This window comes from Leguminivora glycinivorella, chromosome 26 (assembly GCF_023078275.1).
Source record: "Leguminivora glycinivorella isolate SPB_JAAS2020 chromosome 26, LegGlyc_1.1, whole genome shotgun sequence".
Lineage (NCBI taxonomy): Eukaryota > Metazoa > Arthropoda > Insecta > Lepidoptera > Tortricidae > Leguminivora > Leguminivora glycinivorella.
In genome coordinates, this window is record NC_062996.1 from 6,355,331 (window position 1) to 6,427,419 (window position 72,089).

Consider the following 72,089-nt stretch of genomic DNA (forward strand, 5'->3'; position numbering starts at 1 on the left):
ATTTATAATAATATACATATTAGTATGGATGTACATAAGTATGTATACCGACCCAAATCACTATGCACACAGCCTACTTGCAGGTTGCGTGTTCGTTCCCTTCCTCGTTGAGTCATTAAAGTTTCAGACTAAGCAAAGTTACTGTTATTCCTGTTATTCAGGATGTAACAACATGGGTATTTAGACTACTTAGTGTATATTCTCCAGCTGTCGTGTCGTAATCTTAGCTAGCGTGAGCCGCGTGATTCTTGCAGAATACAGATTGCTATTGTCTTTTGTTTTGTTTTGTTTATTTTGTCTTATTTGTATATAACTACCTACTACTTTCTCGCCCCTCCTCGTCCTCCTATCTCTATCTTGATATCGTATATTTATATTTTCCTATCTATCACCAGCCCCTACCTATCAAACTTAATATTATATTTGTAGAAATAAAACTATGCCTTTATGTGTTCTATTCTTATTCTTGTATAGTGTGCCACTGATTCTTCTGTTTGCGATTATCTATTATCTACGATTGTTTTCAAGCTTATTGTACCTATTGCACTATCGCCCGACCCAGGGCTCCACGGAAGACCAGCGCTGTGGCACCATCGGTGCCAGAGCTCATGCTGAGTGGTGTCCTCTTGCAACCACAAACCAAACCCCATGTAACTGACTTTGCCTCCCCACAGACGAGTCTTAATTTTCATAATCTTAAAAAAAACTTGTATGCAATCTGACAGTTCAAACTGACACTGACAAGACACTGACAGATTTGAACTGTCAGATTGCATACAAGTTTTTTTTAAGATTATGAATTTTTAAGACTGTCTGTGGGGAGCCTTTGTACTGTTTAGTATGTAAGTGTCATATTCTTTTTCTTTTTGGTTGCAATAAATGCCTTTTCTTTCTTTCTTTCTTTCTTTTCTATATTTTTAAGTAAAATACCCTATAATGGACGGTGATGCCATTACGGATGAAAAAAAAACACAAATCCTTAAAAATAAGTATCTAAAATTAGTTTCTAAAACGGACGACATCGTACCATATTACAAGAGTCACAGAGCTGCTTAATTTTGAAGTTTCATTTAATTCTGTTATTTCTGAAGGATTTGGCGGCAAGTCAAAAGTGATTACTTTTGAATAACTTTTGACTTGCCTTTTGAGTTTACTGAAAAAAATATCACGATGAATAAAATTCTTAGTATATGTACCTAATGTTGCTAAGAGAGTTTAGTTCATGTATCCATACTAATATTATAAATGGGAATGTGTGTGTGTCTGTTTGTTTGTCCGTCTTTCACGGCAAAACGGAGAGATGAATTGACGTGATTTTTAAAGTGGAGATAGTCGAAGGGATGGAGAGTGACATAGGCTACATTTTGTCTCTTTCTAATGCGAGCGAAGCCGCGGGAAAAATCTAGTAAAATAATAAATCAATTATACTCGGTGTAAACTTGAATGAGTTTTACTTACTGCATTAACCATGAGATAGGTATAAAACATACTAGTTTGTTACTCCAAATATATAAAGAAATAGTGTTATTTTGCGAGTGTCCATAACTTGAACCGGAAAACTGCATACCTCCTATCCCAAGGAACAATTTACGAAACCAAAATTTAAGTAAAATTAAGTATAACGAGCAAAGAAGAAATATTTCGGTCAAATAATAAACTTTATTGAGCATTTTCAACAGTTACAAAACTTAAAAAACTTACATTTAGCTTTCCAAAAGTGTCTACTATTTGTTATGAGATGAGCATAAGCTTTTAGAGCTGTATTAATAACAGTATAAATTAAAATAAAACAATTATTGTGCAAACTGCCTAGGCTTAATACATAATTATATGAGATTAATAAAAACATATCGCCACTACTTTGAAAAAAACTTGTATCTTCCTCCATTAATGCGACTTACTGCGTTTTAACTTTGAGGAGCAGTGCTGCAGTGTGAGATACGCGATTTTTTCAGTGACGATATATATGTATACGCTCCATAGACTAGAAGGTTACCTCTCTTTATTATATGATAGAGATATTGCCATTTCCTTTGCTACCATTGCTACAAAGCAAAAACCAACCACCCAGATATAGTAAATTAAGGGACGGTTTTATCAAACCTCTGTCACCGTTAAAGCGTTCGTTAAGGGGCTGACAACACCCAATTGCGTAAAATTGATGTTATTTGCGCAGTTTTATAGACAAACTATTAGATACATATAATTATAATAACATATATATAATTATAATAATAACACATAATTTACTTGCCTTACAAGTAAGGCAAGTAAATTATATGTTATTATTCATTATATTTCAACGAACATAGCCGTACTCGATATACGATTTAATGAAATCGGCTCGATAGAAAAAAATTGCAAAGATTGGTCTCGAGTTCGTCATTAAACGGTTCTGTGTCGTTCAATTATTCACTTAGTTGTCTTTAATTAATACTACAATAACAAAAATATACATATCTAAAACACTAACGAAACATTTTGCACAAATAATGCGTCTTTCTATTTTATTTCAATATTTTTCCGCACTTTTCGTACCTAGCCGCCCTGTTTTAGTGACATCGCGCTCTCACTTACTCCCATACGATTAGACAGTGTACGCTAGCGTCATGGTCATTGGGTGCTGTCAGCGTCTTAAATTTTATTGAATGGGAAGTTCCACAGACATCTGCTGCGTGATGAGGATGTGTCTGTCAAATGTGGTTGATGCAACTGGCCCTAAGTTGTACACAATCGTCGGTCAAGATATGTCAAGTAGGTACAAAAGTATAAAAGCTTTTTACATAAGTACTTAATATGTATTCTGGCAGTGTTTTATTTTAACGTTTTAAAAGCTGGGGGCCGATTTTTGAATCTGGCCATTCGATTTCGTGAAATTCGTTCAATAATATCTCCACTACTAGCGATTTAAATTCTACTAACAGAATTGAAAACGAGTGGTCATTACCACTAGTTTTAAAATTACTAGCCGTCCTTTTTCAAAAATAGCATTACGTCGTTTTCCACAGACTTTCGAACGGCGAATAATTTGTGCGTTCGAAATTCAATTATCGATCCCCTGAGCTAAGTTTTCTCGACCCAGCCGACTCTGCCTCGGCCGAGAACAAACATGAGCACATCATCTTGTCCAGGCCCGGGGGACACCCGGGACAGATGCCAGGAACGCTTCCTGGAGGATCGGGGAGTCGCTGAAATAAATGAAATTCCAGATAAGTATAATCTTAAATTTTTTCATGTGTTTGAAAAATAATTTGAATGAAATATTGACGTTAGTAAACGAGATCATAGTTTTTCTAAGTTACTTGTAGTGTACTGTATCTTCATAATGATTGACTAAAAACCCTAATAAAATGGAATAATAATATGAATAAAATTACCAAAATTAAAAACATGAATCTGGCCCCGTAGCCGAATATGGCATTTCTTCAAATACAGTCTAGGTCTGTCACGCCAATACGCAAGAGCGATAGAGATAGATAGCTAGGAAAGAGATATTATCGTGAGCGTTTGTGCGTTCGGCTACGCACACGAAAGACGTCGCAACAACGCACACGGCGACAACACACGTGTCTACAAGCAACGCGTAAGCGACGTTGCCAGCTATTCAGATAGTTCCACTTACCGCCGCTGCTGCCGCGGCGCGCGTGTCGCTAGCTCCGACGTCGCAACAACGCACACGGCGACAACACGTGTGTCTACAAGCAACACGTAAGCTACTAGCGACGTTTCCAACTAGTTAGTTAGTTCCACTTACCGCCGTTGCTGCCGTGGCGAGCGTGTCGCTAGCTCCGACGTCGCAACAACGCACACGTCGACAACATGTGTGTCTACAAGCAACGCGTAAGCTACTAGCGACGTTGCCAGTTAGATAGTTCCACTTACCGCCGCTGCTGCCGCGGCGCGCGTGTCGCTAGCTCCGACGTCGCAACAACGCACACGGCGACAACACATGCGTGTCTACAAGCAACGCCTAAGCTACTAGCGACGTTGCCAGCTATTCAGATAGTTCCACTTACGGCCGCTGCTGCCGCGGCGCGCGTGTCGCTAGCTCCGACGTCGCACCAACGCACACGGCGACAACACACGCGTGTCTACAAGCAACGCGTAAGCGACGTTGCCAACTATTCAGCTATAGTTCCACTTACCGCCGCTGCTGCAGCGGCGCGCGTGTCGCTAGCTCCGGCGTCGCAACAACGCACACGGCGACAACACACGCGTGTCTACAAGCAACGCGTAACCGACGTTGCCAGCTATTCAGATAGTTCAACTTACCGCCGCTGCTGCCGCGGCGCGCGTGTCGCTAGCTCCGACGTCGCAACAACGCACAGGAAGACAACACTACATGTGTGGCCACGAGAGAAGCGTACGCTGCTGTTTGGTAGCGGCGGAGCCAGGCTGCTACAGTTTGGAGACAATCCTGGGGAAAATAATATGGAAAATATTAGTGACGATCAATATCCTCTTTAGCAATTTTTTGGCCTATCACTTAGTTTGAGAAATTTGAATGATTCATGGTTATTTTCATTAGAATAGGCTTCTTACCTTCTAGTCAAATCAGCTTCTTTTTAAGAACTGTCAAAACGAATTTGAACGACTTGTTAATATGGAATTTACCTATATGAAATCGAATTGAGTGACGTCACGGTCAATTCAGTTACTTTATATATTTCTACCTGACTTATTAAATGGAAATTGGATTTAAAAATAACTTCTGTCCATGTTTTTCTTATAATTGTCTGATGCTTTATTTGGTGCATGGTATAAAATATTTTATTTTTACTACAGTCAAGTTCCCTATTATATTGACCGGGATATAGACCGTGATCTTGACCGTGATTACCTTTTTGACGTTTGTCGAGCTCCCGTTATTTCGATTTTCAATTTTCCGTGATCATGATGCATGCAACTGCGTGGAAATATCGGGAGCTCGAAAAAAATCAAATAGGTAATTACTAATTAATCATGGTCTATATCGGTCAGTATAATTATATCATTAAGTTTGTTAAATTTTAACTATTTCATTCGACTACTAACGCTTTTAATATATTACAAAGATACCTATCCTGTTTGTTTATAATATTAGAATTTTTATAACCTCAAATTTACTGCCAACTTTTTACTTTTAGAATGAAATCTCAGTAGTAACACACTGAATTATAGTTTGATTTACACATTACTACAGCGATGGGATACCCCCATTTGCCAGAATTTCATTTGCCATAATTTTATTTGCCATCCTATTCAACAATCATAATATTGTTTCTCATAACATCTTATGCCATAATCATTGTTTACTATATTAATCTAGTGCCAGAAACTTTGCTTCCCATAAAGTCAGTTTCCATAATGTCATTTGTCAGAATCATCGAAATCCGTAATTACCACATTCCATACCATCATTTGTCATATAAATTAGCGTCCAGAAAAGTCAATTTCCATAATGTGTTTTGGCAGAATCGAAAACTACTATAATAGGTACTAGAAGGACTAGAGAATGAAACTGCTATCAGAAAGTAGGCCAGGCTAGGTTAGAACTGTGACCCCCTGGAAAATGAAACTGCTATCAGAAAGTAGGTTAGGTTAGGTTAGAACTGTGAACCTCTGGAAAAGGAAACTGCTTGAAAAGTAGGTTAGGTTAGGTTAGAACTGTGACCCCCCGGAAAATGAAAATACTATCAGATAGTAGGTTAGGTTAGGTTAGAACTGCGACCCCCTGGAAAATGAAACTGCTATCAGAAAGTAGGTTAGGTTAGGTTAGAACTGTGACCCCTGGAGAATGAAACTGCTGGAAAAGTAGGTTAGGTTAGGTTAGAACTGTGACCCCTGGAAAATGAAACTGCTATCAGAAAGTAGGTTAGGTTAGGTAATAATATGGGCAACAATTAATATGGCAATAATTGCTTATGGCGTTTGAATATTCTATGAAACCATATTATTGCACTTAATAATATGGCTAACAAATAGTATGGCATTGTATGATTATGGAAGGTAATATTCGGATAAACAACGAGTATGTCATATGATTTTTATGGTAAACAAATCATTCGGGCAAATGAAATTCAGGCAAGTTAGATTCGGGCAAATGAATATTATGTTAAATGACTGTCGGGCAAACAATAGACAACCCTACAGCGATATCTAAATATATAAAAGAAGAAGCTGACTGACTGACTGACTGACTGACTGACTGACTGACTGACTGACTGACTGACTGACTGACTGACATATCAACGCACAGCCGAAACCGCTGGTCCTAGAGATTTCAAATTTGGCACGTAGGTTCCTTATATAGTGTAGAGGAGCACTAAGAAAGGATTTTCCAAAATTCACCTCCTAAGGGGGTCAAATGGGGGTTCAAAGTTTGTATGGGGAAACAAGATTAGTTTGACTATTTTATTCGAAACTTCACAGGAAGATTCTTTAAGACATATGACTGAATACGTGTTTCAGGTTTTTTGAAAATGTAACCCCTAAAAGGGTGAAAAGGGGGTGATAAAGTCAAAAAATCAATATGGGTATCGTTTTTATGGTTTATCGGGTCGCTGATCACGATAAATACAACGTTTTTAAAATCTAACGAGGCGGAACTGAAATACCTTCTCCCCTGTTGTGGTGCAATGGGGTTTAAATATCAAAAAAATATATAAAAGAAGATATTGACTGACTGACAGACATATCAACGCACAGCCGAAACCGCTGGTCCTAGAGATGTCAAATTTGGCACGTAGGTTCCTAATATAGTGTAGAGGAGCACTAAGAAAGGGTTTTTCAAAATTCGCCTCTTAAGGGGGTCAAATGGGGGTTCAAAGTTTGTAAGGGGAAACAATGTTTGTTTCACTGTTTTATTCGAAACTTCACAGGAGGGATCCTTAAAACATATGATTAAAGACGTGTTTCAGGTTTTTTGAAAATTTAATCCCTAAAAGGGTGAAAAGGGGGTGATAAAGTCAAATAACTAATATGGGTATCGTTTTTACGGTTTATTGGGTCGCTGATCACGATAAATACAACGTTTTTAAAATCTAACAAGGCGGAAGTGAAATACCTTCTCCCCTGTTGTAGTGCAATGGGGTTTAAATATCAAAAAATATATAAAAGAAGAAACTGACTGACTGACTAACTGACGTAATATATCAACACACAGCCGAAACCGCTGGTCCTAGAGATTTCAAATTTGGCACATCCGTTCCTTATATGGCGTAGAGGAGCACTAAGAAAGGATTTTTCAAAATTCTCCTCTTAAAAGGGTGAAATGGGGGTTCAAAGTTTGTATGGGGAAACAACATTAGTTTGACTATTTTACTCGAAACTTCACAAGAGGATTCCTAAAGACATTCTTAAAGACATATGACTAAATACATGTTTCAGGTTTTTGAAAATTTGACCCCTAAAGGGGTGCAAAAGGGGTAAGTCAAAATCACAATATGGGTATCGTTTTTATGGTTTATCGGGTCGCTGATCACGATAAAAACAACGATTTTAAAATCTAATGAGGTGGAAAATAAATTTTCTCTCCTGTTGTTGTGCAATGGGGTTAAAATATCCAAAATAGCCATAAGTAGGTATAGGTTGTTTTTATCTTTACTTCTGGTTCAAGAGATTTCAAAATGACACGGAAGTTCCTTAGAGGAGCACTAAGAAAGGATTATTCAAAGTTCACCTCCTAGCATGATAATTTGACAGGGACAGGGACAGGGACAGGGACAGGGACAGGAACAGGAACGGGATAGGGTTAGGGATAGGGATAGGGATAGGGAAATTAGGGAAGGGATAGGGATAGGGATAGGGATAGGGATAGGGATAGGGATAGGGATAGGGATAGGGATAGGGATAGGGATAGGGATAGGGATAGGGATAGGGATAGGGATAGGGATAGGGATAGGGATAGGGATAGGGATAGGGATAGGGATAGGGATAGGGATAGGGATAGGGATAGGGATAGGGATAGGGATAGGGATAGGGATAGGGATAGGGATAGGGATAGGGATAGGGATAGGGATAGGGATAGGGATAGGGATAGGGATAGGGATAGGGATAGGGATAGGGATAGGGATAGGGATAGGGATAGGGATAGGGATAGGGATAGGGATAGGGATAGGGATAGGGATAGGGATAGGGATAGGGATAGGGATAGGGATAGGGATAGGGATAGGGATAGGGATAGGGATAGGATAGGGATAGGGATAGGGATAGGGATAGGGATAGGGATAGGGATAGGGATAGGGATAGGATAGGGATAGGGATAGGGATAGGGATAGGGATAGGGATAGGGATAGGGATAGGGATAGGGATAGGGATAGGGATAGGGATAGGGATAGGGATAGGGATAGGGATAGGGATAGGGATAGGGATAGGGATAGGGATAGGGATAGGATAGGGATAGGGATAGGGATAGGGATAGGGATAGGGATAGGGATAGGGATAGGGATAGGGATAGGGATAGGGATAGGGATAGGGGGATAGGGATAGGGATAGGGATAGGGATAGGGATAGGGATAGGGATAGGGATAGGGATAGGGGACGGGGATAGGGATAGGGGAGGGAAGGGGACAGGGACGGGACGGAGACGGGGACGGGGACAAGGATAGAGATAGGGACGGGGATAAGAATAGGGATAGGGATAGGAATAGGGGATGGGGACGGGGATAGGGATAGGAATAGGGGATGGGGACGAAGATAGGAATAGGGAAGGGACGGGGACAGGGATAGAGGAGGGACGGGGACAGGGACGGGACGGGGACGGGGACGGGGACAAGGATAGAGATACGGACGGGGATAAGAATAGGGATTGGGGTCGGAATAATCGGTCGGAAATCGATATCTAGGCAGTGTAAAATGCAGGTGGCTCAGTGGGAAGGGATTAGTATGTAAGTAGGCATCGGTGAGTATCCTGCATCCGTAATAACTTTTACATTCAATGTGCTGTAAGAGGATCGTTGTTTGCTTGCCTTTTATATGTTTACGTTTGCAATTAGTATAAGCAAAATGGAAAAAATTGTAAGCGATAATGCAAGGAAGTATTTTTTACCTTACCGACCATAGCGTCGAGATACTGGCTATGTGGGTTGTATGAAGTTTCCCCACTATAAATATTTATATAGGTAAAATACATACATATTCGTACCTACTACCTACGCTGTGGTCGCTGTGTAACAATTCTACAATCATTGCAAGAATTTCTTTTAAAACAATAGTAATATGTGTAAGGTACAGTCAGCCAAAAAAGTGGTTTACTACTTTTCGATCAATAGAGTCGAACCTACCTACAAAGAAACCTACGAATCCAAATGAAAATCTTATTTTTTGTAAACGTTTCAATAAGAATACTTTTATTACGCGGGCGAAGCCGCGGGTAAAAGCTAGTATAACATAAGAATGATAACTTCATGATTCTGCAAGAATGAGTTAACAACCACTACTTTTGGGGTTAGAAAAATTCTAACCTTAAAAAGCAGTCAAAACTTTTGACTCACCCTCTGATATATATTGGCAATAGAGCAATTGTCAGGGGCGCCAGCGCGCCCACAGCAGGACCACGGGAGCTTAGCTGGCTCAGTTGCAGTCGCACTGAAAACATCATCTATTCAATCATGTATGTCGTATCTAGACACTTTTTGACGCTACTCAAAGTTAGAATCGGGCCGTAACACAAACGACTCAATAGCAATGGCTTAAAGGACTCGCATCCAGGCCATAAATTAAAAAAAAAAAAACTCAATAGCAATATTGTTTGCGCCTTAATTCAAAACCTCTTGCTAACATATTACGGCCTCCTTGTCAGGTGTTGTCGAGAAGGAGTTATTATAAAGAAATAAAGTGACAGTAAGCCAGTGTCACGACAGAAAGAAAAACGCATTATCGTGTAATACATGTGTTACGAAGATTAATTCATTAAAGGGGATCCTCAAACTAAATACATTCAAATAAGCAACCTAAGTATACCTATATCAGTGACGATGACGACACTCGCCATGGATGGACCCAGTGACCTAAATATTTGGTAAGTTATTCGGCAGCGCCAAATATAAACTTCTATAAAATCATAAATAATGATAATTTCAATGGTTTTAGTTATTTAAATTAAAAAAAAAAGTGGAAAATTATTTCATTTCTTAGAAGTTGCTAAATCATACTTGAAATGCTCGCAACAGCTGAACGCGATGCGAAGTGCGTGTGTCCACTGCCCGTCTTCTGATTGTAGACCTTTCTGGAAAACAATGAAGCATGAATGAAGCCATAATGGATACAGGCCCCGTAGCTGAATGGCATTTCTCCGACGCCAAACGAAAGCGATACGCCGCTGGCTCTGTCGCGCCAATACGCAAGCGCGATAGAGATAGATATCTACTAGCGCTTCGTTTCGTGAGCATTTCGTGAGCGTTTGTGCCATTCGGCTAGCCACCCAGGTTTTATTCCAAAAGGAATAGATGACTCTATTCCTGACATTCAAGATAAGTTAGTAAAAAGTTGACAGGTGAAAATCTAGTCTAAGGGCCGGTTGCATCAAACCGTCTGTCACCGTTAAAGCGTTCGTTAAATTTTATAATATGGGAAGTTCCATAGACGTTTGCTGCGTGACGATGATGTGTCTGACAAATGTGGTTGATGCAACTGGCCCTTATACCTCTAAACGAACAAGTCTTGTATATCTATTTATACCGGCGATCTTGGAAACAGGGGATCGATTATTGAATTTCGAACGCACGTATTCGCCGTACGAAAGTCTGTGGAATACGACGTAATGCTATTTTTGAAAAAGGACGGTTAGTAATTTTTTCTACTCCCGTATTCGTGAGTTACAAGGTCGTACATAGAACTTTAAAACCCTAACCCTGTGGAAAACGACGTAATGCTATTTTTGAATAACCTAACCACAAAATTAAAATTTTGAAAAAACCCCCGACCGCGACATAGTGGACCGATTTTCACGAAACATGGCTAAGAACACTCCCGACTAACTCAGCTTTCAGACAAAAAAAAAACTAAATCAAAATCGGTTCATCCGTTCGGGAGCTACGATGCCACAGACAGACACACACACAGACAGACAGACAAACAGCCAGACAGACAGACAGACAGACAGACAGACAGACAGACAGACAGACAGACAGACAGACAGACAGACAGACACGTCAAACTTATAACACCCCTTCGTTTTTGCGTCGGGGGTTAAAAAAGACGGCTAGTAATTTTAAAACTAGTGGTAATGACCACTCGATTTCGATTTTTTTAGTAGAATTTAAACCGCTAGTAGTGGAGATATTGTTGAACGAATTTCACGAAATCGAATGTCCGAGAAACGAAAATCGGCCCCCCGCTCGAAAACAATTTCGCCGAATGTGGGGGTTTCGGGGGTGGTAAATAAATCTAGCTTTGTCTTAGGTCCCGGACAACGCGAATTTTAAAGTTTTCATGCGTTTTTATTTGTATGGTATATCATTTAACCCTTAAATGCATAGTTATGTTATGCATCATGCAATTTTGACTCTATTGACAGCACGTCAAAATTCAAAGAATAAATCTTTCTCAAGGTCATGCATTTAACGGTTAAAACACAATATATAATAAAATAGAACTCCGAGCGAAGCTCGGTCGCACGTACAGTTATTTTAAACGTAAAACTTCGATGAAATTATGACGTAAACTTTAAAATCATTGCGAACTTATCTGCGTTTCTTTTCTTTCTTTGCTCCAAGGACAGGTTCAATTAGATATTTAACTATTATGTGGAGGGAGAGTCTGTAAAAGGAACTTTTCTATGAAATAAGACATATATAACTCCGTATAGACAGCTAAAGTCTAAGAAAAAAACGTACCTCAAAACATGCTCAAAACCATACAGAAAAAGGTACGGTGACCTAATAGCTGGGCATTAACTCGTTAATCCGTTAATCGTTAATTAACGAAGTTAACATTTCGATTAACGGATTAACTTTTAAGTTAACTTGCAAAAATGTTAACGGACTCGTTAACTTCCGTTAAATTTCTCCGAGTCCGTTAATCGTTAATCTAGTAGGGCACAGGCGCCATCTACGCTGCGAAAAACACGTTCTGAACGCTACTATAAAAGTCCTATGATTTGCCGGTAAATCCTAGGTTTTACCGATGTCGATTGCTAAAAGTCCGAAATATTACCTAAAAAAGTATTCTTCACGTGGATTTGCTTTTACTAACTTTGATTCGGTGAATCCTAAGCTTTACCATGGCGACTGTTGTAGTGATAGGGCAGCAAATTCGAGCCCCATTTACGACCACATTCGCCTCCCTAGCCTCTACCGCCCAAAGTGCCACAACAGTCCCGTCACCGCCAGCATCTCTCCTGACACAGCTCTTGGCAGTAGCTCAGGCGATCACTGCTTTCCACGTGCAGCCTAGAGTTCAATAGGCTAGCTGTACTTCGGCCTTTTACAGAAATATAATACGTTATAGTGGATACTGATGCAACTAAATATTTAAAGAACAGTTCATTTTTTTTCACGTGTTAACGGATTAACGATTAACTTTAACTTACGTTAAATTTGTCGAAATGTATCGCTTTAACGATTAACGAAGTTAACTTTTTTAGTAACGGATTAGCGATTAACGAAGTTAACTATTTGATTAACGGTGCCCAGCTATGGGTGACCTAGATGGCGATACACCTATTGGGGACGCTCGGCTAGATGGCGCTAATATTAATATTTGACATTTTAACACATATCAAGCTAAGAATATGGACCAAATTGTCAAAACTGAGTTCAAAAGTTTTAAGCCTGTGTCGAGAGACGGCAGTCTATGCACTGTGATTACACATTTTAGTTTGACAGTAACTCTCTATAATAGGTACTCGATCCTCTCATCTATGAAATAACTCACCTCAAGTAGTGTAGACGAGAAGTAATAGAACAGCGCACATTCCAGCAGAAGCAACAGCAGAATTAGTGCTGAGTACTGTAAGAAAATAAGTCTTTATTCTTTTGACCTTTGTTTGCTCTTTAGAATAAATGCCCAAAAGAAAATTCTCAAAGAAAGTGATTCCTGTCTGACTTGCGGCCCAGCCACGACATTTCGTTAAGCGCGGTAGCGGAATGAAAAGTTCGATCGCTGTGTCTCACTCCAATGTATGGCCGCCGCTCACCGCTGTCGCGCTTAGACCAATGTCGTGGTTGAGCCGTTATAATACTGCCTGAATAGGCGTGCTTTTCTGTTGGACATAGACGCCTAATATTTGGATGTCCTAATCTCAAACATAAGTGGAAGTTGTATAGGTAAGTACCATTTACTTTTTCATAAAAAATTCAAGATTTTTTTGTCAACGGGATAAGTGCAGTCTAAGATACTTTCCTATTAATTGGCAGACATAACGTTTCCATTCAGTGCACACAGACAATCTCTCAACCTTTGTGTCTATAAAGATGGATCGGAAAGGAACTACAGAAGTAGGTAAGCAGTGAAAAGATTCAAGTCGAAAGTGGTACTTACTACTTACATACATACAACATACAATCACGCCTATATCCCATAAAGGGGTAGGCAGAACACATGAAACTACTAAAGCTTCAGTGCCACTCTTGGCAAATAAGGGGTTGAAAGAAAACGAAACTGTGACATTGCAGTGACAGGTTGCCAGCCTCTCGCCTACGCCACAATTTAATTTTTAGTGGTACTTAAAATATGTAATTCTTATATTACCATGACTAGAAGAAACTGCGATTGTGTAAGTGCCCCACAGAAACCCATGAAAGCCACGAAGAAGAAGAATAGCGCCAGCAACGCTAAGGCCACTCCTAGCGAAGCTGTCAAGGTGTGAGGCGCCAATAGAGTCTGTAAAAGAAAGTACCTACCACTTTACATGGATCATTTTAAAAGATGTACACTTTAAAAGCTCGGCCACACATGCGCGTTTTGAGAATGCACCGTGCGGTGCGCCGGACGAACGCTGGCATTGCGCCCAGAGGACGCATGTAGCAACTAACGAGCGCGGATTGCGAGCGGAATGCGCGCGGATTGCGAACAGAACGCCAGCGTTCGTCCGGCGCACCGCTATCAGTGCGCCCCGCTAACGCTACGCTATCTAAACGCTCTATGTGTGGCGGAGGCTTAAAACGCAGTAGGAGGCGTCAATCCTCCATACAAATGCTCCTGACTATTACCTCCCTGGTTTTTGAAGCTAGACCAATGGTTTTTATAACACAGATTATGTATTATTATTTTTATCTTTGTTGGATTGTTTTGCCTTTTCGATATTTTTATTTATAAAGGCGATTAGAGCCCATCAAAAAATTACAAAATGGCATAAGTAATTGATAATGCCGCAAAAAGGTCGAGTACTTGTTAGGCCACAGTGCGCGGGCTGCGGCTGACAATATCAACACTGCATTGGGCGCTGGAAGTACAAGCCATGCCACGGTGTCCAGATGGTTAGTCCGTTTTAAATCAGGAGACAGGAGCCTTGAAAGTCAGTCACGCTCAGGGCGACCACCTGCATTCAATTTTGGAGGATGAAGCAGTCGAGCACCTCGATTTTAAAGATTTCCTTTCACCTCAGTGTGCAAGTGTTACTTATCTTAATGTTTAACTTCTAAGAAATTATCACCATCTCTGGGCCCATTTCTCGAAGCCTCAAGTTACAATTTACAAGTGGTTGTCAATTAGGGAATGCAGCTAGAACCGAAAACCGAGTATCGGTTTTTTTTCGGTGAAACTCGAAACCGATTCGAATTTCGGTTCATAACCGAGTTTTTGTTACCTTCAGGTAAATTGTTAAACAAAACAGATTTTTCGCTTATATTGTGTTTTTATGGACTTTGTAAACACAGTATATAAATAAAAATCTCATAGGACGATTTGTTGACTGCTGGGACCAGTTTTTCTTAGGAATTGGTGAAGATTATTGCTTTGAAAAGTATAGCTGAAGTTCAATCGACATGAACAATTTAAAAATGTAACGTAAGTGATGTTACATATTTCTTTATGTTAGACGCAGCATATTGCGATGTAAAATGGGATGAAAAGACTCTATTTTCAACTCTCTGAGAACGAATCTCATCTATAATTGAAATGATGAAAGTAATCGTTTTGGCATCTTTTGTGTCCTGGTGAGTTCTTTCATTTTTAACCGATTTCCAAATATCAATGGCGGAGTAAAATGAAATAAATATACTATAAAAAGAAAAAAATTACCAAGGCCTCCAAGTGTCCAAAGCTGATTCTAAGAGTTCAATGGAGGAGGTAATCAGTTCATCTGTATTTTTTTTAAATATTTGTTATTTGATATCTCCCTCAACTCTGAACCGATTTTTTTTTATCGAATGTATATATAGGTTGGTCCTATTTTTATCAAGTGGTGTCCAGTTCTGATGATGGGATCCTGGAGAATTCAAGGAAACTCTTCAAATCTTAAAGGTAAACTGATTTTCGTTTGCTAAGAACGTTGGGGTTTTAAGCCACATTCTGGTCAAGCTAGTGTTGTGAATTTAAGCTTTGAGGCGTAAACTACAAAACTCGAGTCGCGACTTCTGAGTTTTAAAGCCTCGAATTTTAGCCTCGACCATATAAGCCTCAACCTTATAAGTTTGCGTTGCTGCTTACGAGCACAGAATCCTCGAGTCTTTAGTCCTCAAGCTTTAAAGACTCCTAAGCTTTGAAGGTTTAAGTCTATAAGGTTTGTAGCATTTAAATCTTAAGAGCTTTTAATAAACTAGATCCTAAGGTCAACAGAAGTAAAAAAAACAGGCCAAGTGCGAGTCGGACTCGCCCACTAAGAACTCCGTACTTTTTAGTATCCTGAGATACATGAGATACAGCGTGGTGACGTGACCGGGCGGACGGATATCTGAGTCTTAGTAATAGACTTACGTTTTTACCCATTGTGTACGGAACCCTATAATCTACCAAACCGACACCGTCAAATTAAGGGTTAAATATAAATACTATCTGCCTATAAAGCTCGTTGTTTGAGCTCTTAAAGCTTGACACAGGCCTTCGAGGTTTAGGGGGCTTGAGCTCTCTATGAAGCCCGAGTCTTAAAGACTCACTCTTAAGAGCTCATAAAAAGCTTGAGTAGTTAAGGTTCTGAACCGTTTCTGAGCTAAAACCTTTAACGCTTGAGTCTTTAAAGCGTGAACCTTTAGGGTTTGCAAGTCTTTAAGGTTTAAAAGTCTTCAAGACTAGTCTTATAACAACACTAGGTCAAGCTCGTGTTTTGGTGGCGGGCTCCATGAAGAATCAAGGGAACTCTTCAAATCTAAACGGCACACCAATAGTGACTTTTGTATCTTTATCAGAAAAGGAATAACATTAAAAAGAATGGCATTTGATGAAGTGGAATCGCTGATGATGATCAGAAAGAAAGTTTTAAAGACGCATGACGCGTTGATTTGTTTTCTTCGTTATGTTTGTTAAGCATGTTGGGTTTTCAAGACGTAATTTTGTCAAGCTCGAGTTCTAATAATGGGATTCATGAGGAATCCAATAAAATAAATAAATAAATAAATCCAGGGAATTCCATAAACCTTAACGGTATACGTGTATTGTCTTTTGTATTTTTATCAAATAAAACAGTCGCTTTTGATGAAGTGGAAAAGATAAGCTCCTTCAAAACTTTTTTATATGATAGTTAAGCATGAACCCAGACCCGACACCGCATCCGCAAAACTTTACTTTTAGTTAATTTTACCTACAGTGTCTCCGCAAAAGAAAAAAAAGCACCGAAATTTCTTCTTTCATCCTACAATTGCGTGAAAATAGCATATTATGTTACAATTACAAATCTCTTAAACACCGTTCAGTTGCCTTTTATAAAATATTAGATATTTGGCGTATTAGGTGAATCTTGAACAACGTAAGTACCTACTACAAAAACAAAATGTTCGTTAAAGTTCAAAAAGCGCTGCTGACCTTGTGGTAAGAGAGTGCGAACGCGAACCCCGGTTCGTACCAATGAATTCATATGTGCGAAATGTCATTTGATATTTACCAGTCGCTTCTCGATGAATTAAAACATCACGAGGAAACCGGAATAATTCCAATAGGATCCTTCCGGTTGGAAGGTGAGACGGCAAAGGCTTTCATAAAGCTAGTGCATGTGCCAAATCTTGGGATTAGTTGTCAAAGCGGACCCCAGGCTTCAATGAATGCCGTGGCAAATACCGGGATAATGCAAGATAGATTAGAGATAGATTGATAGAAGTTCAAATAACAATTACCTACAAGTAATTTGAAAAAGTAAAGTGATCACTGTAATTTGAAATATTTGAACAAGTAAAGTAATCTACATTGGCTTTACGTCAGTTTCTAGGTGAGAATTTGCATCTTAACTAATGTATTTAGTATTTTTATTAAAAAATCCTTCAACTAAAAAACTCGAGTTTAACTCGATTGAAAACCGAGTTTCAAATCGGTGAAAACCGGACGGTTTTAACCGAAACTCGGTTTTTTCACTACTCGGTTGCATTCCCTATTGTCAATGTCTAATATGACAAGTTGGAAAGAGACTTCCGGTTGTAACTTGTAACTTTCAGTTTTGAGAAATGGGCCCCAGCATTTCTGGATGAAACTAGCTTATAATGACAACTGGCATAGAGAACCATGGACAGTGGATAATAATGATGATATGATGATCATAACAATAGGCTAGTTTCCTACTAGTCAAATCAGCTTCTTTTTATGAACTGTCAAAACGATTTGCTAATATGGAATTACTATGAAATACTGAGGAGTGACGTCACGGTCAATTCATTTACTTTTTATCCTTTTCTTTGACTTATTAAATAGAAATTATGTTTAAACATAATTACTGTCCATATTCTCTTCTAATTATGTGCTGCTTTATTTCGTGCACTGCATAAAATATTTTACTTCAAGTATAGGAAACTAGCCTATTATGAAGTTATTGATGACAATGTAAAATTCACCAAAATCGTTTCCTATTATCTATATCCGTTTTTGACCTAAAAATCCTTTCTTATCAGCAAAATCGCCCCAAAAATCTTCATTAACCATAGTGTGGCATGTGTAGCTATCGTACACACATCACAAATAGCCGTATCATGTTAGAACCGGGTCGTTGACAAAGGATCCGGGTCAGAGCTTATGAGGCGATGTAATTGTTATCTAATTTTGGTAATTATTGAGGGCGTGGAAAGTATTATAGGCAATATACTCATTCGATTAGGTTAATTTGGCTATGCTTATATTTGGCTTACATGCCCTCAAGCTGTACGGAGTTTCGCCGCAAAGATAGGCTATATTAGCCATCTATGAGCGTCAGAATATAGCTAATCATTCTCCTTGCGTTCTCCCGGCATTTGCCACGGCTCACGGGAGCCTGGGGTCCACTTTGACAACTAATCCCAAAATTTGGCGTAGACACTAGTTTTACGAAAGCGACTGCCAAGTGACCTTCCAACCCTAGTGGGATTAGTCCGGTTTCCTCACGATGTTTTCCTTCACCGAAAAGCGACTGGCAAATATCAAATGACACTGAGCGTCAATAGTTGTTTGTTTTACAAGGGGGCAAAGAAGTTGTTTAACCGCACGTGCCAATATTGATACCCGAGCAAGCGAAAAATTCCAATATTGAACCGCGAGCATAGCGAGTGGTTCAAAAAGTGGAATCTTGAGGGTTTCCACGAAGGTTAAACAAACTTTGCCACCGAGTGAAATTAAATTTTTCACCACACCAACACGAACAAAATGCTGACTATAAAACATGAAACTAAAGAAAATCCATCAATTAATCCATCAATATTCATGATTTAGAATCACAATTTATAAGTAAAATCTACCAGTCCGGTTAAGATATCAAGTTAAAATTTGTATGAAATTACTTTGCACTCTTGTGGATAAAATGCAATTTTGATATCTGTTTTCGAATAGCAAAGAGAGTCTTTACTTATTGGGGTGGTGGAAAATATTGTAAAGGGGTCTAAATGGTCCTGAATAAACCTGAAAAATAAACTTTGCTTTCGCGCTGGTGACCTGGCGGTAAGAGCGTGCGACTTTCAATTTGGAGGTCGTGAGTTCGAACCCCGTCTTGTACCCATGTGTTTTTCGGAATGTCTGTACATTCCTGAATCGCCATCAGATATATAAGAGCGCCCGAGGTACTCAAAAATATCTGAACACGCCTCTATTGCCTAGGTGTTAGAGGCGTGTTCAGATATTTTTGAGTACCTCGGGCGCTCTTATATATCTGATGGCGACTGTATGTGCGGAAAGTCATTTGATATTTGCCAGTCGCTTTTCAACGAAGGAAACCAATCGCAGTCGACTTAGCTTAGTTTTTTGGCAATTCTATTATGGCGTCTTAATGGCCTATATCCATACTAATATTATAAATGGGAAAGTGTGTGTGTCTGTTTGTTTGTCCGTCTTTCACGGCAAAACGGAGCGACGAATTGGCGTGATTTTTTAAGTGGAGATAGTTGAAGGGATGGAGAGTGACATAGGCTTTTTGTCTCTTTCTAACGCGAGCGAAGCTGAAGCAACAGCTAGTTTCTATATAAAAGCAGTATGTCATGACCTATTTGCGATGGACAAACATGGAGCTATATGACTTGCGCTTCTCGTACAGGAGATCGATTTTTGAATTTCGAATGCACGAATTCACCGTTCGAAAGTCTGTGGAACTTTAACTCTTTCACTTGTCGTTGGCTAATGTAACAAAAGCCAGAAGAAAAAAAAAAAAAAGTCTGTGGAAAACGACGTAATGCTATTTTTGAAAAAGGACGGCTAGTAATTTTAAAACTAGTGGTAATGACCACTCGTTTTCGATTCTGTTAGTAGAATTTAAATCGCTAGTAGTGGAGATATTATTGAACGAATTTCACTAAATCGAATGGCCGTGATTCAAAATTCGGCACCCAGGAACAGTGCAATACCAATCAACTAGCAAAGTCATTAGAGCTTAAGAGCATTTCTTTTTTTTTTGCCACTTGTATGAAATGTAATATTTATGAAAAAAAAAATGCTATTTCTACTCAGAATTACTAGCTTTTTCAATCCTAGTAGTTAAAAAAATTGCCCCGTACGATTTTTTCTTATTTTGTTACCATTTTCCGTACGTTGTATGGGGTAACAAAAGAGGAAAGTAAGAAAAATGTATGGAAATTCTGGGACACTTTGTCTCCCAGTGAGATTGAAAGTACTCGTGATTCTGAGTACAATTGACCTAAAATTCCCTAAAACAATCAAAATAAAAAAATTGGCAAAAAAAAGAAATGCTCTTAAAACACGAACAATGTTAGAAGGAAATAGGTCGTTACTGCATTTGTTTGATAAGCGGTATAGGTCGACGTTATGGAATAGTCGATGGCGGTGCCACCGCACGGCTGACACGGGTAAACTATTAATAGAATATCGAATTTGCGACTACTTTTTCTATTCAGGCCCCGTAGCCGAATGGCATTTTTGCGATGCGAAACGAAATCGGAACGCCGCAGAAAGGTAGTCTGTCTCTGTCGCGCCAATCTGCAAGAGCGATAGAGATAGATAGCTACGAAAGAGATATTATCGTGAGCGTTTCGTGAGAGTTTAGTGCATTCTAGAGCAGAGCCCAACTGGGGTAGTACCTCCGCCTTACAGAAGACCACAGCCAAATAGCACTAGACCCTACGCATAGTCTTGTGTTCCTACCGGTGAGTAAGGCTGCCAGAGCTCAACGAGGGTGCGGTGTGCCGATGACGGGAGATTGTCCTTTGAGTCGTCGGCAACCCGAACCCTCCTTGGAACTTGTGCACTCCTTTTTACTGTGTATTTAAACCACAGACCAACCCCTATAGACATCTATTACAAGACGACTCGCGGTCGCCAGCCTTCCTAGTATTTGCACTGATATAAGCGCGGGCGCTCGCCGTGCCCGATCAGTATCGACCAAGTAACAGACCCGAAAGCAGCGCGTGTTTTTCGCACAAAAAAATTGGAAAAGGGTATTTTGATGCCTTAAAGATGTCCACCTGTAGTGTGAAATGGTGTGGAAAGGTAACAAGAAGCTCAAATTTAAAAACAGAAGGCATTACATTCCACAAATAAGTCATATTTATAATTTATTCAGAGCCGGCATAGGTCAACTTACATTGGCCACTTACGCGTCAGTAGAGGGACAGTCATACTTCTGTCCCTTTTCATCTGGCGCGACTGCCCGCCGTCCTTGAAACGGCCAATCACAGCGCGCTTAACACATTCCCCGCCCGCTCCTCGCACCCCAAACACTGGTGACTCGTATCGCGAACCAAATATACAAGACTGCCACTCTATAGGAGGTTCTCTGTGATTTAAACACAGCAAAAGGGAATGTAATACATGTACAAGTTTCTAATGGGGTGATGGCAACGCGCATGTGACACTCTTTGAGTTGCAGGCGTCCATAGGTATAAAAAAAACCTGCCACCGACGTAGTATAAAAAAAAATAATTCGGCTACGCTCACAGGGCCTGTAGCCAAATGCACGAACGCTAATATCGCTATCGTAGCTGTTAGCTAATCTCTATCACCCTTCCATATTGGAGTGACAGAGACAGACTGCGTTCCGATCGGCGCATGGCGTCAACGATTGTCATTTGGCTAGGCCGACTGTAAATTTAACACACTGTACCACAGAGAATATAATAATAGTACAAGTACAGAAGGCTCACTCCTTTGACGTTAACAAAATGTGACCATTCTAAATTCTTACCTGAGCAGTTCCCGTTAAGTTTGTACATTTGGATCACGTCTCCGATTTGGATAAAAATTGGTTGGCTGATAAAGTCCACGATGCTGAGCAAGATCCACTAGGTTTCCCAAAATGTCATAGGTTGATTGTATGAAACTTTCCTTTTTTGTTACCGAAAATGTATAGAAATCTGGTAACAGAAAAGGAAGGTTTCATACAAACTACATAGGACATTTTGAGAAACCTAGTGGATCTTGCTCAGCATCATGGACTCTATCAGCCTACCAATTTTTATCAAAATCGGAGACGTGATCCAAATGTACAAACTTAACGGGAATTGCTCACCTACATTAACAAACTGACCGCACGCGAGCAGCCAACATTGAATTCTATTGCGCCGCGCGAAGGTCGTCACCAGTGAATGGGCCGCGAACTCGCGGCCGCCGGCATGTACTTGTAGCATGGCGATAGAATCGCGGAGTGAGCCGCCCCTGACTGTACTCCAGATACAGTTTATTAGATTTACAGGTGTTCGAATATTAGGATCATTGGCTTACCTTGATCACAGGACTGTTAATCTTCTCTATGTTGGCCGATAGCGTGGCAGGTGAGACGATCACCCATAGACTGAATGCGAAAACTGCTCCGCACGCCATCTATGATAAATCATTGTAATTAAGTATTGAAAATGGACTAAAAGGAATTAAGTGCATTATTATGATTATACAATAAGTATTTTTTAACCCCCGACGCAAAAACGACGGGGTGTTGTCTGTCTGTCCATCTGTCTGTTTGTCTGTCTGTATGTGTGTCTGTCTGTGGCATCGTAGCTCCCGAGCGGATGAACCGATTTCGATTTAGTTTTTTTTGTTTGAAAGCTGAGTTAGTCGGGAGTGTTCTTAGGCATGTTTTATGAAAATCGGTCCACTATGTCGCGGTCGGGTTTTTTCCAAATTTTAATTTTGTCGTTGGGTTATTACATCAAAATTTAGTTTGACTTTTATATCGCTATAAGAAACTACAATTTTACTTTGACTGTTGATTCAGGTTTTCTTAATCATTCAGAGATTCAGAGATACGTATTATCGTTATAACTTATACATTTAAGTAAATATAATTAAATTTGTTCTTATAGAGTATCTATAGGAATTGTTTTTTAAACAACGGATCTCCATTTTGTTGTTACTTACTTAATTAATAAATTTTGGAGTTAGTCAATAATTGAATAAATATATACTACCGTATGATGGTAACTCGGCTAATGCCGTAATCAATAAAATTATAACTAATTTAACTAAGGATCAGAAGTCAAAAAATCAAGGCCATTCGAGTACAGACAGGTGCATGGCGCTCGCGTGATAGGTCCTAATCCGAAGGCCTAAGCAAAACTGGCCTTGACTGAATAATTTAGATCAAGAAGCTCTGTTGGTTTGCTACAAGTGCTTTGTTTGCAGGTGTATGGGTTCCGTAAAATCATTGCTTAACCGATAACTACATGCATAACGTCACGCTTGTATTCTCCAATAGGGGTAGGCAAAGCACATGCAAATATTTGATTTAAACCCCTTATTTTCCAACAGTGGCACTGATACTTGAGTGCTTTCATGTGCTCTGCCTACTCCTTTATGAGATACAGGTGTGATTTTATGTACCTACTAGCTTTTGCCCGCGGCTTCGCTCGCGTTAGAAAGAGACAAACTGTAGCCTATGTCACTCTCCATCCCTTCAACTATCTCCACTTAAAAAAATCACGACAATTCGTCGCTCCGTTTTGCCGTGAAGTACGGAAAAACAAACAGACACACTCACTTTCCTATTTACAATATTAGTATGGATGTATGTATGTATTAGATAAGCTAATAAGCAACTAACCTAACCACAAAATTACATACATACATACATACATACAATCACGCCTGTTTCCCAGAGGGGTAGGCAGAGATCACGGATTTCCATTTACTACGATCCTGACAAACCACTTTCGCTTCACCACAAAATTAAAATTTTGAAAAAACCCCCGACCGCGACATAGTGGACCGATTTTCATGAAACATGGCTAAGAACACTCCCGACTCACCCAGCTTTAAAAAAAAAAAACGTGGAGCTACGACGCCACAGACAGACAGACAGACACGTCAAACTTATAACACCCTGTCGTTTTAGCGTCGGGGGTACCAACCATGACAACGAAGTTGACAACCACCAGCAGAGTCGCCGCAAGTTTTGAAGTTCGACCCGTTTTGCCGCCCATTATTTAATCTGAGAAAAAGGATCAAGTATTTATAGAGAGTTACTGTCAAAATAAAATATGTAATCACCAGCCGGCGTATCATGCTGCCAATTTTATCACTTATCCACGTGGATAAGACATCTGTCACTCTCACACTGACATACTAGCTAAAGCGTGACGGATGCTTTTTCCACGTGGATAAGTGATAAAATTGGCAGCATGATACGCCGGCAGAGATCGGACGGATTTGCGACATTCTTAGTGACTTACATCATTTTAAGAGTATGAGATGACGCACAAAAATCCCATCTCTGGTAATCGTAGTGCACAGACTGCCATCTCTCGACACAAGCTTAAACTTTTAAACCTCAGTTTTGACAATTTAGCCCATATTTTTAGCTTGATATTTATGCGTTCAAATGTCAAAAATTAATATTAGCGCCATCTAGCCGAGCGTCCCCCAAAGGTGTAATGTATAAGGCCACCTTACCTTTTTCTATATGATCTTGAGGTACATTTTTTCTTAGACTGTAGCTGGTGTCTAAATATATGGAGTTACATATATCTTTGACCTGAAACAAGGAAATAATTTGAAGGTTTTTGTTCGACAACTGATTTAGAATGAAAATAAAGATAAAATATCGTCCAAACTACAGATTAAGAACGGTAAGCCGCACCGTAACCTTCAAGGCCCGCGAACTTCGAAGGCCAACATCGCGTGGTAACCGCGTGGTAACCGTAAGAATATAATTTTGTGAATTTCCAAGCCTAACGGGTCCTTGCTTCAAGTGTAATTAAGATCTTTTCCATCGGGAAATCCAAGGGTAATAGGCTAGTTTCCTAGTAGTCAAATCAGCTTCTTTTTATGAACTGTCAAAACGATGCAAATATGAAATTAATATGAAATACTGAGGAGTGTCGTCACGGTCAATTCATTTACTTTATATCTTTCTCTTTGACTTATTAAATATAAATTATGTTTGAACATAACTATTGTCCATATTTTTCTTCTAATTAGGTGGTGCTTAATTTCGTGTACTGTATAAAATATTTTATTTTAAGTATAGGAAACTAGCCTATCTTTAATTTATCGTGCTAATGAAGGAGGACTCTTTAATCGAAATCATTATTTCATGCACTCCTACACAACGTTGTTCTCTTGTGACCCAAATGACCTAATTTATTATTCTAACATAATTATACTGAAGAAAACAATAGATCCTATGATCATCGACTTAAAAACACTTATAACTAAAGGCTCGTTAGTATGGATGTGGTATGACAAACAATAATAAACGCCGATGATTGACGATCAAGGGTAAATATCATGTGACCTTAATTTTGTGTTTTAGAATGAAAGGGATGTCCCGATTACCGCCCTAAAAATGGTTTTTCATAGTTTTTTTTTAATACTACGTCGGTGGCAAACAAGCGTACGGCCCGCCTGATGCAAAGCGGTCACCGTAACCTATGGACGCCTGCAACTCAAAGAGTGTCACATGCGCGTAGCCACCCCATTAGAAACTTAATTGTACATTCCCTCTTGGTGTGTTAATTACACAGCAAAAAGGAGTGTACAAGTTGCAAGGCGGGTTCGGGTTGCCGACGACTCATAGACAATAGACGGAATAAGTCAGTTCCGTAAGTCCTCCCGTCATCAGCACACCGCACCCTCGTTGAGCTCTGGCAGCCTTACTCACCGGCAGGAACACAACACTATTATTTCGTATTTCCCTCCTTGAATACTGAAATTACTTATTCGAAGTGTTCTTACACAATTTGGTGTACATATTTTAATCATACTTTTATTTAAAAGTTCAAAGTTCAATAGTTTTATTCTCTAAAATGCACGTACACCATAATGTAATGGTGGAAATATATACATAGTATCAATGCATTGACCCATATGGCATGCAAATCATTAATCATAAATATACCTACCTAAATAAAACATTCATTTATTTACAAAAAGCTGATGCCAAGAGAAGCATCGACCGGCCAATGCTACGACATAAAGATTGCGTCAAGCGAGACATGCACGTCTTCAACATCCCGGTCCACAAATGGGAAGAGCTTGCCGAAGACAGAGACAAGTGGCGCAAGTTGGTGTTTGATGGACGTACAATCCACGACAATGCTTGGTTTGCGACACTCGCAAGTAAGCGAGCCAAGCGTTGTCAGCGCGATACCTCTTCGCCACGGGTACACTACACCTGCCAGAGTTGTGGTCGTGTTTACCGCTCCCGTATTGGCTTACACAGCCACGAGAAACGTTGTTGCCCTACCTGACACTGCTTGAATAGTCTGTTAGATACTTGAAGGCCGATGATGATGATTTATAAAACTATTTGCAGCATATTTACACGACGAAACCCGTAATATACTCTCTCTCTCTCTCTCGGTCTCTTTAAACATAGAGTGAATAGGCTATTACTGAATCGGTGAGCTCCATCTTAGACTCTGTCTTCACTTCCCATCAGGTGTGACTAGGGTCAATCGCCGATCAGTCCATAAAAAAAAACCTATTTTTTTAGATAGAGACTTGAGAGAGCCCGCAAGACTCCCTTGCTCAATAGTGCGGGTGCTCAGCTGCAGATAGTGAGGGTTCAAGTCCCGTTGGAAGCGTAACTTTTTTCTATCAATGTGATTATTATTTTTCTATTTGTATTTACGTACTTGTATTTGTCGAATTTAAATTAAGTTACATGACACTAATTTCTCTTTTTTCACTGATACTACGGGGGACAAAAGAGCTGGTAGCTTCCTCGCTCAACATATGTATAAGCATGGCGATTCAGCGAGGAAATGCTGCCAGCATCATGGGCACTAGGCCTCAGGGGTCTTTAGATTTAGATTTTTAGTTTTTTTTAATTGACTAGTTTATAATAAGGTACAGCGGGGCAAATCTCGACTGGGGGGGCAATTGTAACTAATCCATTTTTAGGGTTCCGTACCAAAAAGGTACAACAGGAACCCTTATGGTGCGACTCTGTCCGTCTGTCTGTCCGTCTGTCACATTGTTAAATATCTCGAGAACTACTTATGCTATCGATATGAAATTTGGAATAGTTATAAACATTGTGAACCTCTACAAGTTTAAAGTATTTTTTTTAATTAATTAATATAAATGATAGAAAATGACCAAAATGAGGGGGGCCAACTGAAAATTTCAAGTAACTAGGTCAAGTGGGGTATCGTTAGAAAGAGCTCAAATTGTACATAATTATCAAAACCATTTTTTATAATTTTTTGGTTGTGGAAAAAAAATGTTTTTTGAAGGAAAATGTAAAAAAAATACCGTCCCCCCCCTTATCTCCGAAGTTTACCAACATTTTTATGATTTTTTTTTCCATTATTTTATCGTAACTGATCCATTATTACACTAGGATGTTGAGTTCTACGTGTATCCACTGAACACGCCTACCATATATAACCGGAGCCGGGCTTGCGGCAACGATGCTGGTTTTCTGAGCAGTTTTTTTCAATCGAATTTCTTGGGTAGGAAACTGGCTTAATTAATATCCTACGCTTTTTATGCTTTGGCTCCAGTTCTTCGTAGTCAGAAAAGCGGTCTTCCTCCTGAGGACGATCTTGTTCGTAGCATGCTCTTAGTATGCGATCAAACAACGGCTTGATTTTCCAAATCCTATCCTTCTTCTGTTCAAGAGTTACTTCATTATCGTAAACGCATTTGAGGCGTTTTCTAATGAAAAAAAAATCGTTTGCGAGTCATGGCTTGAGCTATTATGGGAACTCTCCATTTTTCTGACCAATACATATCAATTTGTGGATACTGGAGAGCTGACATGACTTGAGTTATTCCAATAAACACGTTTAACTCTCTTAGACTAAGTCCAAGTGACTTTCCAGTGTTCAAAATGCGAGTTCTATTAGTAGCATCAATTATTTGAAACAGAATATCGGCGTCAATGTATTGTTCGTAAAATTAGTACCTACCATTCATAATCTGAATAATCTATCTGCTTATATGCCGGTTGTGTCAGTGGTCTTATTTCAGGCTGAAAATATTCTTTCGACCAATTATCCTGAACACTGGAAGCAGAAGCCCTTGTCTGAAGGGAAGGCGGTGATTGCGCTTGCGCATTGCTGTCCCTACCTCGTCCTTGGCCTCTTCCTCTGTTTCTACCTCTCCCGCGGCTGCGTGCTCTTGATGAAGATCTGGCTAGTCCCCTTGAAGAAGAACTTGTAGTTGCTAACTCTGATACATCAGAATATGATAAAGGTGGTGTAACAGGAGGATCGGGTACATTTTCTTCTTCATCCGAACTGCTGCTTGACTCAGACTCGATACTGGCATGTTTTGCAATTTCTGATGGAAGAAATATAGGGTCGTCGTCTGAATCATTTCCCGAGTAATCAAATTCCGAGTCATTTAGGACGTCCTCTATCTCTATGTCTGCTAAAGCTGAAAACAACGTATAAATGAAAAATACATCTTCGTTTATTTATGTCCTTTACAAAGTACACATGTAGGCAAAATTTCTTAAACTTAATCACCTACATTTGTACTCTGCAAAGGACATAAAACCTTCCGACATGGTGCAACGAAAGATTTTGAATAGTTCAAGAAACTAACTGTGTAATACGTAAATATATGCACTAATTATTGATAAATTACACGTTTAATAGGATAATTGCTAAGAAAACACGAGATTAATGACGATTAAACTTACCTTTGCGCGGGCGCAGGGCGGACCGTACACTCGCCGCCGCCATTTTTAAATAATGACAGATTGACGTTGACATTTTTATTTTTGTCTGTGAACTTTGACAGCTGTATAACGAGTTACAAGGAACACATTAGGGTTACCATTGAAAAATTGTCCGCAATATTTTTTAATTTCTTATGTCCTTTCCAAAGGAAGAATGTAGGTAAGAGGTTAATAATGCAGACCTTGAAAAACATGGAAAAAATGGACCAGTTACATTTGCCTCCCAGTCGAGATTTGCCTCGCTGTACCTTATTTATTACTAGTTTATTGTATCAAATCTCTCTAATATATCAGTCATTCAATAAAACTTTTACCGTAAAAGTTTTAGGCCATTTTTACCTTACCCGCCAAAACTTTCCCTCCAAAAACATACTCTTTAACTCTACAACGAAGCTTGAAAAGACTCGTTAGTTCGACAAACAATAATAAAAGGTGATTGTCGATGTAAACATACTAACTGTACTACTACATTAAACATAGTGTGACCCCGATATCGGGACCATTAACCATTAGTATTAGTAGGTCGGGTCAGTGCAAAGTTTGCAAGCATTTTGAATCAATAACTAGGTGACTGGTGAAGTTGAAGGGAAAAGATAGAAAGTGGGTAATTTATTGTCTGATCGAAACTTCGGAGGGCCATCTGTGCTGAAAAATGTCGTACGATAGACGTGAGAAAAGGAAATTCGTAACTCGTGTCATATTTTAATGAATTTTTCGTTTTTACGCACTTGTATCGTAATGTACTATTTCAGTACATAAGGTGTTTTTTATACGCACTAGTGCGAGAAGTGGTTTATTATATGTCAGGTCGAAACTTCGGACGGCCATCTGTACTGATAACCGTCGTACGATACACGTGAGGAAAATTCATAACTCGTGTCGATTTAAAACACTCCTTCCTGTCGTGTTTTAATTTATTATTAGTAATTAAATTAGTTAAGTAGTAAATGGTGTATTAACTTACCCTAGTTAAAATTATAATAGGACAGTGGCGCCCAACGCGGGGCCATTGTCGCTTTATTATTTTAGCTAGGGTATTTTGGCTAGTCATGCCCTATTTTCACATTTATTATTTTTGTCTGGTGACGGGTTAAGAATTTCACCACCCCCTTTCTTCCCGTGGGTGTCGTAAAAGTCGACTGTGGGGTATGGGTTAAATTGTGGCGTAGGCGAGAGGCTGGCAACCTGTCACTGCAATTTCACATTTTCGTTTTCATTCAACCCCATATTTGCCAAGAGTGGCACTGATACTTGAGTACTTTCATGTGCTCTGCCTACTCCTTTATGAGATATAGGCGTGGTATGTATGTATGCTTATCGTAAAGTTTACAGTTCACAGGATTACTAGTTTACCTTTAGGTTAATCCCTTTTTGTTTTACTACTGTAAGTAATTTACTAATAAGACGATAAGCAAAAAGTTTTCCACAGGTCAAAGCTAAGCACAGGAAACAGGAAATAAGTGGAATGTGACTTTTACCGAACTTCGCGCACTATTACAGAAGTTGGGATGAGTTTGCAAGTAGAAATAGAACAGGAAAATAGCTTGTAATTATATATAATACAAGCTATAGAGCGAATTTCATATAGGTACAAATAAATCTTACATCTTTCCGGCATCCGACATCGGAAATACTTTCTTATCTTTCTGATTTATGTTTTGGGTATACCTATGTGAAAAGACAAAGACCGATTTATTTTGTCTTAGGTTCTTATATAATTATGTTCATATACAGATTTTTACAGTTGTTTGTGTTGCTTCTTTATTTTGTATTGTTGTATTTTATCGAGGTGTGCAATTAAGAGTATTGAGCTGTGGCAAATGCCGGGATAACGCAAGGAGGATGATGATGATGTGCAATAAAGAGTATTTGTATTGTATTCGTTTTGTATTGTCTATTTATAGCTAGCCAATAACTGAAAATAAAAGTCCTTTCCTTTGGATCCAACCGACTGCGCCAGACAATAATTTTATATATGGATAATAAAATGTTCGATAATTCAACAAAGTATTATCAGTGCTTGATATTTGATGTGTATATAGTACGGTCATGTGTCTGTCTGTCTGTACTTAAGTATATGTATAAGCACATAATTAATGTGAAAGAAAAACAGTGTAAATTTTACCGGAGGATAACTTTACTCCTGACGCGTTCCTCTTAAATATGCTAAGGACAAAATAAGAAACATACCAATGTGTATTATTTTATAGTAGTAGCATAAAGAAACAAAGGCTATCTAATTATAGGCTAGAAAGACAAAGAAGCGAGTCCGGAAAGGTGAACGAACTATGAATTATAGATAAGCCAGCGGCGGTTCCCTTGGGACGCGACCGGTGCGTGCAACACAGGTCAACTTCAAACTATTTATAAAAGTTAGGTAAAATTTTAAAGTAAGTACAGTCAACCAATTGGAACCCTAGGCCACTGTGGAACTATGTCATAGTGACGTTATATAAGTCAGATTGTAAGAAATCTCTTACTGCTTGTCATTTTGACATGGTTGAAGAGTAACCTAGGGTTAACCATGTCAAAATGACAAGTAATAAGATATTTCTTACAATCTGACTTATAACGTCACTATGAGATAGTTTAGAGTCGAAAAGTGGTAAACCACTTTCTTGGCTGACTGTACTATGAAATACTGAGGAGTGACGTCAAGGTCAATTCATTTACTTTATATCTTTCTCTTCGACTTAATAAAAATAGAAATTATGTTTAAAAATAACTACTGTTTATATTTTTGTTCTAATTATGTGGTGCTTTATTTCGTGCATTGTATAAAATATTTTATTTTAAGTATAAGAAACTAGCTTATTTCCGTAAATTAATAGAAATTTTCATTAGAAAATGCTCATGCAAGTTGCGATTGAGAACATTCATCTTTAAGTTGACGATCGCTTCATTTGAAGTTTGGGTTACACTGGCTTTTATGAAATATCCCATAAAAAACAAAAATGTGAAATGAGAGCCAAGTTCAATAACATTGTTATTTGTTGTTGACTTCAACGACAAAAGAAGTGAGATTTAATGAGGAGGCACACTGACATTTTATCCCGCCAGGCGGCGCCTGTGCAAGTGCCTAGGCATGTCACTGTCATACGTGTGAAAGAGAAAACATATCATCTTCTCGCTCTCACGTATGAAATTCTTTATCTGGGCACACAGGGACGACTTGGGGAGCATTTTTTACTTATAAGTTAATTTTAAGTTATCAAATAGATTACTTTTTTATCTTTATTGTATACATATTCCTTATTACGTTTAGTATTTTATAATCTATACTAATATTATAAATGGGAAAGTGTGTGTGTCTGTTTGTTTGTCCGACTTTCAAGGCAAAACGGAGCGGCGAATTGACGTGATTTTTTAGGTGGAGATAGTTGAAGGGATGGAGAGTGACATAGGCTACTTTTTGTCTCTTTCTAACGCGTGCGAAGCCGCGGGCAAAAGCTAGTTAGCTATAATCATATTATATATATTATATCAAACAGGGAATTCTTACTTCATGTCGATTTAAAACACTTCGGTCGTGTTTTAATAAAACGCGCAAAAGCTAGTTTTATATAATAGAAATAATGTTTTTAGTTATTTGTTTAAATAAATTTTCTTCTTATAACTTAACATAATATATTGTAGCCTAAGGTCTGTCTTGGCTAGTTCTCATATGCGAAAAGCCGGCATTTTGTAAACATCAAAACAGCGAGGCTACTGTACTTGTACAGTCGACTACAAAGTGATGTAGCCACTTTTTCACCTTATTGCATTGTAATCTCTTTGTAGTCGACTGTATACTATACATATATTCCGTTGTATTGCTCCTGTCACGCCCGATATACGTATAAAAATTGAACTCCATTGTAATTTGTAATTCTATCGATGTGTGCCGTAATTACCTTGGTCAATACTAAACTGTTTGTGTCCAAATAGCCGTTAAGTGTAAATTAGATATCTGACCTAGTTCACCGTTGAGTACATTAATGTATTTTACTCCACATGACTTTTTGAAGACGCTTCCTGCTCGATTCAAATTACAATTATTTTACTTTGGTTCAGATATCTATACTAATATTATAAATGGGAAAGGGTGTGTGTCTGTTTGTTTGTCCGTCTTTCACGGCAAAATGGAGCTACGAATTGACGTGATATTTTAAGTGAAGATAGTTGAAGGGGTGGAGAGTGACGCAAGCTACTTTTTGTCTCTTTCTAACGCGTGCGAAGCCGCGGGCAAAAGCTAGTTAGCTATAATCATATTATATACAGAGTGGGGCCTGTAACAAAGGCGAAGAATTGAACTGTAGGCTATTCTCCTTATACTGATCAATATTTGTTCAGTGACTTTTAAAAATTATGAAGTCTTTAAATTTTGAATTTTTCATACAAAATAAATATTAGCTTCAATGTACGCCATTATTGTTGTCATTGACGTTGTCTGTCACACTTTAGACTTAACAGAATTCGCAATACATTACCTCTTAGAAAAAACTTTCAAGGGTGATAAAAATCAAAATACAAGTTATTTTTAAAAGTCGCCGAACAAATGTTGATCAGTATAAGGAGAATAGCCTAGAGTTCAATTATTCGCCTTTGTTACAGGCCCCACTCTGTATATCAAACAGGGAATTCTTACTTCATGTCGATTTAAAACACTTCGGTCGTGTTTTAATTTATTGCCACTCGTTTATTTTTCTTTTATTTTGAAGTTATATCGCAAATAAAAATAAAAATATATCCTTTTAGATGAGGCTTCCTGACCGATTCGAATTTCAATTATTTTATTCTGTTTCAGATATGATTCTGATATGTCATATTTTTGGTTGAAGAAACATACGTGCCTTAGAAATTTTCCAACGCTCAAGATTCCACATTTTGAACCACTCTCTACGTTCGCGGTTCAATATTAATATCGGTACGAGCAGTAAAACAAGCCCCCCCCCCTAAAATAAATAACTATTTTGTTATTCTATCTATTTTCAATATGATACTGAGTCATTTCTCGTTTAATTCTGACAGGGGCGTTATTCGACAACCTTAAGACGATACGGAAGAATTGACCCCTAATTCTCCATACAAACGCTCTCGACTATTTCCTCCCTGGTTTTTGAAGATAGAGCAATGATTTTTTCAACACAGATTGTTATTATTTTTATCTGTGTCGGACCGTTTTGATTTTTCTGATATTCTGCTTTTTAAAGACTCTAGAGCCAATCAAAAATTTCTAAAAACGGCCTTTTTCATTGTGGCGCAAAAAAAGGTGTGATACTCAAGAATGGTAACAATTAACTAAAAAAGCTAAACGGTCCGACATAGATTATTTCATTGTTATTCAGATTCTCAAATTTCGTTCCGTTTGATTAAGTTTTGAAGGAGGAAAGAGTCGAGAGCGGTGTAATGGCATATTAGCCACTTTCCGTGTTTAGCAGTAACACAATGGTTTACTGCGACATAACGCATATTGCTTGGTCAGCGACAACCCAAACATACCTTTACACAATAAATGGAATTGATTGAGATTCATTACTTTACGCTTTACCTACTACCTACTCGTGTTTATCATTTGACTACACCTTATCCCGTGACGTCTACATGACATCTCTAACATTATATATTGTTATTACAGCGGAACCTCGATTTTTTTGAAATATCTTTTGACTGAGTTGTTCTTAATGGACAATTTTTTTCGATAAATCTAGTTAATAACACTTTTATATTTAACTAAAATTCCCAAGTTGAAAGGGGGGCTCCTTTCCATTTTAGCATTTTCGCTACCGTATCCTCTTAAATTGCTTCAAAAATCAATCAACTTTTCGCATCATTTAAAATCACAGTGGACCCCCGGATATGTTGCGTCTATCAAGTTCTGATTCCTAACCCTAACAGATATAAGCTAGCTAAGATTTTGAAGTACAAATAAAATGTTGTATACACCGTGTTTTTTTTGTTTTCCGTTAAATTCGACACGAAGCTAGGTTCATTATCAGGTACCACCCTGTATATCACTTTTAGTTAAATTCGCGAAAAAATTTTTTAAATGAATTTATTAGTGTGAGAGACCCTTAAGAATAACATTCAAGTTAGTGTCAAGTGATTGACGGCACATATCAAAATAAATAACATTAGGAATTGGTAAAGGTTGTCACACACGTGTTCAGTAATTATCTTTATTTTTTTAATAACTCGATAACCATAAGAGTTAACACGCTAGTTTCTTAGAGAAATTAATTGTATTTAATCTAAAGAACCTTCCCTTAAAGTTAACGGAATTGAATAAAAACAGGTTGTATGTATACCTTTACACGCCAAAATGCCCATCAATCAAAATCAATCTACACCATCACAAAATACCACAAAAAAACCGTAAATATTATCCCGCCCAAAAGTTCGTCAGCCGTAAACTTCACGTAAGTTACACCGCAGTTCAGCCGGCGTCCGGCGCTGTAGGCTTCGCGGCGGCTACTGAAAAGCTTTGAACACCCTGAATAGAGAGAGGGTTACTTGATCATTTCTTTTTTTTTGCCAATATTTTTTTTTTATTGTTTTAGGGAATTTTAGGTCAATTGTACTCAGAATCACGAGTACTTTCAATCTCACTGGGAGACAAAAAGTGTCCCAGAATTTCCATACATTTTTGTTACTCTCCTCTTTTGTTACCCCATACAAAATGTACAAAATAAGAAAAAATCGTATGGGACAATTTTTTTAACTACTAGGATTGAAAAGGCTAGTAATTCTGAGTAGAAATAGCATTTTTTTTTTCAAAAATATTACACGTTAAAGTGGCAAAAAAAAAAAGAAATGCTCACTTATTTCAGAGCTTATACTGTGAACGTTCGACGTTCTCTCTCGCTCTTATAACTTCTATTGAACGTGTGAAAGAGGGGCAAAATGTCGAACGTGGTGTGCAGCAATTCTTACCTCAAGCAAAAGTTAGCATATAGCCTGCCATCTTTCTTTTGAATGACCATTAAATGCTTCAATCGAGGAAAAAATTGTGAACTTCTTGTAGTTATGTGTGAATTACAAGTTCCTATTCTTAACATGGAAGTTTACTTTTTTTCTTAATAAATCACGAACTTTCTGAAATATACACATCGGCTAGGAATTTATTTATTTATTCAAACTTTATTGCACAATTGGAAAAAAGTACAAATGGCAAACTTAATGCCTTAAGGCATAGGGCAAAACAGAAATTCGCGAATGTGGGTGCAGTGAGAAATATTTTTTGAGTTAAAGGAGTCCTATCTTTAACACGCTTTTATTAGGTCGTCGTGTATGTAACTAACTATGTAATGGAATCTGCGGAGGCTAATTTAACCATCTTCCAAGGATCGTAGCGTAATGAAAATTGGCAGCTGTATGTAGTTCTGATGACAATACAATAATATGATCCTGTTGAACTGATCTGATGATGGAGCCGGAAGATATGAACTGGAACTACATGATGGAACATCGTATCATAGCTGTTTTTGGGTTTCTTAGAAAAGTCTTGTAATGAACTTTGACTACGATTAGGTTTCAAGGTCTGATGATGGAGCCGGAAGATATGATCTGGAACTACATGATGGAACATCGTATCATAGCTGTTTTTGGGTTTCTTAGAAAAGTCTTGTAATAAACTTTGACTACGATTAGGTTTCAAGGTCTGATGATGGAGCCGGAAGATATGAACTGGAACTACATGATGGAACATCGTATCATAACTGTTTTTGGGTTTCTTAGAAAAGTCTTGTAATAAACTTTGACTACGATTAGGTTTCAAGGTCTGATGATGAAGCTGGAAGATATGACCTGGAACTACATGATGGAACATCGTATCATAGCTGTTTTTGGGTTTCTTAAAAAAGTATTGTAATGAACTTTGACTACGATTAGGTTTAAAGGTCTGATGATGGAGCCGGAAGATATGAACTGGAACTACATGATGGAACTTCGTATCATAGCTGTTTTCTGGTTTCTTAGAAAAGTCTTATAATGAACTTTGACCACGACTAGGTTTCAAGATCTGATAATGAAGCCCGAAGATTGGCACTGGCATTCCATGATGGCATATCGTATCATAGACATAGTTGTGTTTGCGCTTGTGAGAAAGGCCACGTAATGAACTTTGAACGTTACGTTTTCAACGTTATAACAAACCTATTATTGACCGAAGCGAAGCGAGGCCTAAGTTAGGTTAGGGTTTTCTTGCGACCCTTATGAGCGGAAAAAGGAAAGACCGAATAAGTATCTAAACTACGTCAGGTAAGGGTCTTTTTTGTGACCCTTAAATATGTAGCCCAGGTCGCGGGCTAGCGTCCACATGCTTACAAAAGAAAAATTGATAACAAAAGCAAAATTAAAGGGGGCGAAGCCCCCGCAAAAAAGAAAGATCAACGTAGTGTGTAAAATAAGTTGGGATAGGGTTTTTTTGTGACCCTTAAGAGCAAAAGTAAGAGGGGCTCGGGGGGCGAAGCCCTCCGCATAAAAGAAAGATCAATGTAATATTTAAAATAAGTTGGGTAAGGGTTTTCTTCTGACCCTTAAGAGCAAAGAAAGGGGGCCTCGGGGGGCGAAGCACCCCGCATAAAAAAATGATCAATGTAATATTTAAAATAAGTTGGGTTAGGGTTTTCTTGTGACCTTTAAGAGGAAAGAAAGGGGGCCTCGGGCGGCGAAGCCCCCGGCATAAAAGGAAGATCAATGTAATTTTTTAAATAAGTTGGGCTAGGGTTTTCTTGTGACCCTTAAGAGCAAAAGTAAGGGGGGCTCGGGGGGCGAAGCCCCCGCAATAAAGAAAGATCAACGTAGTATTTAAAATAAGTTGGGCTAGGGTTTTCTTGTGACCCTTACGAGCAAATAAAGGGGGGTTCGGGGGGCGAAGCCCCCCGCAAAAAAAATATATCAACGTAGTATTCAAAATAAGTTGGTATAGGGTTTTCTTGTGACCCTCAAGAGTATACACCGTGTTTCACTTAACACTAAAAACCTGAAAACAGTTTGTTCAGAATCGAGAGTAGAATCGATTGAGCTATATCTTGATGGGGGTAGTATTTTTATTTAAATTAGTATTATTAGTTATTTTTTACGTGCCCATTCTATTGTACTCGTAATACAACATTGTGTATATCGCATTGCTAGAGGTTGTTTACCTTTTTTCAGTATTTAGGGGTATTAATACTGGCTGGTTACTTGGACGATTATTTTTTCCGCTACTAGTTTGACGTTGTTTGTCAGTTTAATCTTAATGTTTATCATAAGTCATAACAAATTGAACTCGTACCTAATTACAACCTTGTCATTTTGAATATTGAGTTTATTTGCTTACTGCGATTACCTGTCCAATTTGAAGTTTACTGTGACAAAGATTTAAAGTGTTTTACAGTGACATCTTAGCTGTCTATTGGTAAACCTTATGTCGTTGTAGTAACGTACACAAATAAATAGTCTTATGGTTTATGATGGTAGTTAGCAATTATTTTATTGAGTGTAGAGCTAAAAGTCAAGTAGAGCTGTACAGAAAATTAAAAAATCAATTAAAAAAAAAGTAACGATCAGATAAAAAGATGAATACTCTAGATGAGTTTAAAAAAATAAAAATCAGTTGGGGTGTCTGAGGTTTTGAGTGATACCGGAAACACCGTGTATAAACAAAAGGAGGGCTCGGGGGGCGAAGCCCCCCGCATAAAAGAAAGATCAACGTAGTATTTAAAATAAGTTGGGTTAGGGTTTTCTTGTGACCCTGAAGAAAAAAACTAAGGGAGGTTCGGGGGGTTAAGCCCCCCGCAAAAAAAAAATCAACGTAGTATTCAAAATAAGTTGGTTTAGGGTTTTCTTGTGACCTTTAAGAGTATATAAACAAAAGGAGGGCTCGGGGGGCGAAGCCCCCCGCAAAAAAAATATATCAACGTAGTATTCAAAATAAGTTGGTTTAGGGTTTTCTTGTGACCCTCAAGAGTATATAAATAAAAGGAGGGCTCGGGGGGCGAAGCCCCCCGCATAAAAGAAAGATCAACGTAATATTTAAAATAAGTTGGGTTAGGGTTTTCTTGTGACCATTAAGAGCAAAAGTAAGGGGGGCTCGGGGGCAAAGCCCCCGCATAAAAGAAGATCAACGTAATATTTAAAATAAATTAGGTTAGGGTTTTCTTGTGACCCTTAAGTGCAAAAGTAAGGGGGGCTCGGAGGGCGAAGTCCCCCGCATAAAAGAAAGATCAACGTAATATTTAAAGTAAGTTGGGTTAGGGTTTTCTTGTGACCTTTAAGAGCAAAGAAAGGGGGGCTCGGGGGGCAAAGCCCCCCGCATAAAAGAAAGATCAACGTAATATTTAAAATAAGTTGGGTTAGGGTTTTCTTGTGACCCTTAAGAGCAAAAGTAAGGGGGGCAAAAGTAAGGGCTTTATCAACGAAAAATTTCACGCCACGCCACTGCTAAGCACGTCGCGAAGGTCTACAGATCCCAGAGCCACTATCAGTCTTTTAGTTGCTTAGCAAACTGTCGCGTCCACGTTCCATATCCAGGTTCAACCCTACGCAAATATACTAGAGAGCGACTGAGAAAATTCAACCTTTTGTCTCTTTCCTATTCTGTAAGATGAAATCCTTAAGTTCTGTATTGCATTAATCTTCAAATTAGCGCAGCACTATGAAAAAATTTGTAAATGAATGACTTTATTGCGATAAACTTGGTACCTATACATCAGGTGGTATTAATTCTTATTAAGTAGCAATACGTGTTAAGCCACAAATGGCTTGCGAAATTCGCCTACTTGAAATAATATTTTTGTTTAAATTTTAAATATATTTCATTATTAACGACTAAAAAGTATAAAATAAATTTATAGTTTAAAAAACTCTAGAAAAACACGCTTTTATAAATGCACGTAAAAGCCAAAAATAAATTATGGATCGTTCAAGTTGTCTCTATTGCTGGGATCAAGAGTAAACTATGTGCTTTTAATTATAATATTTGATTGTAAAAGCGTGGGGCGCTGTAACAGGAAAAACTTTTTGTATAACTTGCTGAGAAATCAAGTTAAGCTATATTACGAGAAGCAGTTTACACAGATTGGCGCGCTAACTGGACTTGCAGCACGACTGCAGCGCCCCACGCTTTTACAATCAAATATTATAATTAAAAGCACATAGTTTACTCTTGATCCCAGCAATAGAGACAACTTGAACGATCCATAATTTATTTTTGGCTTTTACGTGCATTTATAAAAGCGTGTTTTTCTAGAGTTTTTTAAACTATAAATCCGATTGATATTCCGAAATAAAATACGCCGATTTTCGGTACGCCGACAACGATTCGCCGACGTCGTTTTTGGCCGAAAACCGCATGGAAGAGTCTCATTTCGCATAATATTCGTTCGTAAACGGAGACGGTAAGCAGAAATTTGATACGCCGATTGACTTTTCGTCGAATAATCATTTAGTAATTGTAAAAATTGGCCGACAAAAAATTGGTCGAAACACAATAGGTCGAGTGATCATTTGTTTTCAAATTAGCACTTTTCCGTTCAAGCACATAAGGTTAATTGCCAGAATATGTAAATTATTACCGCAACGAAAATAATTTCACATTATACATTGTTTAAGAAAAAAGTGTCTATTAGTTAAATGCGTAATTTTTTTACAACTGCAATAATTCATTCATTCGAAAATATTTTAACAATGTATAAAATGTGAAACGTTATTCGACTAAACGTGGCCTAAACGAAAATTTTACTTTGCTAAATGAAAAATGTCCAATATTTTTTTTTATATAGCCTATATTGTTTAAATAAATAAAATAATAAAATTAAAAAAAAAAACCACTTTTTATATTACCACTTTGTCGGCGTGATTGATATACACATTGGTACCAAATTTCAGCTTTCTAGTGCTAACGGTCACTGAGATTATCCGCGGACGGACGGACGGACGGACGGACAGACAGACATGGCGAAACTATAAGGGTTCCTAGTTGACTACGGAACCCTAAAAACCAAACCAGCCTAACAGGAAAATGACTTACAAACCGGTATTGGTCAGTCGTCTCAGGACTTCCCAGCTAGACGGTTTTGACATAAATTCAGCAAAATAAATTCCTTTAAAAATATCATAATTTTATACAAGTTCTTTTATAATCAAAGTGATATGTGCCTTGAAGGTACTCGTAGTGTTCGTGATATGAATAAAGTGAAATATATAATATGTTCCGTTATACTTTTGGCGCTTTTAGGTAAGCTTATTTTTGATATCGTATTTTACCTTGAGTTATATTATCGTAGTAATTCGTAAGTGATTTGTCAATTTTGTATAAAAATTTGTACCTTGATTTTATTCACGTTTGAAGTAGGTATTTAACGAATAATCCCAGTGACCGTTAGCACTAGAAAGCTGAAATTTAGTACCAATATGTATATCAATCACGAGGACAAAGTGGTAAAATAAATTTCATACACGTATAAACAAGGGACTGTGAGTATTTTTAGTTCTATAAAATGGGGTTTACACGAATCCATGAATGTAATACCGCATAGCGATCTTAAGCATTTCTTTTGACTCATGAAAACCAATTCACGATCAGTAGCATTGCCCCAAAACATTATACCGTATCTTAAAGTTGACGTCACATGTGCATGGTATACTGTTAGTACAGCTGATTTATTAACTACTTTCCTTAAATTATATAGTGCATAGCTAAATTGATTAAGTTTTGTACATAAAGTGTCAATTTGATTTTTCCATGTCAGATTACTATCTAAACTTAAACCTAAAAATTTGGTAGATGCAGTTTCATTAATTCTTTGGTCTTGGTAAGTAATAACTAGATTAGGTGCATTGTTGGTACGCAAATGAAAGTTCATGAAATTAGTTTTTTCAATATTTACATGTAGGTTATTTTTATTAAGCCATTCAATAATACTATGTAGAGCTTGATTAATATTCTCCTGGTGTACATTTATGTCAGTCTCCGTAAATATAATTGTACTATCGTCGGCAAACAGTACCATTGGGTGGTTTACGGCTTTAGGTAGGTCATTAATGTATATGAGAAAGAGGAGTGGACCTAGAACACTGCCTTGAGGTACACCGTAGCTTATGTCTTTGAAGTTTGATAGGTGCCGGACTTCCTTTTTTGTCTTTGGGCATATTCTCTCGATTTGTGTACATTGTTTGCGACCTGTTAAGTATGATTTGATAAGATCATATACATTGCCCCGTACTCCGTATTTGTGAAGTTTTGACAAAAGAATCTGGTGGTCAACAAAGTCGAAAGCTTTTGACATGTCCATGTATAGAGCGCAAACAGGTACCCTTTTATCAACGTGAGCCATAACTTTTTCTAGTAGATTATAGATAGCCATATTTATTGATTTATTTTTCCTGAATCCTTTTTGTTCTGGGGTAAATAAATCATTTTTTTTCAAAGTATTGATATAAGCTATTGTAGATTACTTTTTCTATGATCTTAGAAAATATTGGTAGTAGAGCCACTGGCCTATAATTACATATATTTCCTCTTTCGCCCTTTTTAAATAACGGACGAACAACTGCTATCTTTAACTTCTCGGGAAATTTACCTTGAGCAATGCAGAGGTTTATGATATAGCTTAATGGCGAAGCGATGGCATACACTGCTTTTTTTACAACTTTGGTGGTTATCTCGTCGTATCCTGTGCTATTAGAGTTTTTTAAAGATGTAATAATTAAGTGAATGTCATAAGGATTGGTTGGAAGCATGAATAGTGAGTTTAACGAATTATATGTCAATGTGGAATTATTCTTATTATTATTAAAATTAAATGATTGAGAGTTTATTTGGTCAATGAAATAGTTATTAAAAACTTGCGCAATTTGTTTAGCATCATTTATCATAGTATCGCCACTTTTTATTTGTGTTATAGAGCAATTAGGGTAACGCGATTTGATGTCTGTGAAGTTGGCATATCAAAGTCTAGCAAATCAAGTTTTTATTGGAGTTCTATTAGCATGCACAATAGTTCTAGAGTTCCTGATACTTTATAACAATAGTTCTGGCATATTTATACAAAAAATCGTTACTATGGATTTTGACAAATTGATATGCTAACTTCCCACTTCAGCATATCATTTGTTTCCGAATGGATTAAAATTTAGTACACAGCTCCGCCACACGAAAACCAGGAGTTCCTGATAAAAAAAACCAAAGCACTGACCATCACCTGGATTTGGCAGTTATTTTCAAATAAATTGATATGCTAACTTCACACATGCTCTGCTGGTGTAATTTATAAACGCACAAACGTAATTTTGGACCCAAATAAAAGATCTAGCTCCATCGTTTACAGAACTCACGAGTTCTAGGCTCTTACTCAAGTAACAAATCCAAAAAAAAACAAAACATTAATAATATATAATTTTTCAAACATAATACAGTGCTATGCTCAAATATATCATGGAGTTCCAAGCCGAAATTAGGTCTTAAATGATAGCTGTGGCCCTAGACTGTACATAACAAAAGAGTTCTAGGTATTCAGGACCCTTTTAGAATTTTTTTTTATATCAAGTTTGAAATTTCGATTTTGTCAAGTTACAGGTGTGATCTGCTGAAAGATTTTTACGAGTTCCAGGAGAGAACTAGGTCTTAAATGATAGCTGTGGCCCTAGACTATACAAAACAAAAGAGTTCTAGGTATTGAGGATGCGTTTAGATTTTTTTTTTAAATCAAGTTTGAAATTTCGATTTTGTCAAGTTACAGGTGTGATCTGCTGAAAGATTATCACGAGTTCCAGGAAATAACTAGGTCTTAAATGATAGCTGTGGCCCTAGAATATACAAAACAAAAGAGTTCTAGGCATTCAGGATGCTTTTAGATTTTTTTTTAAATCATGTTTGAAATTTCGATTTTGTCAAGTTACAGGTGTGATCTGCTGAAAGATTTTCACGAGTTCTAAGAAAGAACTAGGTCTTAAATGATAGCTGTGGCCCTAGACTGTACAAAACAAAAGAGTTCTAGGCATTCAGGTAGATTTTAGATTTTTTTAACTTAGGTATGAAATTTCGATTTTGTCAAGATACAGGTGTGATCTGCTGAAAGATTTTCACGAGGTCCAGAAGAAAAGTAGGTCTTAAATGATAGCTGTGGCCCTAGACTGTACAAAACAAAAGAGTTCTAGGCATTCAGGATGCTTTTAGATTTTTTTTTAAAGTCATGTTTGAAATTTCGATTTTGTCAAGTTACAGGTGTGATCTGTTGAAAGATTTTCACGAGTTCCAGGAGAGAACTAGGTCTTAAATGATAGCTGTGGCCCTAGACTGTACAAAACAAAAGAGTTCTAGGCATTCAGGATGCTTTTAGATTTTTTTTAAATCAAGTTTGAAATTTCGATTTTGTCAAGTTACAGGTGTGATCTGCTGAAAGATTTTCACGAGTTCCAGGAGAGAACTAGGTCTTAAATGATAGCTGTGGCCCTAGACTGTACAAAACAAACGAGTTCTAGGCATTGAGGATGCTTTTAGATTTTTATTTAAATCAAGTTTGAAATTTCGATTTTGTCAAGTTACAGGTGTGATCTGCTGAAAGATTTTCACGAGTTCTAAGAAAGAACTAGGTCTTAAATGATAGCTGTGGCCCTAGACTGTACAAAACAAAAGAGTTCTAGGTATTCAGGATGCTTTTAGATTTTTTTTAAAGTCATGTTTAAAATTTCGATTATGTCAAGTTACAGGTGTGATCTGCTGAAAGATTTTCACGAGTTCCAGGAGAGAACTAGGTCTTAAATGATAGCTGTGGCCCTAGACTGTACAAAACAAAAGAGTTCTAGGCATTCAGGATGCTTTTAGATTTTTTTAAAGTCATGTTTGAAATTTCGATTTTGCCAAGTTACAGGTGTGATCTGCTGAAAGATTTTCACGAGTTCCAGGAGAGAACTAGGTCTAAAATGATAGCTGTGGCCCTAGACTGTACAAAACAAAAGAGTTCTAGACATTCAGGTAGATTTTAGATTTTTTTTTAATTAGGTATGTAATTTCGATTTTGTCAAGATACAGGTGTGATCTGCTGAAAGATTTTCACGAGTTCCAGAAGAAACGTAGGTCTTAAATGATAGCTGTGGCCCTAGACTGTACAAAACAAAAGAGTTCTAGGTATTCAGGATGCTTTTAGATTTTTTTTAAAGTCATGTTTAAAATTTCGATTATGTCAAGTTACAGGTGTGATCTGCTGAAAGATTTTCACGAGTTCCAGGAGAGAACTAGGTCTAAAATGATAGCTGTGGCTCTAGACTGTACAAAACAAAAGAGTTCTAGACATTCAGGTAGCTTTTAGATTTTTTTTAACTTAAGTATGAAATTTCGATTTTGTCAAGATACAGGTGTGATCTGCTAAAAGATTTTCACGAGTTCTAAGAAAGAACTAGGTCGTAGATTATAGCTGCGGCCCTAGACTGTACAAAACAAAAGAGTTCTAGACATTCAGGTAGCTTTTAGATTTTTTTTAACTTAGGTATGAAATTTCGATTTTGTCAAGTTACAGGTGTGATCTGCTGAAAGATTATGAGGAGTTCCAGGAAAGAACTAGGTCTTAAATGATAGCTGTGGCAGTAGACTGTACAAAACAAAAGAGTTCTAGGCATTCAGGATGCTTTTAGATTTTTTTTTAAATCAAGTTTGAAATTTCGATTTTGTCAAGTTACAGGTGTGATCTGCTGAAAGATTTTCACGAGTTCCAGGAGAGAACTAGGTCTTAAATGATAGGCGTGGCCCTAAACTGTACAAAACAAAAGAGTTCTAGGCATTTAGGATGCTTTTAGATTTTTATTTAAATCAAGTTTTAAATTTCGATTTTGTCAAGTTACAGGTGTGATCTGCTGAAAGATTTTCACGAGTTCTAAGAAAGAACTGGGTCTTAAATGATAGCTGTGGCCCTAGACTGTACAAAATAAAAGAGTTCTAGACATTCAGGTAGCTTTTAGATTTTTTTTAACTTAGGTATGAAATTTCGATTTTGTCAAGTTACAGGTGTGATCTGCTGAAAGATTTTCACGAGTTCCAGGAGAGAACTAGATCTTAAATGATAGCTGTGGCCCTAGAATGTACAAAACAAAAGAGTTCTAGGCATTCAGGATGCTTTTAGATTTTTTTTAAAGTCATGTTTAAAATTTCGATTTTGCCAAGTTACAGGTGTCATCTGCTTAATGATTTTCACGAGTTACAGGAGAGAACTAGGTCTTTAATGATAGCTGTAGCCCTAGACTGTACAAAACAAAAGAGTTCTAGGCATTCAGGATGCTTTTAGATTTTTTTTTAAATCAAGTTTGAAATTTCGATTTTGTCAAGTTACAGGTGTGATCTGCTGAATGATTATGAGGAGTTCCAGGAAAGAACTAGGTCTTAAATGATAGCTTTGGCCCTAGACTGTACAAAACAAAAGAGTTCTAGGCATTCAGGATGCTTTTAGATTTTTTTTAAAGTCATGTTTAAAATTTCGATTTTGCCAAGATACAGGTGTGATCTGCTGAATGATTTTCACGAGTTACAGGAGAGAACTAGGTCTTAAATGATATCTGTGGCCCTAGACTGTACAAAACAAAAGAGTTCTAGGCATTCAGAATGCTTTTAGATTTTTTTTTAAATCAAGTTTGAAATTTCGATTTTGTCAAGTTACAGGTGTGATCTGCTGAAAGATTTTCACGAGTTCCAGGAGAGAACTAGGTCTTAAATGATAGCTGTGGCTCTAGACTGTACAAAACAAAAGAGTTCTAGGCATTAAGGATGCTTTTAGATTTTTTTTAAATCAAGTTTGAAATTTCGATTTTGTCAAGATACAGGTGTGATCTGCTGATAGATTTTCACGAGTTACAGAAAATAAGTAGGTCTTAAATGATTGCTGTCGCCCTAGACTGTACAAAGCAAAAGAGTTCTAGGCATTCAGGATACTTTTAGATTTTTTTAAAATCAAGTTTGAAATTTCGATTTTGTCAAGTTACAGGTATGATCTGCTGAAAGATTTTCACGAGTTCCAGGAGAGAACTAGGTATTAAATGATAGCTGTGGTCCTAGACTGTACAAAACAAAAGAGTTCTAGGCATTTAGGATGCTTTTAGATTTTTTTTTAAATCAAGTTTTAAATTTCGATTTTGTCAAGTTACAGGTGTGATCTGCTGAAAGATTTTCACGAGTTCCAGAAGAGAACTAGTTCTCAAAAGATAGCTGTGCACCTAGACTGTAAAAAACAAAAGAGTTCTAGGCATTCAGGATGCTTTTAGATTTTTTTTTAAATCAAGTTTGAAATTTCGATTTTGTCAAGTTTCAGGTGTGATCTGCTGAAAGATTATGAGGAGTTCCAGTAAAGAACTAGGTCTTACATGATAGCTGTGGCCCTAGACTGTACAAAACAAAAGAGTTCTAGGCATTCAGGATGCTTTTAGATTTTTTTTTTAAATCAAGTTTGAAATTTCGATTTTGTCAGGTTACAGGTGTGATCTGCTGAAAGATTATGAGGAGTTCCAGGAAAGAACTAGGTCTCAAAAGATAGCTGTGCACCTAGACTGTAAAAAACAAAAGAGTTCTAGGCATTCAGGATGCTTTTAGATTTTTTTTTAAATCAAGTTTGAAATTTCGATTTTTTCAAGTTTCAGGTGTGATCTGCTGAAAGATTATGAGGAGTTCCAGGAAAGAACTATGTCTTACATGATAGCTGTGGCCCTAGACTGTACAAAACAAAAGAGTTCTAGGCATTCAGGATGCTTTTAGATTTTTTTTTTAAATCAAGTTTGAAATTTCGATTTTGTCAGGTTACAGGTGTGATCTGCTGAAAGATTATGAGGAGTTCCAGGAAAGAACTAGGTCTTAAATGATAACTGTGGCCCTAGACTATACAAAACAAAAGAGTTCTAGGCATTCAGGATGCTTTTAGATTTTTTTTAATCAAGTTTGAATTTCGATTTTGTCAAGGTACAGGTGTGATCTGCTGAAAGATTTTTACGAGGTCCAGAAGAAAAGTAGGTCTTAAATGATAGCTGTGGCCCTAGACTGTACAAAACGAAAGAGTTCTAGGCATTCAGGTAGCTTTTAGATTTTTTTTAACTTAGGTATGAAATTTCGATTTTGTCAAGATACAGGTGTGATCTGCTGAAAGATTTTCACGAGTTCCAGAAGAAAAGTAGGACTTAAATGATAGCTGTGGCCCTAAACTGTACAAAACAAAAGAGTTCTAGGCATTCAGGATGCTTTTAGATTTTTTTTAAAGTCATGTTTGAAATTTCGATTTTGTCAAGTTACAGGTGTGATCTGCTGAAAGATTTTCACGAGTTCCAGGAGAGAACTAGGTCTTATATGATAGCTGTAGCCCTACACTGTACAAAACAAAAGAGTTCTAGGCATTCAGGATGCTTTTAATTTTTTTTTAAATCAAGTTTGAAATTTCGATTTTGTCAAGTTACAGGTGTGATCTGCTGAAAGATTTTCACGAGTTCTAAGAAAGAACTAGGTCTTAAATGATAGCTGTGGCCCTAGACTGTCCAAAATAAAAGAGTTCTAGGCATTCAGGTAGCTTTTAGATTTTTTTTAACTTAGTTATGAAATTTCGATTTTGTCAAGTTACAGGTGTGATCTGCTGAAAGATTTTCACGAGTTCCAGGAGAGAACTAAATCTTAAATGATAGCTGTGACCCTAGAGTGTACAAACCAAAAGAGTTCTAGGCATTCAGGATGCTTTTAGATTTTTTTTTTAAATCAAGTTTGAAATTTCGATTTTGTCAAGTTACAGGTGTGATCTGCTGAAAGATTTTCACGAGTTCCAGGAAAGAACTAGGTCCTAAATGATAGCTGTGGCCCTAGACTGTACAAAACAAAAGAGTTCTAGGCATTCAGGATGCTTTTAGATTTTTTTTAAATCAAGTTTGAAAAATCGAATTTGTCAAGTTACAGGTGTGATCTGCTGAAAGATTTTCACGAGTTCCAGGAAATAACTAGGTCTTAAATGATAGCTGTGGCCCTAGACTGTACAGAACAAAAGAGTTCTAGGCATTCAGGTAGCTTTTAGATTTTTTTTTAACTTAGCTTTTAAATTTAGATTTTGTCAAGTTACAGGTGTGATCTGCTGAAAGATTTTCACGAGTTCCAGGAAAGAACTAGGTTTTAAATGATAGCTGTGGCCCTAGACTGTACAGAACAAAAGAGTTCTAGGTATTCAGGACCCTTTTAGAATTTTTTTTAAATCAAGTTTGAAATTTCGATTTTGTCAAGTTACAGGTGTGATCTGCTGAAAGATTTTCACGAGTTCCAGGAAAGAACTAGATCTTAAATGATAGCGGTGGCCCTAGACTGTACATAACAAAAGAGTTCTAGGTATTCAGGATCCTTTTAGATTTTTTTTTTAAATCAAGTTTGAAATTTCGATTTTGTCAAGTAACAGGTGTGATCTGCTGAAAGATTTTCACGAGTTCCAGGAGAGAACTAGGTTTTAAATGATAGCTATGGCCCTAAACTGTACAAAACAAAAGAGTTCTAGGCATTCAGGATGCTTTTAGTTTTTTTTTTAATCATGTTTGAAATTTCGATTTTGTCAAGTTACAGGTGTGATCTGCTGAAAGATTTTCAGGAGTTCCAGGAGAGCACTAAGTCTTAAATGATAGCTGTGGCCCTAGACTGTACAAAACAAAAGAGTTCTAGGCATTCAGGTAGCTTTTAGAATTTTTTTTAACTTAGCTTTTAAATTTCGATTTTGTCAAGTTACAGGTGTGATCTGCTGAAAGATTTTTAGGAGTTCCAGGAGAGAACTAGGTCTTAAATGATAGCTGTGGCCCTAGACTGTACAAAACAAAAGAGTTCTAGGCATTCAGGATGCTTTTAGATATTTTTTTTAGTCAAGTTTGAAATTTTGATTTTGTCAAGTTACAGGTGTGATCTGCTGAAAGATTTTCACGAGTTCCAGGAGACAAATAGGTTTTAAATGATAGCTGTGGCCCTAAAATGTACAAAACAAAAGAGTTCTAGGCATTCAGGATGCTTTTAGATTTTTTTTTAAATCAAGTTTGAAATTTCGATTTTGTCAAGTTACAGGTGTGATCTGCTGAAAGATTTTCACGAGTTCCAGGAGAGAAATAGGTTTTAAATGATAGCTGTGGCCCTAAAATGTACAAAACAAAAGAGTTCTAGGCATTCAGGATGCTTTTAGATTTTTTTTTAAATCATGTTTGAAATTTCGATTTTGTCAAGTTACAGGTGTGATCTGCTGAAAGATTTTCAGGAGATCCAGGAGAGAACTAGGTCTTAAATGATAGCTGTGGCCCTAGACTGTATAAAACAAAAGAGTTCTAGGCATTCAGGTAGCTTTTAGATTTTTTTTTAACTTAGCTTTTAAATTTCGATTTTGACAAGTTACAGGTGTGATCTGCTGAAAGATTTTCACGAGTTCCAGGAGAGAACTAGGTCTTAAATGATAGCTGTGGCCCTAGACTGTAGAGAACAAAAGAGTTCTAGGCATTCAGGATGCTTTTAGATTTTTTTTAAAGTCATGTTTGAAATTTCGATTTTGTCAAGATACAGGTGTGATCTGCTGAAAGATTTTCACGAGTTCCAGGAGAGAACTAGATCTTAAATGATAGCTGTGGCCCTAAAGTGTACAAAACAAAAGAGTTCTAGGCATTCAGGATGATTTTAGATTTTTTTTTATATCAAGTTTAAAATTTCGATTTTGTCAAGTTACAGGTGTGATCTGCTGAAAGATTTTCACGAGTTCCAGGAAAGAACTAGGTCCTAAGTGATAGCTCTGGTCCTAGACTGTACAAAACAAAAGAGTTCTAGGCATTCAGGATGCTTTTAGATTTTTTTTAAATCATGTTTGAAAAATCGATTTTGTCAAGTTACAGGTGTGATCTGCTGAAAGATTTTCACGAGTTCCAGGAAATAACTAGGTCTTAAATGATAGCTGTGGCCCTATACTGTACAGAACAAAAGAGTTCTAGGCATTCAGGACCCTTTTAGAATTTTTTTTATATCAAGTTTGAAATTTCGATTTTGTCAAGTTACAGGTGTGATCTGCTGAAAGATTTTCAGGAGTTCCAGGAGAGAACTAGGTCTGAAATGATAGCTGTGGCCCTAGACTGTACAAAACAAAAGAGTTCTAGGCATTCAGGTAGCTTTTAGATTTTTTTTAACTTAGCTTTTAAATTTCGATTTTGTCAAGTTACAGGTGTGATCTGCTGAAAGATTTTCAGGAGTTCCAGGAGAGAACTAGGTCTTAAATGATAGCTGTGGCCCTAGACTGTATAAAACAAAAGAGTTCTAGGCATTCAGGCAGCTTTTAGAATTTTTTTTAACTTAGCTTTTAAATTTCGATTTTGACAAGTTACAGGTGTGATCTGCTGAAAGATTTTCACGAGTTTCAGGAGAGAACTAGGTCTTAAATGATAGCTGTGGCCCTAGACTGTACAGAACAAAAGAGTTCTAGGTATTCAGGACCCTTTTAGAATTTTTTTTAAATCAAGTTTGAAATTTCGATTTTGTCAAGTTACAGGTGTGATCTGCTGAAATATTTTCAGGAGTTTCAGGAGAGCACTAGGTCTTAAATGATAGCTGTGGCCCTAGACTGTACAGAACAAAAGAGTTCTAGGCATTCAGGACCCTTTTAGAATTTTTTTTATATCAAGTTTGAAATTTCGATTTTGTCAAGTTACAGGTGTGATCTGCTGAAAGATTTTTACGAGTTACAGGAAATAACTAGGTCTTAAATGATAGCTGTGGCCCAAGACTGTACAGAACAAAAGAGTTCTAGTTATTCAGAACCCTTTTAAATTTTTTTTAAATCAAGTTTGAAATTTCGATTTTGTCAAGTTACAGGTGTGATCTGCTGAAAGATTTTCACGAGTTCCAGGAGAGAACTAGGTCTTAAATGATAGCTGTGGCCCTAAAGTGTACAAAACAAAAGAGTTCTAGGCATTCAGGATGCTTTTAGATTTTTTTTAAATCAAGTTTGAAATTTCGATTTTGTCAAGTAACAGGTGTGATCTGCTGAAAGATTTTCACGAGTTCCAGGAGAGAACTAGGTTTTAAATGATAGCTATGGCCCTATACTGTACAAAACAAAAGAGTTCTAGGCATTTAGGATGCTTTTAGTTTTTTTTTTGAATCATGTTTGAAATTTCGATTTTGTCAAGTTACAGGTGTGATCTGCTGAAAGATTTTCAGGAGTTCCAGGAGAGAACTAGGTCTTAAATGATAGCTGTGGCCCTAGACTGTATAAAACAAAAGAGATCTAGGCATTCAGGTAGCTTTTAGAATTTTTTTTAACTTAGCTTTTAAATTTCGATTTTGACAAGTTACAGGTGTGATCTGCTGAAAGATTTTCACGAGTTTCAGGAGAGAACTAGGTCTTTAATGATAGCTGTGGCCCTAGACTGTACAGAACAAAAGAGTTCTAGATATTCAGGATGCTTTTAGATTTTTTAAAAAGTCATGTTTGAAATTTCGATTTTGTCAAGATACAGGTGTGATCTGCTGAAAGATTTTCACGAGTTCCAGGAGAGAACTAGGTTTTAAATGATAGCTATGGCCCTATACTGTACAAAACAAAAGAGTTCTAGGCATTTAGGATGCTTTTAGTTTTTTTTTTAATCATGTTTGAAATTTCGATTTTGTCAAGTTACAGGTGTGATCTGCTGAAAGATTTTCAGGAGTTCCAGGAAAGAACTAGGTCTTAAATGATAGCTGTGGCCCTAGACTGTACAGAACAAAAGAGTTCTTGGTATTCAGGACCCTTTTAGAATTTTTTTTAAATCAAGTTTGAAATTTCGATTTTGTCAAGTTACAGGTGTGATCTGCTGAAATATTTTCAGGAGTTTCAGGAGAGCACTAGTTCTTAAATGATAGCTGTGGCCCTAGACTGTACAAAACAAAAGAGTTCTAGGCATTCAGGTAGCTTTTAGAATTTTTTTTAACTTAGCTTTTAAATTTCGATTTTGTCAAGCTACAGGTGTGATCTGCTGAAAGATTTTTAGGAGTTCCAGGAGAGAACTAGGTCTTAAATGATAGCTGTGACCCTAGACTGTACAGAACAAAAGAGTTCTAGGCATTCAGGATGCTTTTAGATTTTTTTTTTAATCAAGTTTGAAATTTTGATTTTGTCAAGTAACAGGTGTGATCTGCTGAAAGATTTTCACGAGTTCCAGGAGAGAACTAGGTCTTAAATGATAGTAGTGGCCCTAGACTGTACAAAACAAAAGAGTTCTAGGCATTCAGGTAGCTTTTAGAATTTTTTTTAACTTAGCCTTTAAATTTCGATTTTGTCAAGTTACAGGTGTGATCTGCTGAAAGATTTTCAGGAGATTCAGGAGAGAACTAGGTCTTAAATGATAGCTGTGGCCCTAGACTGTATAAAACAAAAGAGTTCTAGGCATTCAGGTAGCTTTTAGAATTTTTTTTAACTTAGCTTTTAAATTTCGATTTTGACAAGTTACAGGTGTGATCTGCTGAAAGATTTTCATGAGTTCCAGGAGAGAACTAGGTCTTAAATGATAGCTGTGGCCCTAGACTGAACAGAACAAAAGAGCTCTAGGCATTCAGGATGCTTTTAGATTTTTTTTAAAGTCATGTTTGAAATTTCGATTTTGTCAAGATACAGGTGTGATCTGCTGAAAGATTTTCACGAGTTCCAGGAGAGACCTAGGTCTTAAATGATAGCTGTGGCCCTAGACTGTACAAAACAAAAGAGTTCTAGGCATTCAGGTAGCTTTTAGAATTTTTTTTTAACTTAGCCTTTAAATTTCGATTTTGTCAAGTTACAGGTGTGATCTGCTGAAAGATTTTCAGGAGTTCCAGGAGAGAACTACGTCTTAAATGATAGCTGTGGCCCTAGACTGTATAAAACAAAAGAGTTCTAGGCATTCAGGTAGCTTTTAGAATTTTTTTTAACTTAGCTTTTAAATTTCGATTTTGACAAGTTACAGGTGTGATCTGCTGAAAGATTTTCACGAGTTTCAGGAGAGAACTAGGTCTTAAATTATAGCTGTGGCCCTAGACTGTACAGAACAAAAGAGTTCTAGGCATTCAGGATGCTTTTAGATTTTTTTAAAAGTCATGTTTGAAATTTCGATTTTGTCAAGATACAGGTGTGATCTGCTGAAAGATTTTCACGAGTTCCAGGAGAGACCTAGGTCTTAAATGATAGCTGTGGCCCCAGACTGTATAAAACAAAAGAGTTCTAGGCATTCAGGTAGCTTTTAGAATTTTTTTTAACTTAGCCTTTAAATTTCGATTTTGTCAAGTTACAGGTGTGATCTGCTGAAAGATTTTCAGGAGATCCAGGAGAGAACTAGGTCCTAAGTGATAGCTCTGGTCCTAGACTGTACAAAACAAAAGAGTTCTAGGCATTCAGGATGCTTTTAGATTTTTTTTAAATCATGTTTGAAAAATCGATTTTGTCAAGTTACAGGTGTGATCTGCTGAAAGATTTTCACGAGTTCCAGGAGATAACTAGGTCTTAAATGATAGCTGTGGCCCTATACTGTACAGAACAAAAGAGTTCTAGGCATTCAGGACCCTTTTAGAATTTTTTTTATATCAAGTTTGAAATTTCGATTTTGTCAAGTTACAGGTGTGATCTGCTGAAAGATTTTCAGGAGTTCCAGGAGAGAACTAGGTCTGAAATGATAGCTGTGGCCCTAGACTGTACAAAACAAAAGAGTTCTAGGCATTCAGGTAGCTTTTAGATTTTTTTTAACTTAGCTTTTAAATTTCGATTTTGTCAAGTTACAGGTGTGATCTGCTGAAAGATTTTCAGGAGTTCCAGGAGAGAACTAGGTCTTAAATGATAGCTGTGGCCCTAGACTGTATAAAACAAAAGAGTTCTAGGCATTCAGGCAGCTTTTAGAATTTTTTTTAACTTAGCTTTTAAATTTCGATTTTGACAAGTTACAGGTGTGATCTGCTGAAAGATTTTCACGAGTTTCAGGAGAGAACTAGGTCTTAAATGATAGCTGTGGCCCTAGACTGTACAGAACAAAAGAGTTCTAGGTATTCAGGACCCTTTTAGAATTTTTTTTAAATCAAGTTTGAAATTTCGATTTTGTCAAGTTACAGGTGTGATCTGCTGAAATATTTTCAGGAGTTTCAGGAGAGCACTAGGTCTTAAATGATAGCTGTGGCCCTAGACTGTACAGAACAAAAGAGTTCTAGGCATTCAGGACCCTTTTAGAATTTTTTTTATATCAAGTTTGAAATTTCGATTTTGTCAAGTTACAGGTGTGATCTGCTGAAAGATTTTTACGAGTTACAGGAAATAACTAGGTCTTAAATGATAGCTGTGGCCCAAGACTGTACAGAACAAAAGAGTTCTAGGCATTCAGGATGCTTTTAGATTTTTTAAAAAGTCATGTTTGAAATTTCGATTTTGTCAAGATACAGGTGTGATCTGCTGAAAGATTTTCACGAGTTCCAGGAGAGAACTAGGTTTTAAATGATAGCTATGGCCCTATACTGTACAAAACAAAAGAGATCTAGGCATTCAGGTAGCTTTTAGAATTTTTTTTAACTTAGCTTTTAAATTTCGATTTTGACAAGTTACAGGTGTGATCTGCTGAAAGATTTTCACGAGTTTCAGGAGAGAACTAGGTCTTAAATGATAGCTGTGGCCCTAGACTGTACAGAACAAAAGAGTTCTAGGCATTCAGGATGCTTTTAGATTTTTTAAAAAGTCATGTTTGAAATTTCGATTTTGTCAAGATACAGGTGTGATCTGCTGAAAGATTTTCACGAGTTCCAGGAGAGAACTAGGTTTTAAATGATAGCTATGGCCCTATACTGTACAAAACAAAAGAGTTCTAGGCATTTAGGATGCTTTTAGTTTTTTTTTTAATCATGTTTGAAATTTCGATTTTGTCAAGTTACAGGTGTGATCTGCTGAAAGATTTTCAGGAGTTCCAGGAAAGAACTAGGTCTTAAATGATAGCTGTGGCCCTAGACTGTACAGAACAAAAGAGTTCTTGGTATTCAGGACCCTTTTAGAATTTTTTTTAAATCAAGTTTGAAATTTCGATTTTGTCAAGTTACAGGTGTGATCTGCTGAAATATTTTCAGGAGTTTCAGGAGAGCACTAGTTCTTAAATGATAGCTGTGGCCCTAGACTGTACAAAACAAGAGAGTTCTAGGCATTCAGGTAGCTTTTAGAATTTTTTTTAACTTAGCTTTTAAATTTCGATTTTGTCAAGCTACAGGTGTGATCTGCTGAAAGATTTTTAGGAGTTCCAGGAGAGAACTAGGTCTTAAATGATAGCTGTGACCCTAGACTGTACAGAACAAAAGAGTTCTAGGCATTCAGGATGCTTTTAGATTTTTTTTTTAATCAAGTTTGAAATTTTGATTTTGTCAAGTTACAGGTGTGATCTGCTGAAAGATTTTCACAAGTTCCAGGAGAGAAATAGGTTTTAAATGATAGCTGTGGCCCTAAAATGTACAAAACAAAAGAGTTCTAGGCATTCAGGATGCTTTTAGATTTTTTTTAAATCATGTTTGAAATTTCGATTTTGTCAAGTTACAGGTGTGATCTGCTGAAAGATTTTCACGAGTTCCAGGAGAGAACTAGGTCTTAAATGATAGTAGTGGCCCTAGACTGTACAAAACAAAAGAGTTCTAGGCATTCAGGTAGCTTTTAGAATTTTTTTTAACTTAGCCTTTAAATTTCGATTTTGTCAAGTTACAGGTGTGATCTGCTGAAAGATTTTCAGGAGATTCAGGAGAGAACTAGGTCTTAAATGATAGCTGTGGCCCTAGACTGTATAAAACAAAAGAGTTCTAGGCATTCAGGTAGCTTTTAGAATTTTTTTTAACTTAGCTTTTAAATTTCGATTTTGACAAGTTACAGGTGTGATCTGCTGAAAGATTTTCACGAGTTCCAGGAGAGAACTAGGTCTTAAATAATAGCTGTGGCCCTAGACTGAACAGAACAAAAGAGCTCTAGGCATTCAGGATGCTTTTAGATTTTTTTTAAAGTCATGTTTGAAATTTCGATTTTGTCAAGATACAGGTGTGATCTGCTGAAAGATTTTCACGAGTTCCAGGAGAGACCTAGGTCTTAAATGATAGCTGTGGCCCTAGACTGTACAAAACAAAAGAGTTCTAGGCATTCAGGTAGCTTTTAGAATTTTTTTTAACTTAGCCTTTAAATTTCGATTTTGTCAAGTTACAGGTGTGATCTGCTGAAAGATTTTCAGGAGTTCCAGGAGAGAACTACGTCTTAAATGATAGCTGTGGCCCTAGACTGTATAAAACAAAAGAGTTCTAGGCATTCAGGTAGCTTTTAGAATTTTTTTTAACTTAGCTTTTAAATTTCGATTTTGACAAGTTACAGGTGTGATCTGCTGAAAGATTTTCACGAGTTTCAGGAGAGAACTAGGTCTTAAATGATAGCTGTGGCCCTAGACTGTACAGAACAAAAGAGTTCTAGGCATTCAGGATGCTTTTAGATTTTTTTAAAAGTCATGTTTGAAATTTCGATTTTGTCAAGATACAGGTGTGATCTGCTGAAAGATTTTCACGAGTTCCAGGAGAGAACTAGGTCTTAAATGATAGCTGTGGCCCCAGACTGTACAAAACAAAAGAGTTCTAGGCATTCAGGTAGCTTTTAGAATTTTTTTTAACTTAGCCTTTAAATTTCGATTTTGTCAAGTTACAGGTGTGATCTGCTGAAATATTTTCAGGAGATCCAGGAGAGAACTAGGTCTTAAATGATAGCTGTGGCCCTAGACTGTATAAAACAAAAGAGTTCTATGCATTCAGGTAGCTTTTAGAATTTTTTTTAACTTAGCTTTTAAATTTCGATTTTGACAAGTTACAGGTGTGATCTGCTGAAAGATTTTCACGAGTTCCAGGAGAGAACTAGGTCTTAAATGATAGCTGTGGCCCTAGACTGTACAGAACAAAAGAGTTCTAGGCATTCAGGACCCTTTTAGAATTTTTTTTATATCAAGTTTGAAATTTCGATTTTGTCAAGTTACAGGTGTGATCTGCTGAAAGATTTTTACGAGTTACAGGAAATAACTAGGTCTTAAATGATAGCTGTGGCCCAAGACTGTACAGAACAAAAGAGTTCTAGTTATTCAGAACCCTTTTAAATTTTTTTTAAATCAAGTTTGAAATTTCGATTTTGTCAAGTTACAGGTGTGATCTGCAGAAAGATTTTCACGAGTTCCAGGAGAGAACTAGGTCGTAAATGATAGCTGTGGCCCTAAAGTGTACAAAACAAAAGAGTTCTAGGCATTCAGGATGCTTTTAGATTTTTTTTTAAATCAAGTTTGAAATTTCGATTTTGTCAAGTAACAGGTGTGATCTGCTGAAAGATTTTCACGAGTTCCAGGAGAGAACTAGGTTTTAAATGATAGCTATGGCCCTATACTGTACAAAACAAAAGAGTTCTAGGCATTTAGGATGCTTTTAGTTTTTTTTTAATCATGTTTGAAATTTCGATTTTGTCAAGTTACAGGTGTGATCTGCTGAAAGATTTTCAGGAGTTCCAGGAGAGAACTAGGTCTTAAATGATAGCTGTGGCCCTAGACTGTACAAAACAAAAGAGTTCTAGGCATTCAGGTAGCTTTTAAATTTTTTTTAACTTAGCTTTTAAATTTCGATTTTGTCAAGTTACAGGTGTGATCTGCTGAAAGATTTTCAGGAGTTCCAGGAGAGAACTAGGTCTTAAATGATAGCTGTGGCCCTAGACTGTATAAAACAAAAGAGTTCTAGGCATTCAGGTAGCTTTTAGAATTTTTTTTAACTTAGCTTTTAAATTTCGATTTTGACAAGTTACAGGTGTGATCTGCTGAAAGATTTTCACGAGTTTCAGGAGAGAACTAGGTCTTAAATGATAGCTGTGGCCCTAGACTGTACAGAACAAAAGAGTTCTAGGCATTCAGGATGCTTTTAGATTTTTTTAAAAGACATGTTTGAAATTTCGATTTTGTCAAGATACAGGTGTGATCTGCTGAAAGATTTTCAGGAGATCCAGGAGAGAACTAGGTCTTAAATGATAGCTGTGGCCCAAGACTAAACAAAACAAAAGAGTTCTAGGCATTCAGGTAGCTTTTAGAATTTTTTTTAACTTAGCCTTTAAATTTCGATTTTGTCAAGTTACAGGTGTGATCTGCTGAAAGATTTTCACGAGTTCCAGGAGAGAACTAGGTTCTAAATGATAGCTATGGCCCTAGACTGTACAAAACAAAAGAGTTCTAGGCATTCAGGATGCTTTTATTTTTTTTTTAAATCATGTTCTAAATTTCGATTTTGTCAAGTTACAGGTGTGATCTGCTGAAAGATTTGCAGGAGTTCCAGGAAAGAACTAGGTCTTAAATGATAGCTGTGGCCCTAGACTGTACAGAACAAAAGAGTTCTAGGTATTCAGGACCCTTTTAGAATTTTTTTAAATCAAGTTTGAAATTTCGATTTTGTCAAGTTACAGGTGTGATCTGCTGAAAGATTTTCACGAGTTCCAGGAGAGAAATAGGTTTTAAATGATAGCTGTGGCCCTAAAATGTACAAAACAAAAGAGTTCTAGGCATTCAGGATGCTTTTAGATTTTTTTTAAATCATGTTTGAAATTTCGATTTTGTCAAGTTAAAAGAACTAGGTATTAAATGATAGCTGTGGCCCTAGACTGTACAGAACAAAAGAGTTCTAGGTATTCAGGACCCTTTAAGATTTTTTTTTAAATCAAGTTTGAAATTTCGATTTTGTCAAGTTACAGGTGTGATCTGCTGAAAGATTTTCACGAGTTCCAGGAGAGAACTAGGTCTTAAATGATAGCTGTGGCCCTATAGTGTACAAAACAAAAGAGTTCTAGGCATTCAGGATGCTTCTAGATTTTTTTTTAAATCAAGTTTGAAATTTCGATTTTGTCAAGTTACAGGTGTGATCTGCTGAAAGATTTTCACGAGTTCCAGGAAAGAACTAGGTCCTAAATGATAGCTGTGGTCCTAGACTGTACAAAACAAAAGAGTTCTAGGCATTCAGGATGCTTTTAGATTTTTTTTTAAATCAAGTTTGAAAAATCTATTTTGTCAAGCTACAGGTGTGATCTGCTGAAAGATTTTTAGGAGTTCCAGGAGAGAACTAGGTCTTAAATGATAGCTGTGACCCTAGACTGTACAGAACAAAAGAGTTCTAGGCATTCAGGATGCTTTTAGATTTTTTTTTTAATCAAGTTTGAAATTTTGATTTTGTCAAGTTACAGGTGTGATCTGCTGAAAGATTTTCAGGAGTTCCAGGAAAGAACTAGGTCTTAAATGATAGCTGTGGCCCTAAAATGTACAAAACAAAAGAGTTCTAGGCATTCAGGATGCTTTTAGATTTTTTTTAAATCATGTTTGAAATTTCGATTTTGTCAAGTTACAGGTGTGATCTGCTGAAATATTTTCAGGAGTTTCAGGAGAGCACTAGTTCTTAAATGATAGCTGTGGCCCTAGACTGTACAAAACAAAAGAGTTCTAGGCATTCAGGTAGCTTTTAGAATTTTTTTAACTTAGCTTTTAAATTTCGATTTTGTCAAGCTACAGGTGTGATCTGCTGAAAGATTTTTAGGAGTTCCAGGAGAGAACTAGGTCTTAAATGATAGCTGTGACCCTAGACTGTACAGAACAAAAGAGTTCTAGGCATTCAGGATGCTTTTAGATTTTTTTTTTAATCAAGTTTGAAATTTTGATTTTGTCAAGTTACAGGTGTGATCTGCTGAAAGATTTTCACAAGTTCCAGGAGAGAAATAGGTTTTAAATGATAGCTGTGGCCCTAAAATGTACAAAACAAAAGAGTTCTAGGCATTCAGGATGCTTTTAGATTTTTTTTAAATCATGTTTGAAATTTCGATTTTGTCAAGTTACAGGTGTGATCTGCTGAAAGATTTTCACGAGTTCCAGGAGAGAACTAGGTCTTAAATGATAGTTGTGGCCCTAGACTGTACAAAACAAAAAGAGTTCTAGGCATTCAGGTAGCTTTTAGAATTTTTTTAACTTAGCCTTTAAATTTCGATTTTGTCAAGTTACAGGTGTGATCTGCTGAAAGATTTTCAGGAGATCCAGGAGAGAACTAGGTCTTAAATGATAGCTGTGGCCCTAGACTGTATAAAACAAAAGAGTTCTAGGCATTCAGGTAGCTTTTAGAATTTTTTTTAACTTAGCTTTTAAATTTCGATTTTGACAAGTTACAGGTGTGATCTGCTGAAAGATTTTCACGAGTTCAGGAGAGAACTAGGTCTTAAATGATAGCTGTGGCCCTAGACTGAACAGAACAAAAGAGCTCTAGGCATTCAGGATGCTTTTAGATTTTTTTTAAAGTCATGTTTGAAATTTCGATTTTGTCAAGATACAGGTGTGATCTGCTGAAAGATTTTCACGAGTTCCAGGAAAGAACTAGGTCTTAAATGATAGCTGTGGCCCTAGACTGTACAAAACAAAAGAGTTCTAGGCATTCAGGTAGCTTTTAGAATTTTTTTTAACTTAGCCTTTAAATTTCGATTTTGTCAAGTTACAGGTGTGATCTGCTGAAAGATTTTCAGGAGTTCCAGGAGAGAACTACGTCTTAAATGATAGCTGTGGCCCTAGACTGTATAAAACAAAAAGAGTTCTAGGCATTCAGGTAGCTTTTAGAATTTTTTTAACTTAGCTTTTAAATTTCGATTTTGACAAGTTACAGGTGTGATCTGCTGAAAGATTTTCACGAGTTTCAGGAGAGAACTAGGTCTTAAATGATAGCTGTGGCCCTAGACTGTACAGAACAAAGAGTTCTAGGCATTCAGGATGCTTTTAGATTTTTTTAAAAGTCATGTTTGAAATTTCGATTTTGTCAAGATACAGGTGTGATCTGCTGAAAGATTTTCACGAGTTCCAGGAGAGAACTAGGTCTTAAATGATAGCTGTGGCCCCAGACTGTACAAAACAAAAGAGTTCTAGGCATTCAGGTAGCTTTTAGATTTTTTATTAACTTAGCCTTTAAATTTCGATTTTGTCAAGTTACAGGTGTGATCTGCTGAAAGATTTTCAGGAGATCCAGGAGAGAACTAGGTCTTAAATGATAGCTGTGGCCCTAGACTGTATAAACAAAAGAGTTCTATGCATTCAGGTAGCTTTTAGAATTTTTTTTTTAACTTAGCTTTTAAATTTCGATTTTGACAAGTTACAGGTGTGATCTGCTGAAAGATTTTCAGGAGTTCCAGGAAAGAACTAGGTCTTAAATGATAGCTGTGGCCCTAGAATGTACAAAACAAAAGAGATCTAGGCATTCAGGTAGCTTTTAGAATTTTTTTTAACTTAGCTTTTTAAATCTCGATTTTGACAAGTTACAGGTGTGATCTGCTGAAAGATTTTCAACGAGTTTCAGGAGGAGAACTAGGTCTTAAATGATAGCTGTGGCCCTATGTTTGAAATTTCGATTTTGTCAAGTTACAGGTGTGATCTGCTGAAATATTTTCAGGAGTTTCAGGAGAGCACTAGTTCTTAAATGATAGCTGTGGCCCTAGACTGTACAAAACAAAAGAGTTCTAGGCATTCAGGTAGCTTTTAGAATTTTTTTTAACTTAGCTTTTAAATTTCGATTTTGTCAAGCTACAGGTGTGATCTGCTGAAAGATTTTTAGGAGTTCCAGGAGAGAACTAGGTCTTAAATGATAGCTGTGACCCTAGACTGTACAGAACAAAAGAGTTCTAGGCATTCAGGATGCTTTTAGATTTTTTTTTTAATCAAGTTTGAAATTTTGATTTTGTCAAGTTACAGGTGTGATCTGCTGAAAGATTTTCACAAGTTCCAGGAGAGAAATAGGTTTTAAATGATAGCTGTGGCCCTAAAATGTACAAAACAAAAGAGTTCTAGGCATTCAGGATGCTTTTAGATTTTTTTTTAAATCATGTTTGAAATTTCGATTTTGTCAAGTTACAGGTGTGATCTGCTGAAAGATTTTCACGAGTTCCAGGAGAGAACTAGGTCTTAAATGATAGTTGTGGCCCTAGACTGTACAAAACAAAAGAGTTCTAGGCATTCAGGTAGCTTTTAGAATTTTTTTTAACTTAGCCTTTAAATTTCGATTTTGTCAAGTTACAGGTGTGATCTGCTGAAAGATTTTCAGGAGATCCAGGAGAGAACTAGGTCTTAAATGATAGCTGTGGCCCTAGACTGTATAAAACAAAAGAGTTCTAGGCATTCAGGTAGCTTTTAGAATTTTTTTTAACTTAGCTTTTAAATTTCGATTTTGACAAGTTACAGGTGTGATCTGCTGAAAGATTTTCACGAGTTCCAGGAGAGAACTAGGTCTTAAATGATAGCTGTGGCCCTAGACTGAACAGAACAAAAGAGCTCTAGGCATTCAGGATGCTTTTAGATTTTTTTTAAAGTCATGTTTGAAATTTCGATTTTGTCAAGATACAGGTGTGATCTGCTGAAAGATTTTCACGAGTTCCAGGAAAGAACTAGGTCTTAAATGATAGCTGTGGCCCTAGACTGTACAAAACAAAAGAGTTCTAGGCATTCAGGTAGCTTTTAGAATTTTTTTAACTTAGCCTTTAAATTTCGATTTTGTCAAGTTACAGGTGTGATCTGCTGAAAGATTTTCAGGAGTTCCAGGAGAGAACTACGTCTTAAATGATAGCTGTGGCCCTAGACTGTATAAAACAAAAGAGTTCTAGGCATTCAGGTAGCTTTTAGAATTTTTTTTAACTTAGCTTTTAAATTTCGATTTTGACAAGTTACAGGTGTGATCTGCTGAAAGATTTTCACGAGTTTCAGGAGAGAACTAGGTCTTAAATGATAGCTGTGGCCCTAGACTGTACAGAACAAAAGAGTTCTAGGCATTCAGGATGCTTTTAGATTTTTTTAAAAGTCATGTTTGAAATTTCGATTTTGTCAAGATACAGGTGTGATCTGCTGAAAGATTTTCACGAGTTCCAGGAGAGAACTAGGTCTTAAATGATAGCTGTGGCCCCAGACTGTACAAAACAAAAGAGTTCTAGGCATTCAGGTAGCTTTTAGAATTTTTATTAACTTAGCCTTTAAATTTCGATTTTGTCAAGTTACAGGTGTGATCTGCTGAAAGATTTTCAGGAGATCCAGGAGAGAACTAGGTCTTAAATGATAGCTGTGGCCCTAGACTGTATAAAACAAAAGAGTTCTATGCATTCAGGTAGCTTTTAGAATTTTTTTTAACTTAGCTTTTAAATTTCGATTTTGACAAGTTACAGGTGTGATCTGCTGAAAGATTTTCACGAGTTCCAGGAGAGAACTAGGTCTTAAATGATAGCTGTGGCCCTAGACTGTATAAAACAAAAGAGATCTAGGCATTCAGGTAGCTTTTAGAATTTTTTTTAACTTAGCTTTTAAATTTCGATTTTGACAAGTTACAGGTGTGATCTGCTGAAAGATTTTCACGAGTTTCAGGAGAGAACTAGGTCTTAAATGATAGCTGTGGCCCTAGACTGTACAGAACAAAAGAGTTCTAGGCATTCAGGATGCTTTTAGATTTTTTAAAAAGTCATGTTTGAAATTTCGATTTTGTCAAGATACAGGTGTGATCTGCTGAAAGATTTTCACGAGTTCCAGGAGAGAACTAGGTTTTAAATGATAGCTATGGCCCTATACTGTACAAAACAAAAGAGTTCTAGGCATTTAGGATGCTTTTAGTTTTTTTTTTTTAATCATGTTTGAAATTTCGATTTTGTCAAGTTACAGGTGTGATCTGCTGAAAGATTTTCAGGAGTTCCAGGAAAGAACTAGGTCTTAAATGATAGCTGTGGCCCTAGACTGTACAGAACAAAAGAGTTCTTGGTATTCAGGACCCTTTTAGAATTTTTTTTAAATCAAGTTTGAAATTTCGATTTTGTCAAGTTACAGGTGTGATCTGCTGAAATATTTTCAGGAGTTTCAGGAGAGCACTAGTTCTTAAATGATAGCTGTGGCCCTAGACTGTACAAAACAAGAGAGTTCTAGGCATTCAGGTAGCTTTTAGAATTTTTTTTTAACTTAGCTTTTAAATTTCGATTTTGTCAAGCTACAGGTGTGATCTGCTGAAAGATTTTTAGGAGTTCCAGGAGAGAACTAGGTCTTAAATGATAGCTGTGACCCTAGACTGTACAGAACAAAAGAGTTCTAGGCATTCAGGATGCTTTTAGATTTTTTTTTTAATCAAGTTTGAAATTTTGATTTTGTCAAGTTACAGGTGTGATCTGCTGAAAGATTTTCACAAGTTCCAGGAGAGAAATAGGTTTTAAATGATAGCTGTGGCCCTAAAATGTACAAAACAAAAGAGTTCTAGGCATTCAGGATGCTTTTAGATTTTTTTTTTAAATCATGTTTGAAATTTCGATTTTGTCAAGTTACAGGTGTGATCTGCTGAAAGATTTTCACGAGTTCCAGGAGAGAACTAGGTCTTAAATGATAGTAGTGGCCCTAGACTGTACAAAACAAAAGAGTTCTAGGCATTCAGGTAGCTTTTAGAATTTTTTTTAACTTAGCCTTTAAATTTCGATTTTGTCAAGTTACAGGTGTGATCTGCTGAAAGATTTTCAGGAGATTCAGGAGAGAACTAGGTCTTAAATGATAGCTGTGGCCCTAGACTGTATAAAACAAAAGAGTTCTAGGCATTCAGGTAGCTTTTAGAATTTTTTTTAACTTAGCTTTTAAATTTCGATTTTGACAAGTTACAGGTGTGATCTGCTGAAAGATTTTCACGAGTTTCAGGAGAGAACTAGGTCTTAAATGATAGCTGTGGCCCTAGACTGTACAGAACAAAAGAGTTCTAGGCATTCAGGATGCTTTTAGATTTTTTAAAAAGTCATGTTTGAAATTTCGATTTTGTCAAGATACAGGTGTGATCTGCTGAAAGATTTTCACGAGTTCCAGGAGAGAACTAGGTTTTAAATGATAGCTATGGCCCTATACTGTACAAAACAAAAGAGTTCTAGGCATTTAGGATGCTTTTAGTTTTTTTTTTAATCATGTTTGAAATTTCGATTTTGTCAAGTTACAGGTGTGATCTGCTGAAAGATTTTCAGGAGTTCCAGGAAAGAACTAGGTCTTAAATGATAGCTGTGGCCCTAGACTGTACAGAACAAAAGAGTTCTTGGTATTCAGGACCCTTTTAGAATTTTTTTTTAAATCAAGTTTGAAATTTCGATTTTGTCAAGTTACAGGTGTGATCTGCTGAAATATTTTCAGGAGTTTCAGGAGAGCACTAGTTCTTAAATGATAGCTGTGGCCCTAGACTGTACAAAACAAGAGAGTTCTAGGCATTCAGGTAGCTTTTAGAATTTTTTTTAACTTAGCTTTTAAATTTCGATTTTGTCAAGCTACAGGTGTGATCTGCTGAAAGATTTTTAGGAGTTCCAGGAGAGAACTAGGTCTTAAATGATAGCTGTGACCCTAGACTGTACAGAACAAAAGAGTTCTAGGCATTCAGGATGCTTTTAGATTTTTTTTTAATCAAGTTTGAAATTTTGATTTTGTCAAGTTACAGGTGTGATCTGCTGAAAGATTTTCACAAGTTCCAGGAGAGAAATAGGTTTTAAATGATAGCTGTGGCCCTAAAATGTACAAAACAAAAGAGTTCTAGGCATTCAGGATGCTTTTAGATTTTTTTTAAATCATGTTTGAAATTTCGATTTTGTCAAGTTACAGGTGTGATCTGCTGAAAGATTTTCACGAGTTCCAGGAGAGAACTAGGTCTTAAATGATAGTAGTGGCCCTAGACTGTACAAAACAAAAGAGTTCTAGGCATTCAGGTAGCTTTTAGAATTTTTTTTAACTTAGCCTTTAAATTTCGATTTTGTCAAGTTACAGGTGTGATCTGCTGAAAGATTTTCAGGAGATTCAGGAGAGAACTAGGTCTTAAATGATAGCTGTGGCCCTAGACTGTATAAAACAAAAGAGTTCTAGGCATTCAGGTAGCTTTTAGAATTTTTTTTAACTTAGCTTTTAAATTTCGATTTTGACAAGTTACAGGTGTGATCTGCTGAAAGATTTTCACGAGTTCCAGGAGAGAACTAGGTCTTAAATGATAGCTGTGGCCCTAGACTGAACAGAACAAAAGAGCTCTAGGCATTCAGGATGCTTTTAGATTTTTTTTAAAGTCATGTTTGAAATTTCGATTTTGTCAAGATACAGGTGTGATCTGCTGAAAGATTTTCACGAGTTCCAGGAGAGACCTAGGTCTTAAATGATAGCTGTGGCCCTAGACTGTACAAAACAAAAGAGTTCTAGGCATTCAGGTAGCTTTTAGAATTTTTTTTAACTTAGCCTTTAAATTTCGATTTTGTCAAGTTACAGGTGTGATCTGCTGAAAGATTTTCAGGAGTTCCAGGAGAGAACTACGTCTTAAATGATAGCTGTGGCCCTAGACTGTATAAAACAAAAGAGTTCTAGGCATTCAGGTAGCTTTTAGAATTTTTTTTTAACTTAGCTTTTAAATTTCGATTTTGACAAGTTACAGGTGTGATCTGCTGAAAGATTTTCACGAGTTTCAGGAGAGAACTAGGTCTTAAATGATAGCTGTGGCCCTAGACTGTACAGAACAAAAGAGTTCTAGGCATTCAGGATGCTTTTAGATTTTTTTAAAAGTCATGTTTGAAATTTCGATTTTGTCAAGATACAGGTGTGATCTGCTGAAAGATTTTCACGAGTTCCAGGAGAGAACTAGGTCTTAAATGATAGCTGTGGCCCCAGACTGTACAAAACAAAAGAGTTCTAGGCATTCAGGTAGCTTTTAGAATTTTTTTAACTTAGCCTTTAAATTTCGATTTTGTCAAGTTACAGGTGTGATCTGCTGAAATATTTTCAGGAGATCCAGGAGAGAACTAGGTCTTAAATGATAGCTGTGGCCCTAGACTGTATAAAACAAAAGAGTTCTATGCATTCAGGTAGCTTTTAGAATTTTTTTTAACTTAGCTTTTAAATTTCGATTTTGACAAGTTACAGGTGTGATCTGCTGAAAGATTTTCACGAGTTCCAGGAGAGAACTAGGTCTTAAATGATAGCTGTGGCCCTAGACTGTACAGAACAAAAGAGTTCTAGGCATTCAGGACCCTTTTAGAATTTTTTTTATATCAAGTTTGAAATTTCGATTTTGTCAAGTTACAGGTGTGATCTGCTGAAAGATTTTTACGAGTTACAGGAAATAACTAGGTCTTAAATGATAGCTGTGGCCCAAGACTGTACAGAACAAAAGAGTTCTAGTTATTCAGAACCCTTTTAAATTTTTTTTTAAATCAAGTTTGAAATTTCGATTTTGTCAAGTTACAGGTGTGATCTGCAGAAAGATTTTCACGAGTTCCAGGAGAGAACTAGGTCGTAAATGATAGCTGTGGCCCTAAAGTGTACAAAACAAAAGAGTTCTAGGCATTCAGGATGCTTTTAGATTTTTTTTTAAATCAAGTTTGAAATTTCGATTTTGTCAAGTAACAGGTGTGATCTGCTGAAAGATTTTCACGAGTTCCAGGAGAGAACTAGGTTTTAAATGATAGCTATGGCCCTATACTGTACAAAACAAAAGAGTTCTAGGCATTTAGGATGCTTTTAGTTTTTTTTTAATCATGTTTGAAATTTCGATTTTGTCAAGTTACAGGTGTGATCTGCTGAAAGATTTTCAGGAGTTCCAGGAGAGAACTAGGTCTTAAATGATAGCTGTGGCCCTAGACTGTACAAAACAAAAGAGTTCTAGGCATTCAGGTAGCTTTTAGATTTTTTTTAACTTAGCTTTTAAATTTCGATTTTGTCAAGTTACAGGTGTGATCTGCTGAAAGATTTTCAGGAGTTCCAGGAGAGAACTAGGTCTTAAATGATAGCTGTGGCCCTAGACTGTATAAAACAAAAGAGTTCTAGGCATTCAGGTAGCTTTTAGAATTTTTTTTAACTTAGCTTTTAAATTTCGATTTTGACAAGTTACAGGTGTGATCTGCTGAAAGATTTTCACGAGTTTCAGGAGAGAACTAGGTCTTAAATGATAGCTGTGGCCCTAGACTGTACAGAACAAAAGAGTTCTAGGCATTCAGGATGCTTTTAGATTTTTTTAAAAGACATGTTTGAAATTTCGATTTTGTCAAGATACAGGTGTGATCTGCTGAAAGATTTTCAGGAGATCCAGGAGAGAACTAGGTCTTAAATGATAGCTGTGGCCCAAGACTAAACAAAACAAAAGAGTTCTAGGCATTCAGGTAGCTTTTAGAATTTTTTTTAACTTAGCCTTTAAATTTCGATTTTGTCAAGTTACAGGTGTGATCTGCTGAAAGATTTTCACGAGTTCCAGGAGAGAACTAGGTTCTAAATGATAGCTATGGCCCTAGACTGTACAAAACAAAAGAGTTCTAGGCATTCAGGATGCTTTTATTTTTTTTTTAAATCATGTTCTAAATTTCGATTTTGTCAAGTTACAGGTGTGATCTGCTGAAAGATTTGCAGGAGTTCCAGGAAAGAACTAGGTCTTAAATGATAGCTGTGGCCCTAGACTGTACAGAACAAAAGAGTTCTAGGTATTCAGGACCCTTTTAGAATTTTTTTTAAATCAAGTTTGAAATTTCGATTTTGTCAAGTTACAGGTGTGATCTGCTGAAAGATTTTCACGAGTTCCAGGAGAGAAATAGGTTTTAAATGATAGCTGTGGCCCTAAAATGTACAAAACAAAAGAGTTCTAGGCATTCAGGATGCTTTTAGATTTTTTTTAAATCATGTTTGAAATTTCGATTTTGTCAAGTTAAAAGAACTAGGTATTAAATGATAGCTGTGGCCCTAGACTGTACAGAACAAAAGAGTTCTAGGTATTCAGGACCCTTTAAGATTTTTTTTTAAATCAAGTTTGAAATTTCGATTTTGTCAAGTTACAGGTGTGATCTGCTGAAAGATTTTCACGAGTTCCAGGAGAGAACTAGGTCTTAAATGATAGCTGTGGCCCTATAGTGTACAAAACAAAAGAGTTCTAGGCATTCAGGATGCTTCTAGATTTTTTTTTAAATCAAGTTTGAAATTTCGATTTTGTCAAGTTACAGGTGTGATCTGCTGAAAGATTTTCACGAGTTCCAGGAAAGAACTAGGTCCTAAATGATAGCTGTGGTCCTAGACTGCACAAAACAAAAGAGTTCTAGGCATTCAGGATGCTTTTAGATTTTTTTTTAAATCAAGTTTGAAAAATCTATTTTGTCAAGTAACAGGTGTGATCTGCTGAAAGATTTTCACGAGTTCCAGGAGAGAACTAGGTCTTAAATGATAGCTGTGGCCCTAGACTGTACAGAACAAAAGAGTTCTAGGTATTCAGGACCCTTTTAGAATTTTTTTTTTATCAAGTTTGAAATTTCGATTTTGTCAAGTTACAGGTGTGATCTGCTGAAATATTTTCAGGAGTTTCAGGAGAGCACTAGTTCTTAAATGATAGCTGTGGCCCTAGACTGTACAAAACAAAAGAGTTCTAGGCATTCAGGTAGCTTTTAGAATTTTTTTTAACTTAGCTTTTAAATTTCGATTTTGTCAAGCTACAGGTGTGATCTGCTGAAAGATTTTTAGGAGTTCCAGGAGAGAACTAGGTCTTAAATGATAGCTGTGACCCTAGACTGTACAGAACAAAAGAGTTCTAGGCATTCAGGATGCTTTTAGATTTTTTTTTTAATCAAGTTTGAAATTTTGATTTTGTCAAGTTACAGGTGTGATCTGCTGAAAGATTTTCAGGAGTTCCAGGAAAGAACTAGGTCTTAAATGATAGCTGTGGCCCTAAAATGTACAAAACAAAAGAGTTCTAGGCATTCAGGATGCTTTTAGATTTTTTTTAAATCATGTTTGAAATTTCGATTTTGTCAAGTTACAGGTGTGATCTGCTGAAATATTTTCAGGAGTTTCAGGAGAGCACTAGTTCTTAAATGATAGCTGTGGCCCTAGACTGTACAAAACAAAAGAGTTCTAGGCATTCAGGTAGCTTTTAGAATTTTTTTTAACTTAGCTTTTAAATTTCGATTTTGTCAAGCTACAGGTGTGATCTGCTGAAAGATTTTTAGGAGTTCCAGGAGAGAACTAGGTCTTAAATGATAGCTGTGACCCTAGACTGTACAGAACAAAAGAGTTCTAGGCATTCAGGATGCTTTTAGATTTTTTTTTTAATCAAGTTTGAAATTTTGATTTTGTCAAGTTACAGGTGTGATCTGCTGAAAGATTTTCACAAGTTCCAGGAGAGAAATAGGTTTTAAATGATAGCTGTGGCCCTAAAATGTACAAAACAAAAGAGTTCTAGGCATTCAGGATGCTTTTAGATTTTTTTTAAATCATGTTTGAAATTTCGATTTTGTCAAGTTACAGGTGTGATCTGCTGAAAGATTTTCACGAGTTCCAGGAGAGAACTAGGTCTTAAATGATAGTTGTGGCCCTAGACTGTACAAAACAAAAGAGTTCTAGGCATTCAGGTAGCTTTTAGAATTTTTTTTAACTTAGCCTTTAAATTTCGATTTTGTCAAGTTACAGGTGTGATCTGCTGAAAGATTTTCAGGAGATCCAGGAGAGAACTAGGTCTTAAATGATAGCTGTGGCCCTAGACTGTATAAAACAAAAGAGTTCTAGGCATTCAGGTAGCTTTTAGAATTTTTTTTAACTTAGCTTTTAAATTTCGATTTTGACAAGTTACAGGTGTGATCTGCTGAAAGATTTTCACGAGTTCCAGGAGAGAACTAGGTCTTAAATGATAGCTGTGGCCCTAGACTGAACAGAACAAAAGAGCTCTAGGCATTCAGGATGCTTTTAGATTTTTTTTAAAGTCATGTTTGAAATTTCGATTTTGTCAAGATACAGGTGTGATCTGCTGAAAGATTTTCACGAGTTCCAGGAAAGAACTAGGTCTTAAATGATAGCTGTGGCCCTAGACTGTACAAAACAAAAGAGTTCTAGGCATTCAGGTAGCTTTTAGAATTTTTTTTAACTTAGCCTTTAAATTTCGATTTTGTCAAGTTACAGGTGTGATCTGCTGAAAGATTTTCAGGAGTTCCAGGAGAGAACTACGTCTTAAATGATAGCTGTGGCCCTAGACTGTATAAAACAAAAGAGTTCTAGGCATTCAGGTAGCTTTTAGAATTTTTTTTAACTTAGCTTTTAAATTTCGATTTTGACAAGTTACAGGTGTGATCTGCTGAAAGATTTTCACGAGTTTCAGGAGAGAACTAGGTCTTAAATGATAGCTGTGGCCCTAGACTGTACAGAACAAAAGAGTTCTAGGCATTCAGGATGCTTTTAGATTTTTTTAAAAGTCATGTTTGAAATTTCGATTTTGTCAAGATACAGGTGTGATCTGCTGAAAGATTTTCACGAGTTCCAGGAGAGAACTAGGTCTTAAATGATAGCTGTGGCCCCAGACTGTACAAAACAAAAGAGTTCTAGGCATTCAGGTAGCTTTTAGAATTTTTATTAACTTAGCCTTTAAATTTCGATTTTGTCAAGTTACAGGTGTGATCTGCTGAAAGATTTTCAGGAGATCCAGGAGAGAACTAGGTCTTAAATGATAGCTGTGGCCCTAGACTGTATAAAACAAAAGAGTTCTATGCATTCAGGTAGCTTTTAGAATTTTTTTTAA

At 36.9% G+C, this 72,089-nt stretch overlaps 1 protein-coding gene across 1 annotated transcript; it reads right to left on the reverse strand.

Moving 5' to 3' along the window:
* Nucleotides 1–4,278: 4,278 nt before the first annotated feature.
* LOC125239924 lies at nt 4,279–35,014 on the reverse strand. The gene is made up of 8 exons (XM_048147696.1): nt 34,885–35,014; nt 24,355–24,436; nt 23,814–23,893; nt 22,192–22,290; nt 13,672–13,803; nt 12,856–12,930; nt 10,134–10,207; nt 4,279–4,417 (listed from the first exon to the last, which is right to left on the reverse strand). Exons 3-8 carry the CDS (start codon nt 23,883–23,885, stop codon nt 4,399–4,401), a joined length of 471 nt encoding a protein of 156 aa, XP_048003653.1. The 5' UTR covers nt 23,886–23,893; nt 24,355–24,436; nt 34,885–35,014; the 3' UTR covers nt 4,279–4,398.
* Between the last annotated feature and the right edge of the window lie 37,075 nt (nt 35,015–72,089).

Excerpts from the sequence above, each read along its gene's own strand:
- LOC125239924 (XM_048147696.1), bottom strand. The coding sequence starts at position 23,885 with ATGGGCGGCAAAACGGGTCGAACTTCAAAACTTGCGGCGACTCTGCTG. Across the intron at positions 22,291-23,813 it reads TTGTCAACTTCGTTGTCATG|ATGGCGTGCGGAGCAGTTTT; the intron begins GTTGGTACCCCC and ends GATTTATCATAG. Across the intron at positions 12,931-13,671 it reads CGCAGTTTCTTCTAGTCATG|TACTCAGCACTAATTCTGCT; the intron begins GTAATATAAGAA and ends ATTTTCTTACAG.